This window comes from Leptopilina heterotoma, unplaced genomic scaffold (genome assembly GCF_015476425.1).
Source record: "Leptopilina heterotoma isolate Lh14 unplaced genomic scaffold, ASM1547642v1 Lhet_405, whole genome shotgun sequence".
Lineage (NCBI taxonomy): Eukaryota > Metazoa > Arthropoda > Insecta > Hymenoptera > Figitidae > Leptopilina > Leptopilina heterotoma.
Window position 1 is genome coordinate 292335 of NW_025111068.1, and position 72089 is coordinate 364423.

The 72089-nt window shown below is 29.5% G+C and overlaps 2 protein-coding genes and 1 long non-coding RNA gene across 9 annotated transcripts in view; 2 read left to right on the forward strand and 1 right to left on the reverse strand.

Annotated features, from left to right (window-relative positions):
* Positions 1 to 942: 942 nt before the first annotated feature.
* Positions 943 to 40279, forward strand: LOC122506299 (aftiphilin). 2 transcript variants are annotated; one of them, XM_043618397.1, is made up of 8 exons: positions 943 to 1258; positions 8391 to 8506; positions 9762 to 11188; positions 11688 to 11900; positions 11991 to 12137; positions 20485 to 20545; positions 33598 to 33729; positions 38505 to 40279. In XM_043618397.1, the coding sequence occupies exons 2-8, from the start codon at positions 8401 to 8403 to the stop codon at positions 39032 to 39034; spliced, it is 2616 nt and encodes an 871-aa protein (XP_043474332.1). In that variant the 5' UTR covers positions 943 to 1258; positions 8391 to 8400; the 3' UTR covers positions 39035 to 40279. The 2 variants fall into 2 exon arrangements, with proteins under 2 accessions (XP_043474332.1, XP_043474333.1); XM_043618398.1 differs by lacking the exon at positions 33598 to 33729 and having other exon boundaries at positions 952 to 1258.
* A 15794-nt stretch (positions 40280 to 56073) lies between these two features.
* Positions 56074 to 62436, reverse strand: LOC122506301 (dipeptidyl peptidase 3). 5 transcript variants are annotated; one of them, XM_043618404.1, is made up of 5 exons: positions 62311 to 62436; positions 60853 to 61150; positions 60343 to 60775; positions 56476 to 57783; positions 56074 to 56399 (listed from the first exon to the last, which is right to left on the reverse strand). In XM_043618404.1, the coding sequence occupies exons 2-5, from the start codon at positions 61126 to 61128 to the stop codon at positions 56236 to 56238; spliced, it is 2181 nt and encodes a 726-aa protein (XP_043474339.1). In that variant the 5' UTR covers positions 61129 to 61150; positions 62311 to 62436; the 3' UTR covers positions 56074 to 56235. The 5 variants fall into 5 exon arrangements, with proteins under 5 accessions (XP_043474339.1, XP_043474340.1, XP_043474338.1 ...); XM_043618405.1 differs by lacking the exon at positions 62311 to 62436 and adding an exon at positions 62127 to 62277; XM_043618403.1 differs by lacking the exon at positions 62311 to 62436 and adding an exon at positions 61964 to 62117.
* Positions 62437 to 71078: 8642 nt separating this feature from the next.
* The window catches only part of LOC122506303, a 2913-nt gene continuing 1902 nt past the window's right edge, over positions 71079 to 72089 (forward strand). For both annotated transcript variants that reach the window (XR_006301990.1, XR_006301991.1), the window contains exon 1: positions 71079 to 72089. This exon is cut by the window's right edge. This is a non-coding gene — a long non-coding RNA (uncharacterized LOC122506303).

Here is a 72089-nt window from a genome sequence, read left to right on the forward strand (position 1 = left end):
GGAAAATGTACTTTCATGGCGGGTATTTTTGAATAAGTAAATGTTGAAAAGGTTTTTATTTGAAAATTTATTTAAAAAAATGATTTTATCATAGAAATTCTTTTGAAATTTATGTTAAAAAACATGTTTTATTTTAAAAGTTATCAAATTTTAATTTAAAATGTTTTAATTTTCCAAAGAAGTGTAAAAAGCCTAATGTTTTTGAAATGCTAGTACAGACGGTACAGACTGTTTGTTATGAATGTACTAGCGTTGTGTTGTCTGTTCATTATTATTTAATTTAATATAATAATAATAAAATCATTAAATTTAGAATATAATATCACAAGCACGACAACACAACGCTAGGTTATGTACATTCATAACAAACAGTCTGTACCGTCTGTACTAGCATTTCAAAAACATTAGGCTTTTTACACTTCTTTGGAAAATTAAAACATTTTGAATTAAAATTTGATAACTTTTAAAATAAAACATGTTTTTTAACATAAATTTCAAAAGAATTTCTATGATAAAATCATTTTTTTAAATAAATTTTCAAATAAAAACCTTTTCAACATTTACTTATTCAAAAATACCCGCCATGAAAGTACATTTTCCGACCGTGAAAATTCATCGAGCCGATTGCTTGACCAATCCACCGGAGGTATAGAAGCACCTTAATAGTCAATTGGCCAATTGTCAGAACAACAAAAAACTAAAATAAATTTAAATGAATTTAAATGTCGTCACAGTTGGCAACAGTTGCCTGCAAGTCAAAATCTACCATTCAGGGCAACGCAGAATAAATACGGATTGGAAAGAAAGGGACGCAGACAGCTTCTGTCATTTTCTTTTGCATGTCTGTCATCAATGTGAAAATTGGTATTGGAGAATCGCCTCCTGCCTATGATCAAGACTGCACAGGAGATGCAGAAAAAAGTGTGTGAGCGTACCTTTAGTTGGATCATAGGCAAGGCAATTTTTAATCCATGACTTGACAAATGATTTACCTGTCAAAGACATTCTGGACGCAGTCAACATTTTGTTATTTATTGTGATAGTCATTGAATTCAAATTACGTAAACTTCCAGTGCTGTGAATATTGTTCCAATTTACGAAATGTGAAAGTTAAAAAAATTAGGCAATTAATTTTTTAAAGCATAGTTAAAATTACATGTGGAAGATTGAAAACGTCAATTTTTTAATGTAAAAAATGTGTAAGAAACCGTATTTGTGAATATTTTTGGAAAGTGAGGCTGAATTGTTAACTGCATCAGTAAGCATTAATTTTTACAATATCAGTAGATTGTATTTCTGACATTATCGTATTTAAAGCATGTTTGACACATGTTATCAGCTGAAACATTTGGGCATTCTTTTATAATCTAACCTAAACAAATAAATAATTTCATTTTTCTTCCCAAATGTTCTCAATAATCTAGATGTGTAATATGTTTTTCTTCTTTACTTTGACATACTTTGCTGAAGTCATTAAGTCTATGTGTACACATATATAAATTATTATCAGATGTAAGTTTTATCTATACATGTAGTTTTAATAAGCAGCTGTTTCACTTGCAAAACCTTTTTTTATTAATTGAAAAAGGTAACCTGTATTATTTTCAATTCTCTTTCAGTCATTATTGTTTTGTTTATTTGTCGAATTGTTAGACTTTCTTTTATTCAATTATTAACTATAATTTTAATGTTCTTTTATTCTTTCATTCATTCACTTTTTCTGTCCCTCACACTCTGAAGTTGTCTTTTGTTTATACTTTTGTTTTTTGTTAACTTTAGATAGATTGTATATTATATTATTTTTATTTTATAATTAATTCAAAATTGTAATGACAAATAGAAATCATCAGATTTTTTTCACTTCTTTTCATTAAAAGACTAAAATTTTGTTAAATATTATGTTTCGTCAAATTAAAATTATGCAAGTTTTTGTTCTTTACTTCTAAGCAAAGTTAGAAAATTGTTAAACAACTGTGATTAAGAAATAGAAAATTTATTTATTTTGCATTATTTTTGTTTATGAATCACAATTTTTTTAACAAAATTATTATTTTGTTTTAGGAAAAGAAGAAAAATATTTGCACAGTTCCTATTTTTAATCTTATTTTTGGAACAGGATTTTCCACAGAAATCAAGACATTCAAAAATTTCAAATTCAAACCTTTTTTAAATTAAACAACTTATAAAAGTATTTGTTATAAAATATGAAGATATCGATTGCTCCGAGTCTTCGACTCTGAGTGATCGATTTCTTCATGTTTTCTAATAATTAAAGATGACCGAGAGATAAAATCATTATTTTATATTATAAGAATATTGTTACTGTAATATCATCAAAATTATTTTCATCATTTTAATTCAAGTATTATTTTCTAGAATTTAAAATTATTTTTTATGAAAATAATTAAATTCCTTAAACAAATTTATTATGTATGAAAATAATTATATGAAATTTTTATTATTTATGAAAATAATTAAATGTTTGCATACAATTTTATTAAAATAGATATTGAAAATCATTGAAATTAGAACAAGAATTTTTTTGACATTTATGAAAATAATTGAGCTTTAGAGAAGGATTTTGTTATTTATAAAGATAATTGGGATTTTTACGAGAATTTTTTTCAAATTTTGAACATAGTTGAATTTTATAAGAAGAATTTTTTTTTTTTTTAAATAATTAAATTTTTGCATTTATTTGTAATTTCTCCAAAATTGAATTTTTCTAATGTTTTCAACAAAAATTTAAATTAGAAAATTTTTAAATTCTATTATTTTTAAAATTGCTAATTTTATTTAAAAAAGGTAGTAAGAAGTTAGGGGCCATTCAAGTATTACGTAAGCATATTTTTCAGGTTTTTAGACCCCCCTCCCCCATCGTAAGATTTTTTATATGCATTAGCGCTATTTTTTCTAATGGAAATAAGCAATAGCTAGACCCCCTCTCCCCCATAAATGTTTACGTAATACTTGAATGGTCCCTTAGCTGCGCGAATTGTTGCTAGTTATTTGTTAAAATATGAAATGGGTGTTTTTAAAATAAAAAACTGCAGAAGAATAAAGTGAATTTCAAAAAATAAATGTTAGTACTGTTATATATAAAAATATTCAATATTTATTTTAAAAAATCAAATTATTTGAAACACCTTGTATATACATAAATTTGTTTTGAATAAAAAAAATAAATAATCCACTTTTTTTAATAACGATTTTTATCAGCCATGAAAAACATTGTAGTTTGTTGATTAATCACATGATTGATTGTTGAAGAATTAAAACAAAAGTACCTATTGAAATTATATTTATGACAAATTATTGATAAGAGAAGTCTTAAATCTGCATTCTGTTTTCAAATGTTTCACTTGAAATAATACTTTTAAATAAAAATAATACTGTGAATAAAAATTTCATTAATTTCTCACTGATTGTAAAGACTAAAGGTTTCGGTTTCAATATTTTTAAAATATTTTGTTTTTTACTTTAAGGGGAGGTTACCGTTCTCAATAGAGAAAAAGGCATGAAGTTGGGGAATTTTTTTTTCATATACGGAAATATTTTTTGAATTGCGGTTTTTTTTACTTAAATAGCACATAATTATATAAACTTTTTACATATTTATATTAAAAGAAAATTAAATATGGCGGCTGTAGCTTAACTTATAGAAGACCCTGCGCGCCATATTTTTTTATGCGCCGTACGTTCCACAGCCTCGCCAGGTTATCCGAATCAAAAATTATTGATATATTATTAAACTAGGATAAATTTAGAGGGCCTTATCGTCTTTCTTTTTTTGAAAAACGTTTTTTTAGAAAAATGGCGGCTATTTAAAGAAAAAACTCATTTTTTTACGCTGTTATTTTTTACTTTATGGGTCAGAAAAAATATTAAAAAATTTTTTTTTAAAAAAAGCAAAACGATAAGGCCCCCTAAATTTATCCTACTTTAATAATATATTAATAATTTTTGATTTGGATAACCTGGTGAGGCTGTGGAACGTACGGCGCATATAAGAATACGGTGCCGTATGTAGTTAAGCTACAGTCGCCATTTTTAATTTTTTTTAATATAAATATGTAAAAAGTTTATATAATTATGTATTATTTAAATAAAAAAAAGCGCAATTCCAAAAATTTTTCCGTATAGGGGATAGTGGGATTGAAAGTGCCGATTTCGCCAAAATGAAAGAAAATAATAGTACAATAACATATAAATAGGTTATAAGATGAATGGTGATAAGAGTATGTGTGTAAAATGATATAGAAATGTATACCAAGTCCACTTCCGGGCCAAAAGGCTTTTTGAATTTATTTATACTTTTTAAAAAATTTTCATAGTTTTCAATAAAAATGTGATTTTTTGCAGCGCGGCGATGCGTCCCAACGACCCTCGCTGCGGGGTCGGTTGTGTCGACGCTGGGACAAATTGTGCCGCATAGAATCTTAACTTGTTTAAATTACAGCAAATTATATTATTTATTATAAATTCAAATGCAGAGTAAATCAACACTAGAATAGATTAAAATAATCTTTAACGTTTTAATCCAAATTTTTAAGTTACGAATTTTCAAAATTTTTTGTTTTTTGAATGTATACTTTTAATATCAGATAATTAGGAGAATATTGTTTCTTTTCAATTTTTGACAAGAGAAGAATAGTTTTGATTTCTTCTCTACAATTGAATAATATGTTCACAAAAAAATTTTCCCATTTTATACTAAAAAAATAATAATTTTTTATAAACAAATTAAGTTTTTTTAACTTAAGACGTTCGATAAAAAAATTTTTTGTTTAAAATGTACCTGAAAATACTAAGAAGATTTTGAAAAAAATTTTAGAGTGTTTCTGATAAGTTTTATGGATTTTAAAAAATAATTTATCTCCACGTGCAGGTGGACTGCGGCACAATTAGCCCCATTGCGCAGTTTTTCACTTTTTATCGAATATGAAAAAACCAGTTGATTAAACGGTTAAGTATAATATAGTATTTGATTCCTATTTAAATATGAATCATTTTAGTGAAAAAAAGCATGATAGCTTCAACCATTTAAAAAATAGACCATAAGTTGCACACCTGAAAATTTATACATAAATAGCGTCAAAGCACCAAGATCCAAGATACTAACAGTTGTTTATTTCGCGCAGCAAACGAAATTAAAATGTCTCCCAAAGGTGCGCAGACGCAAAATTACATCTCTCATTTCAATTTTTAAAAAATCTTTTTTCGTTTTCGAGATATAAGCAACGGCACAACCTACCCCCGGCACTTTCATCCCCGCTCTCCCCTATGAAAAAAATTTTTTTTTCAACTTTATGTATTTTTCACAATTGAGATCGGTAACCTCCTCTTAAAAAAGTTATGTATATTGTCCAGATTAAATTAATTAATTAATTAATTCTTTTTATTCTTAAATTTAATAATTTAAATTCTTTTATATTTGCATATTCATTACATTATATTATACTATATTTAGAAGAAAGGTCTCCAGAATTGATATTTCTCTTAAAATTTCATGAAGCTGAAACTAGCAACCACTTAATTTTATAAATTAAATTTTAAAGTTAAATATTTTTATGAAGCTGCAACTTGCGCCTACTTATCAGGACATACTTAATCTTTCAAATTTTATGTTGGTTTTTTAAAAAAGGTCCGTAAAGTCCGTAATTTTATTGAAAAAGCAATAAAAGTTCGTAAATTTAACGATATAATTTGGAGAATTTTTAAAAAGTTACAAATAATTGCAAAAATTCAATTATTTTCAAAAGTAATAAAATTCTTTGCAAAAATTCAATAATGGTCGCAAATTTTTTTAAATTCTTATCAAAATTTCAATTATCTTTATTCTTTATAAATACATAATAAAATATTCTTCTCCAAAATTCAATTATTTTCATAAATTTTAATAAAATTCTTCCCAAAAATTCAATTATTTATAATACAATTTTAATAACATTTCATGAAAAAATTTAATTTTTAAAAAAAATTTTAATAACATCCTTCGAAATAATTCAATTATTTTCTTAAATTTTAATAAATCCTTGGAAACAATTAAATTATTTTTATAAACGTAGTAAAATTCATCGTAAGAATTAAATTATTTTTCATAAATAATAAAATTCTTTTTAGAAATTCAATTATTTTCAATACAATTATTAAAAAATTCGATTGTATTCAATAAATTAATGAAATTTTCCGAAAGAATTAAATTATTTTCTAAAAATTTTAATAAAATTCCACAATTAAATGTTTAATTTCAATTATTAAGAAACACGATTATTGTAAAAACTTGAAAGAAATTGCTTATATAAAATTCAAAATTTTCAATTAAAATTATTAAAGAAACTCCATTATTTTAAAGAAATTCAAAAAAATTTTTCAAAAGAATTTAATTAGGATTATGAAAATTTTTAATAAAATTCAATTATTTCCATAAATAATAAAATTCTTCGAAGAAATTCAATTATCAAATTTTTTTATAAAAACCTTTAAATAAATTTAATGATTTGCAAATTTTTTTACAAATTTTTTCGCAATAATTATATTATTTTTCATAAGTAATAATTGCAGAATTTTAATTATTTTCAATGCAATTTTAATCGAATTCCTCGAAAATTTAATTATTCTTAAAAATTTTTTGATAAAATTTTTTATGAGAATTCAATTTAAAGAAATATTCAATTATTCAATAAGTTATTAATTTTTTTATTTAAATAATTGAATTATCCTTGAATTTTTTAATAAAAATTGATTTAAAAATGAATTTCAGTTAAAATTTTAGATAATTATTGAACATTTAAAGCAATAGCGTGAATTTTTAGAAATAATTAAATTTTGAAAAGGTTTCAAATTAAAATCTTTGAAAATTAAAATTTTAACTAACAATTCTGTAAAATAATGATTTTAACATTCGGTGATCTTTAATTATTATAAAACATGAAGAAAGCGATTACTTCGAGTCGAAGACTCGGAGTGATCGATATCTTCATGTTTTATAGTTATGAAAAATCTATTTTCTAGTTTCAAGTAAAATGTTCTCTTATTTGACTCGGACAGGTTATACTTTTGTCAGTAATAATTGAGGCTCCGGATCTTAAAAGGGCACACGCGCGAGCACACGGCAAATAAGTTGGCCCCTGGAGATAAAATTTTGAAGTTGTTCAAAATGAATTTTAAATTATTGTTTCTTGTACAGAATTTCAAGGCGAAACTTTTTTTCTAATAAAAATTTTTTATATAATTTCTCGTTTTCACGTAAATTGAAAAAACGTGATTTTTTGAGTTAAGAAATTTTAATGAATTTTTGACTTCAACTCGTGACTACTTCGTTAAATATTAATATTTTTCCACGAAATTTACACACAATATTGTTCAAACTATTCCAAGAGTGAAACAATATTTGGAAATTTAAAAAAGAATTGTATGTCAAGGTAAATAATTATTTAAATAATTTTGTCGGAAAAATGATTCTCCTATTTTCAATTGAAAAAATTGAGTGACGAATTTTTGTTTTCGGAAAACTTTCAGCGACAAAAATGTTCATTAATATGTTAGGAAGTTTTTTGGAAAATATCTCGCCATTTGATAATAAATTAAAGACAATAGAGCAATTTTAACATTGTCGCGCTCTGCTGTAAACGTAAACAATGTCTAACTATATATACATTGGTCTTGTAATGGCGGCCATGCTACACGTGTGCCGCCACGCCGCAATTTTACAGCAGAGGGCGACGATGTTAAAATTGCTCTATTATCTTTAATTTATTATCAAATGGCAAGATATTTTCCAAAAAACTTCCTAACATATTAATGAACATTTTTGTCGCTGAAAGTTTTCCGGAAACGAAAATTCGTCACTCAACTTTTTCAATTGAAAATAGGAGAATCATTTTTCCGACAAAATTATTTAAATAATTATTTACTTTGACATACAATTTTTTTTTAAATTTCCAAATATTTTTTCACTCTTGGAATAGTTTGAAGAATATTGTGTGTAAATTTCGTGGAAAAATATTAATATTTAACGAAGTAGTCACGAGTTGAAGTCAAAAATTCATTAAAATTTCTTAACTTAAAAAATCACGTTTTTTTCAATTTACGTGAAAACGAGAAATTATATAAAAAATTTTTATTAAAAAAAAGTTTCGCCTTGAAATTCTGTATAAGAAACAATAATTTAAAATTCATTTTGAGCAACTTTAAAATTTTATCTCCAGGGGCCAAATTATTTGCCGTGTGTTCGCGCGTGTGCCCTTTTAAGATCCGGAGCCTCAATTGGTCCGTAAATGGTCCGGAATTTTTTATTTTTGTTCCGTAAAGTCCGTATTATTAAATACTTTAACTGGTTTGAGCCCTGAGTTAATCGTTATATATGTTGAATCATTTATGTCACCTAGGAAGCATGTTATGATGGCCTTTCATCCTTTGGTCAGTTCAACTCCACCACCTTTGGATAACTTTAGAGAATCGGATGACGATGAATTTGGAGATTTCGCAACTGGTGGATTTGATGGTTTGTTTATTTCTTCAGGCTATGATATGATGATTCAATAATTTATTTTAAAATTGGAATTTTAATACATTTTCTTTATTTTACAGTACCTGACAGAATTGTCAGTCGACTTAAAAAATTCGTATTAAAAACAGGCTTCTACTTTTTCGACGATATTTTGGTTAAAAATAAGTCTAATGTATTTTTTTATAAACAATTAAAAATATTTTAAAATTTCGCATAAAACGAGATATACAATACAATTAGTAAGCAGAAAGCGTAAAACCGAAAGCAGAATTTCATGAGAGTGAAAAGATTAGAAATATCGGACTATCTCTCTTACACTCATGAAATTCTGCTTTTGGTTTAACACTTTCTGTTTGATGTTTTATTTTTAGCTAAATGTTTCTGCTACTTGACTTGACTTAAAAACCGCAGCAGAAACTTCTAATGTTTACGCTGAAAAGTGAAAAAATATTAAAGTATTATTTAAAAATTTTTCTATTACACAAATTTTTTGGCGGAATCTTAAAGAAACCACAGCGCAGATTTGTTTAGTGTTTGTCTCATTAAATTTCGATTATTCTCTCAAAAGTTATTCAATTACCTATTATTCAATATGTTTTTATTCATAAAACTTTTGTATAAAGGTAAGTGTTCAAAAATTTTAGTTTTCCCAAGAATAGAAATTTTAAATTGATTAAAATTTTAGTAGTCTTATATTTTAGATTAAACTACTGTTATAATTTTATAACTAAAATTCACAATTTAATTCCGCCATAAAATATAGCTCTGTAATACTACAATATTTTTTGAAATTACAACTTATTCAAGAGTTATTTTTTGTATTTTTCAAAACACTATTTTAACGGTAATTTTCGAGTAAAATTATTATAAGATCGGGACAACGTCAAAAAAATTATTTCCTCTAAAAGAGCTGAATCTTGATTAGTTTAAATTGATTTGATATTTCAATATGTTAAATTTGAATCATTGTAAAATCTATTCGGTACAATTCGAATCTAAGTTAAACTAAAAGTTAAAATATTAATTTTTAATCAAAATATCGTCAAAAAAGTGAAAGCCTGTTTTTAATACGAATTTTTTAAGTGGTCTGACATTTCTGGCTAGTACTGTTTATTTGTAAGTGGATTTGAAGTAAATAAAATAAAATGTTGTTATGCTGCATAACATGTGGTATGAAAACAATGTAAATGTTTTTTTTTGTAAATTTCTTTTCAATTCAGTTGACTAATTACAGTTATCTGTGCTGTAGATTTATCGATTGCCTCTGATTCGCCACAGAAGATCGTAACTCCGATTGAGACCCCAATACCATCAGTCTGTGCTTCACCCAAGGTAAATGGTACAATTGGGAACATCACTTGCCAAAATGCAATTCCAAAGAAACAAGTTACTTCCAAGTCGTTGAAAAATGAGGACATTCTTATAGTAGAGGAAACGGAAAGCGCAGTGAGCAATGTTACTTTAGATAATAGGACAGATAGTGGTTTAAAAGAAGACAATGCCTTGAGAAACAGCCGTGTTTTGTGTAGCGATTTAGATTTAACAGAAAGCGAACAGTCGCAAACTCTCCAAAGAAATAGCGATAGGTTTCTCTGTTGCGTTTCTCTTAGCAGTGGGTTAGAGGAAAGAGATTTTGTTACCACCGATGTAGTGATTAGTAGTAATAATAGTAGTTTAGATGATAGTGTCAAAACTGTCAGTCAACGGGAGGAAGAAGAGACTCTCAGCAGTCATGAAGATCAAGAGCCACTTAGTTTAATTCTTGATGATCCTGCTAGTATCCCGGACTTGCAACAAAATTTGGAGGATGACTTTTACGACTACACATCCTATAAAAACTCTCTGGAAAATGACAATGACAATGAAAAGACAGGGAATCATCAAGATGATAATACTTTTGCAAGTACCGAATTCGTTGCTGAATGTCATAAAACTATTCAAGATGAAGATAAGCTTAAGAAAACTCTTTCCGCCTTAATAATTTCCTCAGAAAACTCAACTTTCGAGGAAATTCGACAGGATTTCTCCTACTTAGATAGCACTGTCATTCAAGAATCAAACTGTCACTCTACCTCTGTAGAAAGCAAAGATCAGAATTTAGTTTTGCAGAGCGAACCGGAGTTGAGCGGTTCCCTGGAAACGGAACAATCAAAAAGTATTAATGAAAATGCTGTCAATCAAACTCTAGAGAGTTGTTGTGATGGTCCATTGAATGAAGTAGACGAATACCGAAAAAGAGATTGTGTGAGAGTAGAAGATAGTCTGCAGGACTCAGTTTTCATAGAGGCAAATAGCTTAGTAAATGAGTGCAATTCAAGTCACATTCCGGTTAATTCTACTAATATGAACCTGAATTCTGAAGACTTTTCCGATTTTGCAGACTATTTATCGAAGGAGCAATGCTTCAGTGACGAGAAATTTACTGAATCTCAATCGGAAGTGCCGATCGAAGAAGATTCTGCCTTTGGAAATTATCAAACAGTAACTGATGATGTTCAAGAATTTGGTGATTTTGCTGATTTCTCCAGCACACAGGTGGAATATACTTCTCAAGAAAATAACGAATCCTTACCTGATAGGCTAGAAGATGATTTTGGAGATTTTGAATCCAACACCGTTTCATCAACTAGTTCATTAAATTTGAAAGAATCCATTTCTCGGATAGAAAATAAGAGCGTAAGTACATAGAATGTTTGGCTTTTTCTTTTATATTACAATTACGTTTATGGCATTCAGTTAATAAATTTAGTTTCAATTCCTGGTATTAGTTTTGTCTACATATTTTAAAATATAGCAATTTTGACGTTCCACGGTTGAAAAAATTCTTTTAGGTTATGGATTGACTAATGTTATTGAAATCCTTATTATATCGAAAATATTCAACACAAGGTATTTATTTTATAAAATTAAAAAAGCTTCACTAATTAAGGCAAAATGATTACAAACATGAAATAGAATTTTGATATATACCTTCCACCGTGAAGCGCCATAATTATTAAACATCTAAATTTAATTTTTATCTGTAGAAATGGCTGTAATTTTTTCATGATAGTAAATAGTTATTTTTTAAAAATTTCTCTTCATAACAAATTGAATTGTAAAGTAAATTTTACGAATATTCCTCATTTAAAAATTTTTTTTAATTATTCGATACCATTTAAATACTTATTGACAGGCATCAAACAAGATAGAAGATATAATTACCATTATGTTTCCTTTGAGTGGCGAAGCTCAAAACATTGACTTAATACCACTGATTGTCGAAGATGATGATATCTGGAATTATTTGAAGAGCGTTGAAGAAACTAATGCTCTCACTTATCAATGGTCAAACAGCTCCAGTAATAATGCTCTTCTTAGTTCTTTAGGAATTGATTCTCGGAACATTGTAATAATAATTTTTTTTACTTATACATTACAACTTTTTCTTAATTGATGAAAATGTAACATATATTTATCAATGTTATTAAATTTTTAGTTGTTTGGACCAAGATGGAATCCAAATATTCCAAGATTTGCAGCTAATCTAGGTTTTTCTCCTTTAGAGCCTGTGAAAGCTCACAATGATTCACAACAGATTTGCTCGTCCAATTCAGGGAAAACTAAAAATGCGACTTTTACAGAGGTAAGTGATAATAATGGAGTCAAAACGCGTCAACCGTGATTAAATTTTTTTTAGATTATTGGAAAAGTCAAAACATTTATGAAAATCTGTAGTTCACAACGATCCAAAAAAACACTTTTAACCGTTTTTTGAAATTTTAAATTTTTCCTTTTTTTATAATAACAAAGGCCGTAGCAGTATAAGCATGTAAAAAGTGCCCCCTCTTGGATTGGGTCCATATTTAGGGAATAATTTTGACCTATTATGAGACTTATTTTCACCAAGTTTCAACTCGAAAAAAAATTGTATAACTCAAAAACAAAATTTTTTTTCGAGTTGAAACTTGGTGAAAATAAGTCTCATAATAGGTCAAAATTATTCCCTAAATATGGACCCAATCCAAGAGGGGGCACTTTTTACATGCTTATACTGCTACGGCCTTTTTGCATTATTTAAGAAAAAAATTAATAACTCAAAACTGTTTTATAAGATGGTAAGGTGTCAATTTAGCGGATATATATTTATTTCGCTTATCATCGATAAGACAGAAATCAATATTTCAAAATTAATACTTCATTAATATTTGAAAATATATTTTTAATTTTGTGCATGGTTTCTGAAAAAAATGAATCGTCTCTCACCGCTGGGGTATGATCCCAGAACCTTCCTATTGCCGGTAGGATGCTCTACCAATTGAGCTACAGAGAAAAACTGTTTTGCTAGAAATTTATAAGTATTTTTTTGGTAGTCTGAATATCCTGACTGATGTGAAATTTTTTAATATTTGACAAAAATTTAAATATTTGTTAAAAACAAATTAAGAAAACGGAATTATAAAAATTTATTTTTAACAAATATTTAAATTTTTGTCAAATATTAAAAACTTTCACAGTCTATTTAAAATAAATACAAATATTTATATTCTTATACTCTTTAAATAAACTTAAATTATAGAAGTAAACGAGAAAAAAAATTCTTTGGTGGAGAGGAATAATTGTCAACTATTTGTTGATTAATATTGTTTATAATAATTTAAATAAATTATTTTTTAAACAAAAAGAACATACATTCTTCAAATGAACTTAATTTAAAAAGAAAATAAAAAAAAATTTTAATGGAGAAGAACCAAAGTTAAGAATAATTATGTTAACTAATATTATTTATAACAATTAAAATAAATTATATTATGCTTTATTAATTGTCTAGTGGTCATATTGGATTAATTTGAACTGATTTAAATCATGTGTAGCAATGAAATAAGAAAATAAACGTCCTTTTTTAAAAAATTGTATTAATTTGTTAACTTTTGATTATTCCCCTTTACATTAAATCAAAGAACACTCAAATCGGATAAAAATTGTAGGCTGTAAACATTTTTAAACAGTAAATTGTAACGGTTGGTCGATGCACGGCGCACGAGCAATCAGTGCACGGCGCAACGAAAAATTCAAAATCTCCGGTTGTACATTGGAAACATACAAAAATTTTTTTCGGGAATATAAAGATAAGAGTCCAAGGTATTTTATTCTATAAATTTTATTAAAATCCTTGCTCTAGAAAGCATAAAAAATACTAATTGTTTATAAAATTGTTATTAAAAATTTAAAAAATTTTTTTTCACAATTAAATTTATTTAAAAGTGTGGATATTCACTGACTATCAAAAAAATACTCATTAATTTCTAGCAAAACAGTTTTGAGTTATTAATTTTTTTCTTCAATAATGCAAAAATTTGTTATTATAAAAAAGGGTATAAAAATTTTAAATTTCGAAAAACTGTTAAAAGTGTTTTTTTGGATCGTTGTGAACTACAGATTTTCATAAATGTTTTGACTTGTCTAAAATTCTAAAAAAAAATTAATTACGGTCGACGCGTTTTGACTCAATGTAGTATAAATACGTTTTTCAGAAAAATTTAAGGTTTTACACCGAAAGACTTTTTATATTAAAAGATCATAAAAGTGAAGGTGTTTTTGTTTAAAATTCTGTCAACCAAACGATGTATGGCATAATTTTATTAATTTTTAACAAAATATCGTAAACTCGCAATTGATACTTTTCACGAGAACCACCCATTTATTAATGTCTTTCAAAAATTATGCAGAAATGTTGGATCACACTATTTTCTAATGACTGTCTAACTGTCTAACTGTCTAACTCTTTCATGCTGTTGTTTATTGTAAAAGAAAATTTGAGGAGGCTTCATGTGCTCTGTTGCAAATTTATATTATGAATTAGAATATGATTATGTGATCCAACATTTCTGCATAATGTTTTGGAAGATATTAATAAAGTGTCCTGACGCGGTGAAAGGGACTTTCCGGTCCAAAAAGTGAATTATACAGAAACTGTATTAGAAGTTGACTCTTTCTGATTGGTGGAGAAGCTCTGTTAAAATTCTGCTCACTAATATTCACACATTTAAATTTGTCCATATTACACGAAGCAAAATAATCGTATGTGTATAGTTTATAAGGGGCTGATTTTCTGAATTGCCTTTTTCTTGCATGTAAAACACTTCAAATTGATCGTCTTTGATTGTCAATTTTAAAAAAATATATAAGTAAAACTAATTGAGGGCGTGATCCATCAATTTTTGGCTTTTGTATGTGAAAAAGCAGCTCAAAGTCTATCCAATGGTATTAAAAATTCAAAATTAAATTTTTTTGGCTGTAAGGTCCCTTTCATCGCGCCAGGACACATATATTTGCTTATTTCCAAATCCGAATTTTGACATAGAAATAATAATTGTTTTAAATTTAATGCAATTAATGTTCAAATATATCCTGGTATTCATTGAATTTTAAAATAAATTTTCTTTCTGTGTATTATATATATTACGGTCAATGTCCAAAAGTATTCACATTTGAATTTTCTGGGCAATGTCAAAAAGTTTAATAATTTTCATTTAAGAATTGAGGATTTCTAACTTTGTACGACATTCTTTAATCGGTAAATTTTATATAATACAGTGGAACCTCGATTATCCGAACTAACCTAGGTAAGGCCAGGTTCGGATAATCGAAAGTTCGGATAATAGAGGTTTTAATGATTTTCATAATTAAAGTAAAAAAATTGGACAGTTGAACTATATATATTTAATTTAATACATTTTTTAAAGATATATAAGTATATTGTATGTGTAAATATATATTAATTTATAATAATACATTAATAAAACAGAGAATTCATGATTATTTAAGATTTTTTTTGACATAAATTTCGTTATTTTGCTTTGAAAGATGCTAAAAATGTCCCGCGACAATAGGAATGATAAAAAAATAGAGAAAATAAATGTTAAGATTCGGAAGGTCAAGAAAAAGTCCGGATAACAGAAGTTCGGATAAAATGATTTTTGGTTCGGATAATAGAGGGTTCGGATAACAGAGGTTCGGATAATCGAGGTTCCACTGTATCTTCTCCCAAGATAAAAGTTTTACCACCAAAAACTTAATTTTAATTTTTCAAATGCATCAGTCTTTCTTTAGGCTGAACTTTTAGATATGAAGATAAATTATTGAGGAGAGAAATAGGTAAGCCCAAAACTTTATCAATTGCTTTACCGCTAGGATGTACAGTTGCAGCAATGCCTGTAAATATCATATAGTAAATATTTTTTCCTTTCCTGCTTATACATTTCTTAGGATGGAGTACACATAATTTTATCATCAATTTAACATCAATTTTATATTCTATACTGAAAACTCGTTGTAACGAATCTTGATAGAACGATCACTTCTTATAACAAACACTGATACTCTTGATATAACAAGAAAATTTTCATTAGAAAAAAAAAGAATTTAACATTTACACGTATTTTTTTCAAGTCTATACCTAAGTAATTTAATTTTTACTTTCATTATTACTATAAATAATCAATTTTTACATCTAAACGCACAATTGAGCCTTTAGATTCTAAAATTGCCTGAAAAGGGTAAGAATTCCTGAAGTGGGCCCCTACTTTTCATTGGGTCGGTGGATTTTTCTCATTCTTATATGTTTCGATAGCCTATGATGGCATAATAAAAACTTGTAAATAGTTTTCCGAAATTCGAATATTTACCATAGTTATTCAAGGTCAAAGTAATTTGTAGCGTTTTAGTAAATAGCTAATTACTCGCGATCGGATGAACCGATTTTAATAAAAATTGGAGGAGAGTTTACCTGAAGAATTGTACTTTAGATAAATGATCAAAATTTTAATTAAAAAATAAAATTTGTTTAAATAAATTAACTTTTTAATTTTAATTTTTAAACATAACTCGTTGTATCTTCGGTAAATATTATTGAAATTACTTGTAATTTGGCATACAAACGCATTTGGGTCCACACAAGGCGACAACATAATTAAAAATTTCAAAAAAAATGAATTGTTTATTAATTTTTAATTGTTTATAGAGATCCGTCAATAATCACGTTTTCTTATCTTTGCCGTCAAAAAGTCTGTGGGGAAGTTAAGACTTGAGCAAACTTCCAGTGAGACATTTGTTTATTGCTATTTGAGGAAGTTTTCTGTAAAGTTACAGAAAGATTCCTTAATTATTTATTGAAATATTTTAATTTTAAGAGAAAGGGCGGCGCGCAGTGAATCTTCGTCTACGTGCAGTCTCAAGTGATATTTGTTCACTGGCTCAATAAAACATGGTTTTTTTCTCAGAAAATCTTACTAATAAATAATATAATTTTATAAATAAATTATGTTAAAATTATATGTCTAATTAATATTTAATTAATAATAAAAAATTTGTTAGTTGAAAATGTTTATATATTGAGAAATAATACAAACTGTATTTAACTACAGAATATAAATATATTGTTTTGCAATAAATTTATAATAACTTTTGTTAGTATATCGTTTATTTACAAACTATTTCATATTTTGATCATTGAAATTATTTACAAACTTTTGCACACTCTTGAATATGATTTAGCGATAAACAGTTGAAAAATAAAAGGAAATAATTATTTATTTAAATTACATTTAATTTTAAATAAATTAACGTTATATAATATTTGTATTCATTATTATTTATTTTATTAACCTAACTAAAATTAAGTATTATAAAATATGCTTACAAGCGTATTCAGCAATGTATATTACAAATATTAATGTACGTTTTTCGTTTCTGCTAAAGTGGATAAGAATTACAAATAGTGAAATGTCAATAAAACTATTTTTACAAACTATTAAATAAATATTTTTTACGAAATTAAAATCTTTAAAAAACTAATTTCCTGAGAAATAAACCATGTTTTATTGAGCCAGTAAACAAATATCACTTGAGTCTGTACGTAACGAAGGTTCACTGCGCGCTGCCCTTTCTCTTAAAATTAAAATATTTCAATAAATATTTAAGGAATCTTTCTGTAACTTTACAGCAAACTTCCTCAAATAGTAATAAACAAATGTCTCACTGGAAGTTTGCTCAACTCTTAACTTCCCCACAGACTTTTTGACGGCAATGATAAGAAAACGTGATTATTGACGGATCTCTATAAACAATTAAAAATTAATAAACAATTCATTTTTTTTTAATTTTTAATTATGTTGTCGCCTTGTGTGGGCCCAAATGCGTTTGTATGCCAAATTACAAGTAATTTCAATAATATTTACCGAAGATACTGTTTTTAAAAAATCAAAATTTCCAATTTCAAATTTTTCCAGAATTTTTACCGTTCGACTGGCGTTATAGCGTGTAGCGGCGCGTACGTCCCCTTATTGTGCCCAACCATTCAATTTTAGTTGAAAATTCTAGAAATGAATACTCGTAATAATGAAAATAATTTTTGAAGAAGTTACAATAAACAAAGTAGCAAGTTTTAATGATTATAAAACATGAAGAAAGAAAAGTCAGGGAATTTGAAAAGAGCAAAAGCGTGGCAACCCTGATATTTTTCCAAATTTTCATGGCAAAATTGAGCAAGTGAATGAAAGTCTTTTCAGGCGCTGAAATTCTAACGAAGATTTCTGTGTTTTTAGAAAAATTTTATCTAAATTTTTCTAGATTTTTGAAAAAGTTGAAGTCAAGAGACAAAAATGAGAAAATTTGATAATGTTTTTATTTCTTTCTCACTCTACAACTTAAAAAATAATTAACGAAATGACTTCAAATACGGCTTATTTTAAGCAGAATTTAATCAGCTTTCTAACCGTATTTAAGTTTTTTGTACCTCCTTTTATTTTCGAGATATGATTGAAAAAGTGATGGCATGTTTTTTCATAGAGTCGAATGTAATCGTCCTGATACTTTTGGACGGTAGTGTATATTCATTATTTTCTTTTAATATAATGAAAACATTTAACTTAATATGGTTATCACGCATAAAGCGTTCAGGTTTAATAATAAAAGTCAGATACAAAATGTAGAGATCATTATTATATAATAGATTCAATAAATAAAAATTTTTATTACTTTTTCGCCTATTTTGGGAACGAGAGACTTATATATAATTAGGACACTCATGAAAAATCTCCTATGCTATGTGATGTCATGTCTGCTACTGCACTATGGTGAAAAATATAATTTTTCTATTTTCTTTGTAAATTCTTTGTTTATAAGCGGATTGATTCCAAACTTTTGGAAAAACTCTACTTTACGATGGGGCACGTGACCACTGAATAACATGACCTAATATTAAATTTACAAAAAAATGTCAAGAAGATGTTTTTTTTAAATTACTTCCTCATAGAGGAAGTATTGTAATACCGAAATTTTTCGAATTCGATTTTTTGACATATCTTTATGTTATTTGACCTCAGGAGTTCAAAAATGACATTTTTAAAAAATGTCATTCCGTATGTGTGTGTGTGTAAACATCACATTTTCATAAATATCTCGAAATTACGAAGAGCTTTTGGGTCGCATTTTTTTTAAATTGTAGATCTCACCTGCGGACATAAAATGAGAGTACTTTGAGATAGATTAATAAAGTTTAACTACATTTTTTTTGGATTTTTAATTTTGCAAAAAAACGTTTTTTGCCCATAACTTTAAAAAAATGTTAGGACACCTATAAATGTTTTTCCATTATTTTGTAGAGTTTTTTTAAGACGCATCTTTTGAGCCCTAATTGAACATTTTTCGTCCATATTGACCGGAGATATTAAACTTTTAAAAATTCAAAATTTTGGAAAATAAGACTTTTTTGAAAATTTTGTTGAAAAATGTAGAAGTAATCTTAAAATTATCGTTACCGACTTGTAGAGCTTCAGAAAATGCTTCGATTGACCTATTTTTGAACCTAATTCGATAATAAATTTCGAAATTATTGGTATTTTAAAAACCAAAAATTGTGGGAAATGACATTTTCTCAACTTTTTTGTTTGAAGACTTTTGTTTAACTATTAAACTATGATAACTATATTGTAGAGTATTTAAAAATACATTGATTGACCCAAGATTCAATCACTTTTACCATATTTATAAAAAGTTATTCATATATTTTCCTATTACTATTATTATCTCTATGTGGAAGTAAAGTGTTCATGAATTGAGCACCAAAATTATAAAAAAAATATACAACTTGGCAGCGGTTTTTTAATTATGAATTGCTTCCTCATGGAGGAAGAACTTTATTAGTGACCATTTTCGATTGTGATTTTTTGACATATTTCGATGTAATTTGGCCTCAGGAGTCCAAAAAAGATGGTTTTGAAAAATGGGTGTTTGTAGGGGAGACCGGGGAAAAGTCGGTCACAGGGTATTTAGAGAATAATTTTCTAGATTTTTACCTATCTGACCAAAAGTGACCGGATTTACCCTGGTCTCTCCTACTAATATTACATTAACTTCAATATCGTAAAAACTGAAAGAACTATAGGCTTCAATTTTTTTTAAATTTTAGGCCTCCCCGGGGGATATGAAATGATAGTATTTTCAGTCCATTTCATAAAGCTCAACTATATTTTTTTTGCATTTTTAATTTTGCCAAAAAACGATTTTACCATAACTTTTAAAAAATTGTTAGGACACCTCTAAATGTTTTTCTTTTATTTTGTAGTGTTTTTTTGACGCATTTTTCATCTCTTATTGAATATTTTTCGTTCATGTTAGTCGGAGATACATGTTATACTTTTAAAAGTCTAAAAATTTTAAAAATAGGACTTTTGAAAATTTAATAATATAATAATATAACCAGAACAAATTGAAATGTTCTAAAAATAATAAGAAACGCAACTCGAAATTTTACAGCAGTTTGTCGAGTAAAAATAAATAAATAACTTTTTCTTTTATTAATTTTTAGTAGTGAATAACATGGTTTACAACATTGCCCAAACATGGACATTGACCATAAGAAAACTATTATTTTAATCAACGTAGTTTAATGCTTATTTCATAAATATCATATAAGCCTTTTTCTTTAACAGGAAGTACCAGCAGCTCAATTCGATTGGAACAGTGCAGGTCTTATAAATCCTTTGGATTCAAGTACGTTTTCTAAATATACATTACAAAATTATGTTTTAATCAACATGTCATTTATAAATAAGATTGCTTTAAACCATATTATTTATTTAAACTAAAGTTATGTCACTTCATAATTTCATGAAAAATAAGTTTGTTTTCTCTCTAAGAGAACAAATTTTTTATTCCTGACATAGACCATTCTCTATACCTATATTACATGTTAACATTTACTCTTTTTCCGTAAATTATTTTATTATTGTTTCTGCGTTAAAATTTTGCGTTTTAAAAATTAACTATACATACATTAATTCATTTTAAATTATTTTGAAAATTCTCTTTCTAATCATTATCTTAAAAGTATATAGTACCAACAAATGGGCCAATTAGTCATTAATAAAAATTCAGAAACATAATTTAAAGTCCTGTTACTTATTGCGTCTCATTTGACAGTAATTAACTTTTCATTGAAAAATTAAATTAAGACATTTAATGTGTTTAATATTTGTTCAAAAATGAGTATACCATTCAACTTAAGTGTTATTCCAAACATACACGGAGAGCCCGAGCGTTGTAATTTTTGTATAAAATCACGCTAGAATTTACTATTTTCATTTTGCAATGTCCGAAAATAAGGGGCTTTTTGTATTATTTACTATTTTCTGCACTAATCCAACAAATGTTCACTAAATTAGTAAAGTATCTTACTATCGTACAATATTTCCAAACAACTGTAGTATACTCAGAAAGATTGTGTACGCAAAATTACACAACTGCACGCACCATGGACGTAAGGGGCTGTCCATAAATTACGTAAGACATTTTTTGGGTAAATTTGACCCCCCTTCCCCCCTCGTAAGATATTTTACACACATTAGCGCCATTTTTCCTATTGTTTGTAAGATCTTGATGACCCCCCCCCCTCCCCCTAAATGTCTTACGTAATTTATGGACGGCTCCTAAGAATATATGGACGGAGTACTCTCTTACAAATGTTGGTGAGGGGGATAAACTATCTGAAGAGAAAAGAGGTGTCAGTCGGACAATATTTGTCGGGGAACGTTTTCTGGTCTATGATTAATTGATTTGCTGATTGGTTATTGAGTAAAGCGGTTAGTTTAAACGAAATAGCAACAACATTATTCTTACCTTTTATGTCATTTTTGCATTATAACATAATTAATACATAAAAAAATTGATGGGTGTTACGAAAAAAAACAATCAAGATTTGGGACGAAAAAAATACTCCCGAAGAAAATATAACCAAAAATACAGTTTTCATTTTAACTTTTCTGCACAAATAAAAGAGTTTTTTCGAATTTATTTCTCTTTTGTGTTGTAATATTTATTTAAAATATAATCAAATTTGTTTTTAAAATTAAAAGTTCATTTTTTAATTTTAAAATCGGTTTATAAATAACGTGAAATACGTAAACCAAAATTTTTCAACCACTTTTTCTCTAAACACAGAAACAACGGTTAAGTATCTCCTAAAATACAATAATCCAAAAAATTGTTTAAATTCATGCAGAAACGCGGTTGTGAAATATAAAATTGGAAAGTGATGTAATGCTATAAGAATATGACAGCTGGTCTATTGTGCTCGCTGAATGCTTCTGCCCTCTTCTGGCGACTGGCAGTAAACTGCTTGTTGCTGTTTGTTATTACACGGAGAGAAAATATATATATTAAATTTTGTAAAAGTATTTTACAAATTGGGGAAAATAAGTGCGGCAAAGCGAAATTTTATTATAAAAAATACTAAACTTTAAAAAAAACTTATGTGAAATATAGTAAAGTTTTATTAGAATTTAATTAATATTCTTGATATTTGATATAATTATACTAAATTTCACATAAGTTTTTCTAAATTTCAGTATTTTTTGTACCAAAATTTCGCATTGTCGCACTTTTTCCCCAAATTGTAAAATACTTTTACAAAATTTAATATATATTCTCTCTCCATGTACATTACTTTCCAATTTGACATTTTACAACCGCGTTTCTGCATGAATTTAAACAATATTTTCGATTATTGTAATTTAGAATATAATTACCCGTTGTACGTTGGCATATTTTGTAAAAAGTGTCTGTGTTTAGATAAAAAGTGGTTGAAAAATGTTTGTTTACCTATTTCACGACATTTAAACCAGCGAGTGCTGGTTTTGTTGGGCGATAATCAGAGATCTCACGAAACCTACACGGAAAAAATTCTGGGACATTAGATGCGCCGAGGACAGTGTCAACAGCAGTACATTTTATTTTGCACGTCTAAGGTGCCATTTCGAGATATCAGACGTACATAATGCACGTCAGATACGCCAAACTGGCACAGATGGCGTGCAAAATAAATGTAGAAGAAAATTTGACACAACCTGTACATCTAACGTGCCGATACTTTTTCCGTGTAGAAATTTCGCAGGCCTTTCAACATCGTTAAACATAAATTGACAAATATTTTCTGCCAATATACAATGCAACTGCCTATTGCTTTCTTCTATAAGTTCATTCTTTGGAAAACTATATACACTAGAAAAAAGTTGGTGTGATTTTTGTTGCGTTTTAAATTAACCAATGTTAAACGACATAGAATGTGGCGCCATCTATGACGGTTAAATTTGTTGCGTGTTATTTTAACACCAAATTCGGTGTTAAAATAACACTTTTTATTTTCTGTGTAAAATAAATGTGTCAGTGAGAATGTAACAAACTTTTAAATACATTTGCGCCATTTTTATGCTGAGTGTAACGAATATCTTGACCCCCCCCCCCTACCACCTGAAGCGTTACTTAATTTAAGTATGGCCCCTACGATTTAAATGTTAACCAATCACAGCCCTGAATTATTTTCATCGACCAATATGTCCGCAATACATTAGTTTCCCTCTTACGTCTGTGCGCGCACGGCCCGCAGGCAGTGATGGGTACGTAATATACGTCACGTAAATTACATGAGTATTTTACGTATTTTACGCATAAAAATTACAGTAGAATTAATGATTAAACGAACTTACAAGTGAAGTTCGATCATAATTATATGAATTACTTGTTCGAAGATACTTAGTTACTTGTAGTACCGCAACTTGTTGCCACACGGAAAAAAAAGTTCACGAATCTCTCGTGAACTAGTATATCACTTTTGGATGGGACACAAAATTTCAAAATTTTCATTCACTTTTGATTAGAAATGGCGAACGTCAACGAAAAACTGAAACAAAGTTAATGAATTTTTGATGAACTGTTAATGAAGAGTAGTTCGTCAAAAGTAGAGGTACAAGTTCACGAAAAAATCGTGAACTCGCGAGTGTCAGTAGTATGCGCAGTTCGTAATGCGCATCAAATATGGCTGATCAAGCATTCATCATTCAGTCGGTGTCATCGGTGTTTACATTCGGGAAAATTCTTTGATGAAAGTTATTATTTAGAATCAGTGTTTTTTATTACTTAGTGAATATTTTTGTTTGCTAATTTCCTTTGTGAAACAAATAATTCATAAAATGAATTAAAAGTTACGATAAGGGACTTTTTCTACTTTGCACGGTCCTGAGTTTTACAGCAGACAAAGCTAATCGTTTCGTTTGTCGAAGGACAGTGTATCTAGATTTAGCCGTGGCGGTTAGTTGTTAGAAATATTATGTTATAGGGTATAGGTACTAGGTTCGAATCCCGTGAAGCGAATTACGAATTTTAATGGCGATAAAATTGTGTATTCTGTGTAGTTGGGTGCGTAATAGGCGTCAAGTTATCAAATAAAGTGAAATACTATAAAAAAGTAGTGTCTCGAAATTATTTTTTCTTGTTTTTAGCATTTTTTAAAAGTTCACGAATTTTTCGTTAACTTTGACGAAAAGTTCGGAAACCGTACTATGTTTCTAGTGAAGGAGTTGATGAAATTTTGACGAACTGTGTTTGTTGATTTTCAAGAATTTTGTGTCCCATCCAAAAGTGCTATACTAGTTCACGAGAGATTCGTGAACTTTTTTTTCCGTGCAGGTGACGCCAATTTTTAGTGATAGAAAGAGAAAAATCGGACGCTCTCTTTTCTCCTTCTATTCTTTCCCCTTGCTGTTACTCTCTACTTCATTTAGTTTAGAGTGTTATAATTTAAAAAGGGGTTCGGGTTTATAAATCATTATTTATTATCTTTTATTAATTTTAATTTAATTTTTTTTTTTTTTTTGGTGGGAAATAGTATCTTCGAACAAGTAATTCATATAATTATGATCGAACTTCACTTGTAAGTTCGTTTAATCATTAATTATATTTCATTTTACTTGTTCGAAGATACTTAGTTACTTGTAGATGTTTAGAGTAAAAAATCAGTTTTTTTTGTAATTTTATTAATGAAACGGTACAATCTTACAATCTTAGCTTATATTTATTAAATTGTTATTAAACTTGAACTTGTACAGTCTTTTTTCATCTTAAACAATAAAAACACAATGACTTAAGAGATAACTGTATTAGAAAAATTATTTTCTGCGCAGGTTACTGCCCAACGGGAAGTTGCCAATGTTAACGATTGGTTCAATAATGGGCCATGCTTGGTGCCCAATGGTTTTTTCTTGGCAAAACAATTGGCAACCATCATTGGACCACCAATGGTTTAAACTTGGGATGATCACGCTACTGCCAATGATCGGTAGCCAAGCATCGGGCCAATATTAGTTGCCAAGGAATTGCCAAGGAAACAAAATCGATTTTCAAAAGCTTGATTTTTTATTGGCAGCCAACAAAAAACCAAGGTTTTAAAAATTGGTTTTTTTTAATTATTAATTAAAATTTATTTTTAAAAAATATATTTTTCAAAAATTTATTTTTTAAAAATATATATTTTTTTAAATTAATAGAACATATTAATTTAATTTGTCACCTCTGGTAAAACAAAGATGAAAGACTGATAAATTCCCTCACTTTATATCTTACAGTGGAGGGATAACTGTGAATGTCTTTGCGAGAGAGGAGCAGGTACTTATATAGAGCCAGTGAAACAGGTCACAAGCGAGAAGAAATCACTAGCATGCACTCTGGCGGCGCTTGTCGGAACTGTTTTCTGGCGCGCATGCATATCCTGACGTTATCGACACAGCGCTTGGCAACCAACGTTGCGCCACTTCCGACAAGCGCCGCCAGAGTGCATGCTAGTGATTTCTTCTCGCTTGTGACCTGTTTCACTGGCTCTATATAAGTACCTGCTCCTCTCTCGCAAAGACATTCACAGTTATCCCTCCACTGTAAGATATAAAGTAAGGGAATTTATCAGTCTTTCATCTTTGTTTTACCAGAGGTGACAAATTAAATTAATATGTTCTATTAATTTAAAAAAATATATATTTTTGAAAAATATATTTTTTTAAAATTAATTTTTGAAAAATATATTTTTTGAAAATAAATTTTAATTAATAATTAAAAAAAATCAATTTTTAAAACCTTGGTTTTTTGTTGGCTGCCAATAAAAAATCAAGCTTTTGAAAATCGATTTTGTTTCCTTGGCAATTCCTTGGCAACTAATATTGGCCCGATGCTTGGCTACCGATCATTGGCAGTAGCGTGATCATCCCAAGTTTAAACCATTGGTGGTCCAATGATGGTTGCCATTAATGTTCCAATAATGGAACGGAGTTCGCCAAGCATGGCCCATTATTGAACCAATCGTTTACTTCCCATTGGGTGGTCTATTATAAAATTTACTGAATACTCTCGAAGATTCAGACCATCCTGCCGCTTTTTTAATACTATTAATATCAAGACCTTTTGCTAATGCTCTGGAGGTAGAAGCATGCCTAGTGCTATGAGCCTTAAATTCTTCCTCCAGGCCTGCCTTACTCATTACAAACTTCAACCAACGACTTATAGTTTGAGTACCAACCCCCTTATGAGGTTTTTGAAAGGAAATTAAAAGTTGTTTTACTTGACCTCTTAGGCTTTTTGTTACTTCAATATAGAGTAATAAAACTCTAGCTATACATAAATCGACATTATTAAAATAAGGAAAACAGGCATATGGCTGCTAAGCTCCTGGTCTGGAAGTTTTTACTAATTTAGAAACTCTGATTTCTACTCCGCTTGTGAGAGTCTTAATATTATCTAAACTGATTAAGGAAAGGGTTTGAACCCTGAAAGCTGATCCTAAAGCTAATAACATAACTAGTTTTAAGGTTAATTTCTGCAAATCTAATCTATCCGTAGGACTCCATTCTTTTAATTTAATTAAAACTCTGTCTACGTCCCAAGTTGAGTCGTATCTAGGAGCTGTTGGACGAAGCTTGAATACTCCTTTGAAGAACCGATTGTTCCAATCTACGGTTGAAAATAATTTAATTTTCCTTTTTTAAAATAGCGCCAATTTCTGGGTGTGAGACACAGCATATCACCAGTTGTGAGACGGTGTTAACACCCATCTGGGCAGCATAAAAAATACGACTTTGCAGGCATACTATTTAAATGTTGTTTTTATTTTTTTTCTAGTATTTTTGGGCATGTCAAGTGGAAAAAAGTCAATTGATTCAGAAGAAAAAATATTATTAAATATTATTAAATATTATTATTTAGTATATTATAATAATATATATTATTAATATATTTAATTATTTCTACTAAACATAACGTTTTATGTCAAACTTATTAAATTTTAGCAATTTTTAATGAGTGTCTCACAACTGGAGACATTTTTTTTTTGAAAAAAGCGATGTGCTCGGAAAATGTATCGTAAAATTTTTTGAGTTCATCGAAACACGACACTTTCTTTTAAAAAAAGTTGCGTATTTCTGTTATCTTTCGAACGGTGTATTTTATTTACAATTTCGTTTACCCGTTTACAATTTACGGGTCAAAAATAAAACCCGTCTCACAACTGGAGACTAGGGTGGTCCAAAAAACAAAAAGTCAGAATTTTTTTGTTCTCACCCCCCAGGATTGAAGTTTGTAGGAAAAAAAATACCCCTGTTTTTTTACTTCACAATAAAATAATATTAACGAGTGCCTCAAAGCCCCTCAAATTTCTTATGTATTTTAAATGAGAAAAAAACCATTTTTCGTAAATTTAATATAAAATCTAAAGAAAATATTTTTTTTCACTCGGTTCAGGATGTTTTTTCTAGAGTGTTTAAGGAATAAAATCCTTTTACATATTTAACAAATTTTTTATTTTCTATATTTTTTTTTTATTTTTGAAAAATTCTCAAAAAAGCAGAAAACGGTAATTTATTATTTTTTATTCGTTATTATATTTTTTTCTCATTGATTGTAATATAATTGGTTTTATGAATTTAATATTTAATAGATTCATAAAAGTTAATTGAATTACAATAGATGAGAAAAAATGATAATAAGTAATAAAAAATAATATATTACCGTTTTTTTGTTTTTGAAGAATTTTTCAAAGCTAAAAAAAAATAAAAAATTTGTTAAATATGTAAAAGGATTTTATTCCTTAAACACTCTAGAAAAAAAACATCCTGAACCGAGTGAAAAAAAAAATTTCTTTAGATTTTATATTAAATTTACGAAAAATGGTTTTTTTCTCATTTAAAATACATAAGAAATTTGAGGGGCTTTGAGACACGGGTTAATATTATTTTATTGTGAAGAAAAAAAACAGGGGTATTTTTTTCCTACAAACTTCAATTCCGGGGGGTGAGAGCAAAAAAATTCCGACTTTTTTTAAATGTATTTTTGGACCACCCTACTGGAGACTCTCCCCTACCTTTTTGTCTCATCAAATTTAAAATTGGTTTTGTTAATTTTGTAAAAACCAAAGGAGCAGAAGTTAACCCAAAAGGCAGAGCATTAAATTTATATAAGATGCCGCGATATCTAAACTTAAGATATTTTTTGTGATCTTCATGTATAGGCACGAGTAAATATGCATCCTTGAGATCTATCCTACACAAAAAATCACCTACATCAAGTAAATTGACAGCTGTTCGGATGTCCTCAATTTTAAAATGTTCTTTTTTAATGAATTTATTAAGTCCCTTTAAATTTAAAATAAATCTGTGAGATCCGTCTGGCTTATCTACCAAAAAATAAGGAGATAAAAATTGATCGAGTTCATTTTTGCATTGCTCTATGGCACCGGAATTTTCTAATTTTTTTATCGAAATATCTAAATTTGTATTCGGACTTAAGGAAAAGGGTTCATTGGTTTGAAAAACCTTAAACTCAAATTCTAATCTATACCCTTTAATTATACCCAAAATAAAAGAATCTTGAGTGATCTGAGCCCAATTTTTAAAAAAATATTTTAGTCTGGCGGCAGTTCTTACTTCATCGATTATCTCCTGGTTCTCTGCGGCTGGACTGGGAATAAAACCTCTTTGACGGATTCCTTTGACTGCTGAAATTGCTTTGCTGGTTCTTGGAGGTGTTGAATTTTTGATTGTAGTTGGAGCTCCCCCGATTCACCTCCTTCTTGATGGTGGAGCTGCGCCAGTTTAAAGACCTGGTCGGATTTCTAAAATTTTGTTTTTCTTTAGGTTTTAGTTCCTTGGAAAGTTTTTCCATAGCTTTGGAAGTATCAATTAAAGTTCTTAAATTGTCACCGAAAAGAAGAGAAGTGGGTTCGACTTTTCTTAGAACCTTTTGAATTCTTTCTTCGTATCTACCGAGAAGAAAAGTTTTTCGCGCCATTGTCAAGGCAGAAAATAATTCTGATAACAATTTTAAAGAAATCGAAAGATTTCTTAAAACCTCCTCTCGATCAAGAGGAATATTTTCGTCCTCTAGAATAGCATTGAAAATTGATGCACAACTTGATAAGGCTGCTCCCGTCAGGTTTTGATAACCTTTAAAATGTTCATCTCTAGCTAACACCTTCGGATGAACGTCGACCTTAACCTACTCATTAAGTGCAGGCGCTTCTAAATTTAGCGCCCCCTTTCGAGGGACTAATGCAATTAAATTTTCTTTTTCTTCTTTTTTTCCGATTCCGTCTTCAATCCAAACTTTTAATCTATTCACGAGATCTTCGCGCAGCTTTAATTCATTCGAAGGTTTAACAGGATCGCCTCCCAAGAAAAAACCAATCTCATTTTCTGTATCGCTTTCCTCCATTGGCGCGTCACCCTTGTCCGCCATGTTCTGGTCGTTCTGGTTTTCGTGTTTAATATGTCTGAATGAGAAAATGGAAACTCATTTAATTTTTGAAATGAGTTATTAGACACAGAAAAAGATTTGCATTCCGTCCTTAATTCCTGATTAAGGATCAGAGTTTCATTTTGACTCAAGGCTACAGTTCCAGACTGAAGCTCGGTCTTTTTGCCAGGAGAGTTCGTCTGAGACGTGAATCCAAATTCTAAATAATTACCTTCGTAAGACAATTCTTCCTCGGTTTCTTCCATTTCTGCTAACTCTCCATGCACAATATTCATTTGCCTTTCCAAATCCTGCAATTGTTGCTGCTTTAATTCCCTCGCCGTCCTTGCGTCCATTTTAAAAGTATTTTTAACAACTGGTCGTTACTAACGCCAAGAAACGAATGAAGTAGAGAGTAACAGCAAGGGGAAAGAATAGAAGGAGAGAGGAGAGCGTCCGATTTTCCTCTTTCTATCTCTAAAAAGTGGCGTCATCTGGCAACAAGTTGCGGTACTACAAGTAACTAAGTATCTTCGAACAAGTAAAATGAAATATAATCTCCCACAAGTTAACTTCCCATAAGTTAATTTTCCCCTATCGTGTACCACTTCCACCTAAAAAAATAAACATGCGCATAGTGTTATCAAGATGGCGACACATCATAACCTCAAAAGACTTGAAACATTATATATTTAATAATATTTTGAAATGGACCGCCATGCGCAATAGGTTACTGCGCAACAATTTCCCCTTAGACCCACCAAAATTAACTTGTGGGAGACTCTACTGTACAGTAGAGTGCAAAGATGCCTTCCTAGTTTGAACGTGTCACACTCATATGTTTCCATAGAAACATATGAGTGCGACACGTTCAAACTAAGAAGGCATTTGGTACCCTACCGTACCTCAAAAATTTCAAACACATTGCATTTTTTATGGTGGGGAGTAAAATGCCCATGTAATTTACGTCAAAAACCTCGAGTGACGCGTCACTTCCCAACACTGCCCACAGGTTAAAAAGGCCAACGCACAACTGCTTCGCGAACCACTTTCGCGAAGTAGTTGTGCTTACTGCTTAGGCCTATACTCCGTCCATATTAGGTAGTTCAAGTTGGGTGGGGGAAATCCAATATGGCTGATATCAGCTGATTTACCGGAGGACAATCAATGCATTGAAGTCAATGGGACGAATCAGTTTTTTAACCATAACTTTTTAAAAATTCATTTTTGAACCATAGTGTAATGGAAAATTATTCTTTATTTATCAAAAGCTATTTTTAAAAATAATAAAATTTAATTTTTTGGTTTATAACTGGAGGCCCAGATCTCCAATTATAACTAAGGGGAAAAGGGGAGGAAGGAGAGTAAAATGGAAGACAACAATACTTTAAAATAACAAATGTTTATTTACTTACTTATCATTTGTCTTATTTCCACCTGGGAATATGGTCACACAATGATAACGGCGAAAACTGTCACAACGAGGTATAGACAGGTTTATCCTCAAACAGGGCAAAACAACAACCCTAGTAGAAATTTGTTATGGAGCCAGTGGCGGATCCAGAATTTACTCCAGGGGGGGGTCATTTATAGATTCGGCGAGCAACGACCATAATTAGATGACCTTTTTTTTATGTAAATTTTTCGCCCCAGGGGGGGGGGTCATGACCCCCCCCTGGATCCGCCACTGCATGGAGCCACTCCATTGTTCAAGTTACTGGACAGTTTTTGTCACGGACGCTGATTCTAAGCGGACTGGTAAATAACTAAAGTTACTAACCAACGCTCTTCGTCAAAAGATTCAAGTTGAATTTGATATTGGCTAGACATAACTTCTGTCTAGTTTTTTTTAATGTTACTTTAAAGTACTCCTAGAAATTATAGTTCTAAGTTTGTCGTGTCGATGACACTGCAATATGTCTAATAACTATAGACAGCTCGACTGATTATTTGCTAGAGATAAATTTGTTCTTATTTTTTCCAATATTTTAAAACTTTTCATTTTAATTTGTTATTAATTAAAAATTTAATTAATTTATTACTATAAATTTATAATATTAATTAATAATAAAATTAATTAATAATATTAACTAATTAATATTTACAATCATTTATAATAAATATAAAAATAATAAAATTAGTTGAAAATTAATTTTTTTAAATTCCATTTTAGTTTAATTATAATTTTCTATTAATTGAAAATTTAATAAATTTATTATTATTAATTAATAATCAATTAATCATATTAAATAATAAAATTAATTAATAAATATTTATAATAATTTATAATAAATTAATAAAAATAATTAAAAATTTTATTACAGTAATCAATTTATTTATTAATTGTTAACGTTGCAAATTAAATTACTAAAAAGTTATAATAATTAAAAAATCATCTAAAATGTTTTAGTACATAGAAAATATTAAAAGTATACATATACCAATGCTTTAAATCTCTAGTTACGGCACTGAACTGAAACATATGTGCAGTGGTTATTAATTCTCAGTATCCATTATCCATTGCGTTGAACGGCCGAGTGCGTTAAGCGGTGCTACTTTAGTCTAGCGGGACCCGGGTTCGCTCCCCGTTTACTCCCCAAGATTTTTTCGGTGAAATTGCGTTATCGTTTTAAGGTTTATATATAGATTATAATTGTATATACTATTAAAAATTATTTGTTTCAGCGTTATTGTTAATAAAAGTGCTTTAAAAAAATGAAAGTTGTTTGAAAACAGTAAATATTTAGGATATTCGAATTTAGAATTTTTTTTTAATTGAATTAAAAATCAAAAAGTAATGTAGAAAATTACAAGTAATAATGTACTATTTACATTATTTTTATATAATAATTCAACTAATTAATTAAAAATTATAAAATATTATATAATTTTTTATTCTATTCCATTTATTATGTATATATTATAATGGATACAGAAATTTTCCAAAAATATTTTTTATTGAATTTCTTTGGTGCTAAATAGAAATTTTATTTTAATTGCATGAAGATAGTAACTTGATGAAAAAAGCGTGACACTCCATTCCAGTTATTAGGCAGTAAAGTAACTAGACAATTTCAAGCGCGACTGGACAGTTCCTTTATAATAACTAGGACAAATTTCTACTAGGGAAGTGTCGCGTCTACTTGCTAATCCGGCGATTGACACCCTCGAGGCCCTTCGGTCGTTTCCGGGTTCAATCGCCTGATTCGCAGCAGACGCGGGAAGATTTGTAACGCCACGTTACAGGTTTTATTGTTTTAAAAAATAGCTTTCGATAAATAAAGAATAATTTTCCATTACACTATGGTTCAAAAATGAATTTTTAAAAAGTTATGGTTAAAAAACTGATTCGTCCCATTGACTTCAATGCATTGTATGTCCTCCGGTAAATCAGCTGAAATCAGCCATATTGGATTTCCCCCACCCAACTTGAACTAGCTAATATTCTTACGTCCATGGCACGCACAACGAATTTCACTGAAAGTATACATCTTTGTTTCCTTATATATTAACTGATGAAAATTTAAAGCACTTACGAGAAAGCAGTTTTCTTGTAACAACTTATTATAGATATAGTTCTTGGGACAGGAATAATGCAAAATTTATAAATGTGACGCGTCGCGAAGAAAAGCACCTAAGAAGTTGCCATCGGCTCAAATACGGAGATTGACGAAGTTAGCAACCAATAGAAATGCAGGCGCCACATGACTGCACTCGCTAGCCTACACTTGTTCACCAGAAATTACCACAATTGCACACAATTAATATTAGTTTTTTATAGAAAATGTTTTTATTTTTCAGATTTTGTCTAATATAATTAGATGAAATTATTTATCAATTTTGGCAAATTTATCTATTTCTTTTGTACAATATGATGTAAGTCCCCTTATTTCCGCACTTTGCTATGAGCTTTTTGTAATTTTTGCTAATAGCGGTCTCTCCGTGTATATTTCACAGCAAAAACTTTTATTGATGTTTATTGTGTAAAATCTATCATACAGGTGGTGGTTTGTGTGCTCTTTTGCCACTGGATTTACTTTGTCCATTTGATCCTCTACTAACACCGCATTGTTCCGCACATTCCGAATCCTATCATCACGACGCTACTTGTTCTGGAATCTCAATATATAACTGTAAGTGTCGAAGCTAGAATAGCTTTGTGCACGTGCATGCAATTGTAGATTGTAGAAACCTGCATAACAAAGTTAATACTTTAGAAAGGTGATTTTTCCCTCGTATTTTCTCCATCACAGTACACTGGAATACCTATTGCAACCTTGGTAAGAAGGGATCGATTAAAATATATTCAAATGTTTACCCATTTGCATTTTAATGTACTTAATTTCCTTTTATTAAAATAGATTAGAATGTTAGTAATATTTATGTCATAAATGGATTGAAAGGAAAATATTTGTAGAACCCAGTAAAAAAAGAATTGCCCGAAAGCGAACGTTTACACGTGAAAACCGTATTGGGGGGTTACGTCCAATTCTGTTTTTTTACCGTCAATCATATCCTCCTAAATTTCTCGGCCTCATGTTTATTGACTTAATTTGGCATTCTAATCGAAAGCAGACTATGTATACAGTGGAACTTCGATTTTCCGTCTCTCGGTCTATCGTCACCGCGGTTATCCGTCACTGTCAAAGATAATTTTTTTTAGGGGCCATTCAAGTATTACGTAAGCATATTTTTCAGGTTTTTAGACCCCCCCTCCCCCATGTATGATTTTTTATATGCATTAGCGCCATTTTTTCTAATGAAAATAAGCAATAGCTGGACCCTCCCTTCCCCTCCCCCTTAAATGCTTACGTAATACTTGAATGGTCCCTTATTTAAAAAATTGACTTTGCTTTGACTTTTCGGCTTTTTTAAATCAAAAAATAAGATGTTACGTTTTTTTTTAATACAAATTGAGGCCTTGGATCCAATAACTCGCGCGACGCTCGAAGGCACGCGCTAATACCAGTCGGGTAGCAGTGAGTGGCCCAAAGGCGCTCACTGCTCACTGACTGATAATTGCGCGTTCCTCTGAGCGTCGGGCGAGTTATTGGATCCAAGGCCTCAATTGTTTTGTAAAATTGTTTGTTTACATATTGAAGTCCATAATATAGAAAAGTATAGGTTATATAAATCTCAAATCACTTGTAACTTCGACTATCCGTCATTTTGGTTTTCCGTCAAGGTGTTGGTCCCGTGCCTAACGGAAAATCGAAGTTCCACTGTACTGTTGATCTATTACCATATGATTTAGGAAGTTTTCGAGGTTCCCCTGAGAAAAGGTACACTTATACTTCCAGCGCCTTAAGCACGAGCCTCAAAATCATACGGTAACAGATCAACACTACAATCTACCTATCAAATTTCAGTTTCTTCACATTTTAACAAAATTTCGTACTTTCTGTTCGTCATCGGCATTTTTACACTTTAAAACACTCACTCTTCTCAATTGGAATGAATTATACTCCGCAACTAATGATTTCCTTAAACGGAATTAAAGGGAATTCAGATTCTGGTGACATGGTTACAGAGAATTGAATAGAAATGAATAACTTAACTTATTAACTTAACAATTGATTTGGAATTCAAGGACATAAAAGTGCCAATCCACTTTAATTCACCCCTTATTACTGAGTTCGTCAACGAAGATCACAGAAATGAAGAATAAAAATAACACAGTTTTTCATGCGGCTAATTTATATAACCCTGAAGAATTGACTGCATTGATAAAACAAAGTAAATGTCGAGCGAGAAATGTAACAAAATAGTTCGGATCATGGTTGAAATAAAAACAGTTCAGTAGCGTTCTGGTATTTTCTTTCTACCACAACGCGTTTTGGAGCAATATTATATGAGATTAGTTTAATACAACGTGTTGTGGCGCATGTACTCTTATACCATAACACGAATTTCGTGTTATTACCAAATTCAAATAGCCAGAACGCGCTTGGTCGATTATTTATTCAATAAGCGTTTTCGGGTTTTGACCCTAAAACAGTTCATTTTTTTACATTCGAAAATGAATTCTGGCCGGCGACCTAAAAAATTCCAACTTTCGCAAAGTAAAAACCACCCTAGTCTATGATCTTCTATATTCTAGACGTCGAAGTTGTTGTCTATTAGACGTCTATCGCTCAGAACTCGAGTGGTCTATTCGACACAACACTGCTAGATTTCGAACCATGCCATGCCAACTCCCTACCTAAAATTGGACCCTGTAATTCTTTATATTTTGACCTTAGGCTTGCAATCAGCTACCTAAATTCGTGTTTAGTATAATATAAAAATGTGCATGAAGCAAAATTGACAATTTACCTACCTGACAAGCAACGAAATTATTATTTAACAAAAATTACATATAGGATAAATGTTACAATAGTAGACCACCGGCATACCAGATTATTATTAGAAGACTTATTAGCAATGATAATACAAATGTTTAGTGATAAACAAAGTTTATAACCAGTTGAATTCCATTTATGACGTAAATATTGCTGACACTTTAATTCAGTTTAATAAAATTAAATGACATTCTGTTGAACGACAATTTTGTTACATGTCGAGCAAAGGTGGGCAGAAAAGCGTTAATCCGTTAATCGTTAATTAACGGAGTTAACTTTTTCGTTACTTTTAAAAACCTTTAGCGGACTGGTTAACTTCCGTTACATTTCTCTTTCGTTAACTTGCGTCCGTTAAATTTATTCTTTTTTTTGAAATTTCGTATTAGCATAATAAAAAATATTTTGTCTAAACTTTAGAACGAATTCAGATTAGCAGCAAAGGAATGCCACGCGATATAATGTCGAAATCATCGATCAGTTATACACACTTGCTATTTACTGAGATCAGGTTGAGACTATAATAAACAAATATATCTTGGGCAACGCATATACACGGAGAAAATTTATTCCTGAAATTTACCGAATTTAGTTCTGTAAAACTGAGATGAACTGTCAAAACAGTAATTTTTCAACAACTAGACTGTAAAACTTGAGTAAAACGTAAGATAGGTGTTCGCTACATTCATTTTTACTGAATAGTTTGGTAAAACGTAAGATAAATGTTCTTCTTCTTCTTCTTCTTCTTCTTCTTCTTCACTTATTTTCTACAGTATGAGAGTTACTTATAGGCATTAACGTATAATTTTTTTCTTAGAAAATGCAGGTCGTCAAACTTTGACAAAAAAATTTAAGAAATTTGAAATATAATTTTTTGTACTACAAATTATTCTAGAAAATGTATAAAACATGATATGATGTAGATTTTTAAAGAGAATTTAATAAAAAAATATGTTTGAATTTTAAAAATTATTTTTCTGTTAATAAGATTGTTTAAAATTTTTTGAATATTTTTGGTCCAAGTTTGACAATCTGCATTTTCTATGAAAAAAATTACACGTTCATTATTTTAGAAGTTATTCAAATTTTTGTAAAAATTGAAAATGACGATTCTTTAAAAATAACTAAATAAAATATTGGATAAATGACTTCTAAAAAATCTTGTTCTTTTCAAAATTTTATCATCTTTTAAGAAAAAAAAGAAAAAAAATTTAGTTTCCATTAATTTTGTATTAAAATGTTTTTCATTCATCTGAAAATGCGTGGTCTCTTAATTTTGACCGGTAGTATAATGCGGATATAGTTAAATATGCAATAAAAATGCAGTTTGAAAAAACTAAGTTACTCATGTGAGAAGGGGGGGGGGGGCTTCAGCAAAAGTCTACGTTAGTCTACGCAGGGGGAAGAAGGAACCAAAAAGTGACAAAAATAGGTCTACGTAGCTTATGAACGCTCCCTTTACAGTCGTGTTATTTAATGCTATCGGTCTATAATTTTCTGTTTATTCCATTATCTCCCTTCTTCAACATTATATTAGTTACAAACTTTCCCCAATTCTGCGGGATCGTCTCAGTTTCAAAAATTTTATTGAAAAATTGTTCTAATTGTAAGAACAGAAACCAATTCCATTCTTACAATTGGAAATACTACGGATTACTTCCTGAAATATAATAAAATTGTCCAAAATATAGGATGAGATACATTTAAGAACGAATTATTTAACGCTGACCTTGAGGTGATTATAGGATTGGATGACCGGAGTTAATCAATTCGTGACTGTTGAATAGGACGCGTTCTAACTGAATTAATAACAGTCCAAAATTGATTTTGTCTAGAGGTGTGCATTTAATCGAGTCGAACCGAACATTAATCGACTCGATAACAGAAAATTCGAATCGGAGATAATTCGATTCGAACTAGTCAATTCGAAAATCGGCATTTCAAATTGCACAACTCGACTCGATTTTCGAATCAAGTCGGCCAATTCGAAAATCGAAGTTAGACTTTCGAATTGCTATGTAATGTGCTATGATGTGTATGCTGTATGTTGTGCAATTCGAAACTTCCAATTTCGAATTGTCCGATTCGAATCGAAAGTTAATCGAGTCGAGTTGTGCAATTCGAAACTTCGAATTGGCAAGTTCTAATCGAATTTTGCACACCTCTAGTTTTGTCGCTTTCAACAAGCAATTTTGTCAATAATTAATTTGCAATCATTTTCGTTTCTAATTTTTATCAAGTTTCTTGAGGACGAATTTACACTTAATAAATCATTGATTCTTGTATTTAATAACAAAAAATGTATAGGTTAACTCCTCACTAATCTTTCATACTGTTCGCTTTCACACAACAAATATATTTTTAATCTTTTCTAATTTAAGTCTGCGAAGGAACACTTATAAATATTGTTCTCTCTTGATTGAAAACAGTAACAATTTCATCTATTAACATTCTTAAACTAAGTTATTTTAATTTAATAAATGTGTCAATGAAAGTCGAAAGTTTATGTCAAGTTTGTTTTTTAATCCTTCTTTTTAAATGTATTTTAATAAAATTTACATTTTCTGTAGATTCAGCTGAAGTAGGTCCTGAACAAGATTTCAAACCTTCGCAAGGTGCAAAATGTCGACAGCCAAGTACGAATGCTAACCAGTTTGAAACCCAGTCAGAATCTTTTAAAATTGTTGGAGCTTTGCCAGGACCAAGTTCTACTGCGAGAAAGAAAATTGATGTAGACCCAGTGAAGAGCAAAGTCTCTCAGAAGACATCAAAAACTCCATCGAGTTTTAACGATGGTCGACCCTTCCTGATAAGCAACACGAATATTCCGTCTGGCAATCTGAGTTACGGTAAAGCAGAATTTCATAAGCAGGAACACCAGAGGAAGTCCTCGATAAGCAAACGGAAACACTCGAATGGAGAAAATGTGGTCATGGATAGATTCGGCAGGCCGATGACTGTTCGACCGGAAACAGTGAATGTTCTGAAACAGTTACCTGACATTTCATTCCTTAGTGCGCGAACGTTGCTTTTCAGTCCCGACGAGAGACACATGGTGCAAGACTTGGGCGCTATGATAAATCGAAAAATGCCTGGCTGAGTAACGTCGGTCTGAATATGAGTTTGAAAGGGCTATCAACGAAATTCTACAACATATTCAGAAAGACATTAAAACAGGACACGTACATCAACGTTCCCACTGACCGACAAAATCAAAATCCTTTGACTCCTACTACCTTTCAAACTTGTGTTCAGGCCAAATTTTCATCTTGACTCTATTAAAGTTCAATAACTTGAATTATCCTTCAAACTTGTGTTCAGGCCACCTTTCAAATTGCCTTTCTCATTGACAAAAGTCAGGAGGAAAATTCATGTTTCACTTCTAAAAATTTACATTCCGGCAAATGGAATTTTATATTTCAAACGATGAAGTAGCATTTTTATGAATGAAGCACTTTAATATTTCCTAAAAATTTCATTTCAAGAAAATTTCAATAAATTAAATATTGCTAAATAAGAATATTTTTAAAAAATTGAGAAAGCCAAAAGAATGCAAAGAAAATAATGTGAAGCATCTAAAAATCCATTTCAGTTCTTTTCTAAATAATTTTTCTTCATTGCTGGACAGAATATTTTTTGTTTTGTTGTTCTTTATTAATCAATTATTAAATTAAACAACCTGTCTTGTTCTGATATTTAATTATTATTTAAACTTTCTGTTTCATGATAAATTGTTTTTCAAGAAATAATTGAAATTTATAAAAGATTTTCTATTTATTGCAGATACTTAAATTACAAGTGTAGAATAATGATAAATCTTTTGCTTTACGTTATTTTGGCTTCAAAATTCCAAGTTCTCTTCTGTATGGAAATTTAAAGAAATTCAAAATTCTAAGTCTTTGAAAACTGATCTGTTAATTTTTCAGAAATTTATAAAATGAAATGTAGTTGGCTTTTTACAAATGTTCAATCACAGATCATACAATCAATAATGAAGGGAACTTATCATCACTAATTTATACTCAATCGTAAGTCAATTAAATAATAAAATTATCTAAAATCATTTTCATGGCACATTAAATTTAATTTCTACTAATAATTTTTCATTTTGTGGTAGCAATGTTTAGCAAACTTGGCGATATTTCGAAGAAAGGATAATTTAAAAATTTGTTTAACATCATCATTATTGGTAGTTTTTTAGACGAACTATAATTTACAAATCTTTGTAAATGGCAAATAAATTACTTTTTGTTATACCTAATTATAAACAACTTTAAATATTGTTACTTCAGTTTGATAAAAATTCATTTGTTTCCCTCATTACACAAAATTGTAAGAACTTTAATTTTTAAAAGTTTAATTTTCACCTCAAAAGAGAAAATAACTTGATAGTTGGAGTTCCAATTGCCTTAAAATAGAATGCGATTCATTTGTTTCGAATCAATCGACTTCTTATTGTACTTAATTCAGATATGTTACAAACTGAAAACTTTTTCTTTGTTATTTATTAATTCTAATGATATTGTAATATATATTTTATGTAAAATATTGTGATTATAAAAGAAATAAACAAAACGTTGAAAATTGAAAATTTCCTCTCTTACTCTTGTTGTTTGCAACTATTTTTAACAAGACATAAAATTGTACATTACATAGAATTGAAATTAATTTTAAAATTCTTTGTTCTTATAACATAAAAGTTCCGAAAATACAATTAAGAAAAGAATGTCTTTATGTGTGTCTGTCCGCAAAACTTTATGACCACAATTCACGCAAAAGCAGCTTGATCGATTGAAATAAAACTTGACTGTTTTCTAGGCATTAGCCCAACTTAAAATCCTATCAATATTAGATTAAAAAATATTAATATGGACTGAAGTTGTGACACTTTTTCAAAAATTCAGAATTTTTAATTTCTTGATATATATTTTAATCTATTTCACTCAAAGTTAATATAGGGTTAATATTAGTGTTTTTTTATCAAGATTTCGTCGTCAGAATAGTAAAATTGCGAATTACAAGTTTAAAATGTCCAATTCAAATATTTAATGCTCAAAAAATCAAAAATAAGTTTACTTTGTTAAAAGTGTTTATTCCCAAGTGCGAAATGCCAAGACTGCAAATACGGCCCATCATTGGTGCAGTAATGTCTGCCGAGAATTGGCAGTAGTTACTGGGCCATTATTGGTGTTCAAAACGTCCCATTACTGGGCCAATGATGGCGCCGATGGTCAGAATTTCAAATTTTTTAAGACTTGGGCCAGCTCTCGGCCCAATAATGGCACATTCACGGCAAAGTTGATCAATCTTTAATGGTAAAAGACAATTGCCAGTGATGTGACGAAGATCGGTCCATTAAAGGTACATTAATAGCATTTTAATTTGGTAAAATTTTTTATAAGAATTTAATTTTAAGAAACATTCAGTTATGGGTCAGAATTCGTGAAATTTTCACAGAAAATAAAAAGTATTTTTTTTAAATCGAAATGTTGAAAAAACATTTCTATTTGGCCTTAAGAATGTGTCCACCAAAAAACAGGAAAAAAAATTATTTTTTATAAAAGTTATTGCAAAATTAATTTTTTAGCAACTTTTTAAACAAAATTTTATTTCTCCTAAATGAATGAACCGATTTAAATGAACCAAGCTGGAATATTAAGGGGATAAAATATACTTTCGTTTAGAATTAGAAAATTTCTAAAAAGTTTATTTTTTAATAATAATTTATTAATAAATTTTTTATAAACAATTAATTTTTTTTAATGTTCTGCGCCTTTTAAAAATTTAAAAAAAATATTAACATACACTTAAAACTATAAGAAATCAAAATCCGTTGAGAAAATTTTGGAGCGACAATTATTTTAAAAGTTATAAACAAATCATATTGAACGGAGATGCGATTTTGATGATTTTCAGAATTAAAACATTATTTTTAAATACGAAATGAACAAAACACTGTCAAATTAACATTTTTATTTAATTATATAACCATAAAAATTGATAAAAATGATCAAAAACGAAGTTCAGCGTTGATGCACAACACCGCGCCAATATAATTTGTTTATAACTTTTAAAATAATTGTCGCTCCAAAATTTTCTCAACGGATTTTGATTTCTTATAGTTTTAAGTGTATGTTAATATTTTTTTTAAATTTTTTAAAGGCGCAGAACATTAAAAAAAATTAATTGTTTATAAAAAATTTATTAAATAATTATTAAAAAATAAACTTTTTAAAAATTTTCTAATTCTAAACGAAAGTAGATTTTATCCCCTTGATATTCCCGCTTGGTTCATTTAAATCGGTTCATTCATTTAGGAGAAATAAAATTTTGTTTAAAAAGTTGCTAAAAAATTAATTTTGCAATAACTTTTATAAAAAATAATTTTTTTACCTGTTTTTTGGTGGACACATTCTTAAGGTCAAATAGAAATGTTTTTTTAACATTTCGATTTAAAAAAAATACTTTTTATTTTCTGTGAAAATTTCACGAATTCTGACCCTTATTCAATAAATTATTTATTTTGTATTTAAATAATTGAATAAGCTTGAAAAGGATTGAAATTAAAATATTCGAAACTTTAAATTTTCTATATTTTTTACTGTCAATTTTAAAGAATTAATTTTTTTGAAAAAGTTTAATTAAGTATTAATTTAAAAAAGAAGTTATTAATGTTTTCAAATAATTTTACGATTAAAGAAATTCGTAAATAAATGTAACAGAAACCTTTTTTTGAGTAAAATTTTTCCTTTAATTATTATCTAAAAATTAAAAAATTTTCAATTTATTCAATAAATTATTTATTTTTGCATTTAAATAATTAAATTCTCGTAGAATTTTCTAGTAAAAATTGATTTCAAAATGGATTCTAGTCAAATTTTTAGATAATAATTAAATATTAAAAACATAGCATGAATTTTGATATTAAAATTTTTTTAAATTCAATTGCCAATGATGTGACGAAGATTGGCCCATTAAAGGCACATTAATGGTAAAAATGTTGTATCTTTAATGGCAAAATATAATTGCCAGAATTGGGGCGTTGCTTAGCCGAATAATGGCACATTCACGGCAAAGTTGATCAATCTTTAATGGCAAAATTCAATTGCCAGTGATGTGACGAAGATCGGTCCATTAATGGCTCATTAGTGGCATTTTAATGGCAAAAATTTTGTATCTTTGATGGCAAAATATAATTGCCAGAATGGCAAGAATGGCACATTAATGTCTATCATTTTGTATCTATGATGGCAAATTATAATTGCCAATATTGGGACGTAGCTCGGCTCAATAATGGCACAGTATCGGCCAGTGTAGTGTAGCTTATAAGAACCCTTTTGCTTCCTCGACTTCAAGTCAGAGTAGCAGAGTGGTCAGAGTGTTAGGCTGTGGTGCGTCAGGTTCAGGTATCGATCCCCGCGAGAGGTAAGAATTTTTCAAATATTTGTAAGTTTGCGTTTAATTTAGGGAAATAAGCCGTATAAATGTTATAAATTAATTAGTTAATTGAATAAAAAAAATTTATTTTTATTTTTTTCCAATTTTGTCAACACTGGGGGAGTAATGGCAGCCAATATTGGGCCATTAATGTCTGCCCAGATCTGGCTGCCAATATTGGGCCATTAATGTCTGCCGAGATCTGGCTGCCGACGTCCAACCGCTGTTAACACCACAAGAGTCGGGCCAATATTGTCTGCCAAGTCTCGATGCCAGCTTTGCCAATACTGGGCCAGTGTTGGGCCGCGTTGGTTTTCGCACTTGGGTTACAACATTTTTAATTTTTTTAAATTATTGAAAATTTGATTTTGGTACAATGTTACTGAGTAAAAATTCACCAAGTTTTAGTATTTTCAAGTACTAGTACCTGATAATCGGTTCACGGACTATTTTGAAAATTTTAAAATTATTCATAATATTTTTTGTTACTTAAAGATAATTGAACCTTTTCATTAAAATTGTTATAACAAATTGAGTTTTTGCACAAATTAAATAAAACTTTATGGTTACATGAGTGAGTAAATGTACTTTCATGTAATGAAATGAAAATTTAAAATCATTGGTTTTTACTGGTATGTACACTAATAATTGTAACTGTAAATCAGTCAAATATTTTGACTGATACAAAAAGCCACTGAAGTCGACTGAATAGTCTGTCAATTATTTTAACTGCCTTATATCAGTCATTTTAACAAATACACCTGTTATTTTTTTAAGATATAAAAATAAATTATATTTATCTGTAACATAGACAAAATAACAGTACTTCTTGATATAAATATTGGTTAAAATTTTTTACTTTAAATGCAATATGCATTATGCATTATGCAATAATATTGAAATTCAAGGTCAAATTCTTAATTTCAATATATACATATCTCAAAATCGGTGTTTTTTTATTTTTTTCTAACCTAACCTTATCATTATTTTATAAAGAAAATGATGATTTATAATTAATTTCTTTAAAACTTTTCATGGTCCCACTCTGGTTTTTACATGGCTTATAGGAAAAAAGGTAAGCTTTCGATTGGGATAGGTTAGAAAAAATAAAAAACACCGATTTTGAGATATATTGAAATTAAGAATTTGACCTTGAATTTCAAGGTCAAATTGAAAGAAAACAACTTTTTTCATCACCAGCTTATAGCCCGTAAAAACTCCTTTAAAAATCACTATTCATACTTTAAATTTGATTAATTTTACTTATCAACATATTAAATCGGAAAAAAGATATTTTCAAAAAAATCAAAATTTTGAAACTCCGTAACTCAAAAAATATTTTATCAAATTCAAAAAAAATTTATATTTACACTTCTACTAATAATAGTAACATTTTAGTAAAGTTTAGAGGAAATTCATTTTTTGACCTGAGCAGTTGAGGAACTTTGCCCCATATATTATATAAAAACTTTTTTTCACCAAACAAATTTCAGTTCAATACTTACCTATCTAATTTTTGTTCAATAAGCAATATTTTAAAAATTTGTTGAAGAGTTTTTCATCCTTACACACCTTATATTAAAATTATTAAATTTTTTAATAAATTAGTTACTAAAAGAATTTAATATTATTAAATATTAATCAAAATAATCAAATTAAACAATGAAATTTACTATTTTATCAATAAAAATCATTATAATTACTTCAATCGCAATAATATTGAAAGGTGCGCTGAAACTAAGCATTAAGGGGTTACATGAGTCAAAACGTCCAGACAGTGTATGTTTGTTTAATTTTTTTATTTGAGCACTTTTAAATCTTAAAGTACACTATTAAATGAGTAACTTGTAAAATTTTCGTTATAAAATAATTAAAATCAGGCTTTTACCAACAGGTTCTTTGAGAACCCTCCCAAAAAAGCGGTGGTCACGATATCTTCTGACTGGTATAGCTCGTGATTGAAAAAAGGAATATTTTTTTTGTTGATTAGAACCGATTTTACATAGCCTTGATGGTTCTAAAAATTGTAACTTTTGACAAAAGACACTGTCAAAAATCCAAATTTCAATTTCTTTAAAAACGCTTCGTTCAATCAAGAGATATATTCACTTACTAACAAAAAAGTTTTTGTATTTTGATTTTAAATGAAGCAATCAAAAGACATCTTGACCACCGCAAAAGCAATTTTTTTGGAAAGGGGCACGAAAAACTGTTGCTACGGAAACCGACAGATTAGCTCAGTCGGAGGATGCCTCGCTTGGCGGTCGTTTAAGGACCAAGGGTATAAGTACCCTTGGTTCGCGCCCATTTGGCTTGGTATTTTTCCGGCACTATTGTCCGGTACACACCATTAGAACTCGACTGTCGATAAACCGGTTGTACTCAGAGAGGTTTTCTACAGTTTCCCTCTTCTCTGGCGAGAAAACCCATTGACGGGTGGTCCAGGAGTAATGCGAGTACTATCCTAATAAAAGTCGGCTGTAGACGCAAAATTAGGTTAATATATAGAATTTTCATATGTAGAATGGTTATGCTTCATCCAAAAAAGTATTTATCGGGGACTCTTGTCGAAGTGCGTAAGGCCAATAGGGCAGGAATACAAAAAAAAAAAACTGTTGCTACGGGCCTGATTTTTAGTATTTTTTGTCAAAAATTTTATATCTTACTTATTTAGTAGTGTACTTTCAGATACTAAAGTGTTTAAATAAAAAAATGTATTTATTTGATGAAAAAAAATTATTAAAAATACGTTTTCTGGTCGTTTTGACCCACGTATAACTCCTTAAAAGCCAATTTTTCATAGGTTAGATTCGCTTCAAATTTGACTTTATAAATCCTTTTCTGTACAATATATGGTTAAATCAGTAAGAAATTCTTACTTAGTTAAACTTTATGATAATTACAAACAATAAATTTTATTATTAATAAGATACCTATTACCCAGTGGGCAAAAAGCCATCATTGTTTTAAAAACGTTCCAAAAACGTTTTTACCCTACTAAAAATAAAATCAGGAATCGTCATGAATGGTCAGAATTTCTGAACATTCCTGAACAGTCTCACCACTTCTGACGTTTTCGAACGTTTCTCACCATTCCTAACCAAATACTTTCCAAGCTCCTCCCACTTTACTCCCACCATTTTCGAAGCTGTGACCATTTCTGAAATTCTTGACTATTTCTGAAATGTGTGAACACATAACCTATAAAAATTTTGGTACATATTTCTAATTTTGGTAAAGTCTCATGAAAATTTATATATACATATAAAATCTTTCAAATTTATTTTTTACATTTCAGAATACATTATTCTATTATAAAAATTGTTCTTTTAACTTAACAAAAGTTCTCATTTTTCAAATTGGTATAATTATTGAATTAATTATACAGCAAAAGTAGGTAAATAAATCAAAACATTCGGACCATTCTTTTAACATTATTTAATATATTTATTTAATGTATATTTATAATATATTTATTTAATATATGTATATTTACTTGTAATTATTTAATATAGTTAATTAATAATAAATTTTGTTTCATAATATTAGTAATTTACTATACCAGTCAGTACTTATTATGAGAAGTATTTGTATTATAATTGAAATACAGTTATATTTAAATTATTATTAATCATTAATAGAATAATTTCTTACTATAATGATTATTAATAATTTAAATTTAAAATTTATAAAAATTTCAATATTGCATTAATAATTCATTATTATTATAAATTATAATGTTAAATTAAATTAATATTAAATACTAAATTCATTTTAAATGCAGATGTAATAATAATTATTATTAATCTGTATTCGTATTATAGTTTATGAAACATTCCAAATTGTAAAGTTAAGACTTAATTTATTATTGATTCAATTAATAATGTTAATTTTTATTAATTCACATAACCTATTATGACTAAATTGAAATATAATTAATTAATAAAAATTATTTAACAGTTTATTCTGATTTATTGATAATATTGGTAATTGAATTTTACTATTTTACAGTTGCTCTTTATATAGACAGTTGAATCCAGAAATATGTAAGTCGGTTCGGTAGTCGCAGTCGTTAGGGCAGTTAGTTTAGGCACTAGGTTAGGTCATGCGTCGGGGTTCGATCCCCGTAGGGTCCAAATTTTAATTTAATTCCGGGAATTAGTTTCAAGTTGTTCCGTATGTAAACAAACTGATATTAATTAATAAAATATATTTTTTAAAATTAATTTGTTGCAACTTTTTGCATATTGTTTAAATAAATAAAACAGAAGTGGCTTAAAAATATGGTCAAGAATGAGATACAAATGGTCTCAAATAGTCACCAATTATGGGCGGGGTCAACAAAGAGGAGGGGATAGTAGCCCTGTTTAAAAAAATTATTAAAATGGATAGGATTTGATAGAATTTTCTTCCTTCAATCCTTGAAATTCGAATCCAATTTAATCAAATATTAAAAATCCAATCCACTTCTATCCAAAGTAGAAAATTAAATCCATTCCTATCATAAGTTTTGATGTATTATCTATCAAAGTTAATAATATACTAAAATTCAATATTTTACTATCAAGAGTTTGGATACAAATTCTATCAAATTCTATGAATCGAAAAATCTTATAATTTTCTATCCATGAGTTTTGATTGAATACCTATCAAATTCTTTGGGGCCGTACACATAATACGTCACGCGGCTAGGGGGAGGGAGGGGGTCTGAGAATTGTGACTAAGTGTGACATGGGGGAGGGGGGGGGTGAACTCATGTGTTACGTTACAATCTTTTAAATTCAAAGATTATAAGAAATTATATGTGACAATGTCACTTTTTCTAAATAAAACTAGTTAAAAATGCTTTAAACTATTTAATATCTATTATGTTCCTGTTTAACATCTATTGGCATATTATTTATAATATGATGATAAATAATATATTCTTTTAATTTGAATCAGTTAAAAATCATGGTTTTAACTGACAATCAGTAGTGACTGACTTTTTGCTTCTGAATCAGTTAAAAACAACTGAAAAATTATCCACAAAACACCGAAACTTTTCTAAATATGTATATATAAGATTTGCTTGCATACTTCGAAAAATTTACTTGCAAAGTTTAGTTAAAATTGTGTAAAGATTTAAATTTCTCACTATACAATAAATCGATACTTCAGTGTAATACAGTCCTATCTTCTGGTAATATTTTGTACAGTCCTATCTTCAAGTGATACTTTGTATCGTGCTGTCAAAAAGTAGGGTTAATGTATTAGCTGTTTTCTAAATGCATTTAAGTGGTTAAATTTCATTAATTCACACTCAATTTTTATATATTATGATAAAAAGTATCTATTAAAATATAAAAAAATTATTGTTTTGAATGTAATCAATATTTTAAGTACCGTAATTTATTTTTTCTATTCATACCACAATCTGTCAAATTAGAGATAGCACGGTACAAAACATCACCTCGAGATGGGACAGTTTAAAGTATTACCAGAAGATAGGATTGTATCACACTGAGGTATCGAAATGTTTATCGTCAAATTTTCTTAAAAATATAGCTTGAAACATTCCTGAACATTTTAATTACATTTTCGACTATAATTTCGTGAATATTTTCAGGAAAGTTTCGCGTTAAACATTTATTGAAGTGGGATATTTAAATCTTTACACAATTTTCACTAAACTTTGCATTTAAATATTTCTAAGCTTGCGAGTAAATCTTTAATAAATTTTTAGGAAAGTTTCGGTGATATAGGTAGTTAAACGTGACTAAATGAATTAATCAAAAAAAATTGTATTGAAACATCAGTTATTTTTAACTAATTGTCAGAAAAAAATATTTTTAACTGATTCAATAATTTTGAGTGTAGGATATAATATATAATGTCAAATGTATAAAATTCACATTAAAATTTACGTGTGTGACGTGACGTTATAGGGGGAGGGGGGGTTCAAGGTTTGTGACGAAGTGTGACATAGGGGGAGGGAGGGGTTAAAAATGGTCAAAAATCGCGTGACGTATTATGTGTACGGCCCCTTTCCAAATGAAAATTTAATATTTCTCTATCCAAGATTTGGATACAAATTCTATCAAATTTTATGAGTCGAAAATTCTTATAGTTTTCTATCCATGAGTTTTGATTGAATACCTATCAAATTCTTTCCAAATGAAAATTTAATATTTCTCTATCCAAGATTTGGATACAAATTCTATCAAATTTTATGAGTCGAAAATTCTTATAGTTTTCTATCCATGAGTTTTGATTGAATACCTATCAAATTCTTTCCAAATGAAAATTTAATATTTCTCTATCCAAGATTTGGATACAAATTCTATCAAATTTTATGAGTCGAAAATTCTTATAGTTTTCTATCCATGAGTTTTGATTGAATACCTATCAAATTCTTTCCAAATGAAAATTTAATATTTCTCCATCCAAGATTTGGATACAAATTCTATCAAATTCTATGAGTCGAAAAATCTTATAATTTTCTATCTATGAGTTTTGATTGAATACCTATCAAATTCTTTCAACATGAAAATACTATATTTCTCTATCAAAGATTTGGATACATTTTCTACCAAATCCTATTATCTGAAACGTCTTATAACTTTCTATCTATGAGTTTTGATGGAACACCTATTAAATTCCTTCCACATGAAATTTCACTTGTCATGTCAAATTAAAAATCAACAAGCTTGAGTTTGGATCTTGAATAATGTCATCTTGGTTTAATTTTATTCGGGGATGCATTCTATTTGGAATTTAAAGAGTTTGATTAATCGCGAATTGGAATTCATAAAATTGTCATTTTCGCCAATAGTTATTTTTGCAAAAAATTATTATTGCAAATTTACATTTTTACAAATATTTATTTTACTAAACTGTTATTTTGCAAATTTGTTATTTTTGCAAACTTGCATTCTTCGCAATTGACAGTTTTACAAATTGTTAGATACTTTTGCTAATTCTTATTTTTTCTTTTTTGCAAAACTGCTCTGTTATGAATCATTATTTCTGCTAATTGTTGTTTTGCAAATTTTATTTTTGCAAATTTGCATTTCTGGAATTGATATTTTTATGAATTTGTTACAGTTGCTATTTGTAATTTTGCCAATAGTAGGGTCAGACCGGCTAAACTGTGTTAAAAAATTTTCTCAATTTCATGCAATTTCATATGTAAAAATTCATTGTGTCACGTTTAGTGGAGACCCCCCCTCCCCCCAAAAACGTGACATCATTTGTGAACGCTCCCAATGTACATAACGAATTTTTTTATTAAAAACGCGCGCCAACTCCATAGTGGGAAAAAGTTGATTGTTGTGGAAAATTCAGTCTATAGAGGTCACAAATATTATTTGTTTTTAATAATTTTTTTTTAAATGAAAGTTTGTAAAATTGCGCACCGATCTGTGGCGGTAGAATTTTGAAAACTGTTAACAAATATTTTTTATTTAACAACATATATGAACAAAAGAGGAAAAAATTTCCAAAATATTAGTTAAAAAATGCGTAGCAATAATATTTTTTAAAGTTAAGATATCAGATTTAATCTGATTGGTGCACAATTTTATAAACTTTCATTTAAAAAAATTTATTAAAAACAAATAATATTTGTAACTTCTAGACTGAATTTTCCACGACAATCAAATTTTTCCCATTGTGGAGTGGACGCGCGTTTTTAATAAAAAATTCGTTAGGTACATTCCAAATTGAAAATACCAAAATTGTTTATTAGGAGCTTCAAGAAAAGACTACTGAGTATACTTCCTATGAGTTTTATTGCATTTGGAGGGGTAGAGAACACAAAAATAATTCAAATTGTTTATAAAATTGTTATTAAAAATAGGGAATTTTTAAATTTACAATCATGCAAATATTTTCTTTTAAAAGAGTGAACAATTTTGTGTAATCAGTGTAAATTTTATTAATTTATGGTAAACGACTTTTGAGTTATTAATTTTTTTTAAAGTTTGTAATATTTTGTTAATGCAAAAAAATAACAAAAATTTCAAAAAACGATTAAAAGTGTTTTATTGTTTTGTTGTGAACTACAGAGTTTCATAAAAGTTTTAATATTTTAGAAAATCATTGAAATTTTTTTAACACAGTTGAGCTGGCCTGACCCAGTCATTTTGCGAATTTTAATTTTTACGAATTTTCTGTTTTTTATTTCGCTTAATGTTATTTTTTGCAAATATTTGCAAAAAATTACAAAGCGGTCAAATGACATTTGAGCAAAAATGTATTAAATATTTAATTAATACTTTTAACATAATAGCATATATTGCAAATCTCTATAAATATTTTAATTTCTGCTTGTATTTTTTTAGGTACTTACAAAAATTATAATATTTTACATAAACTTACGTTTTTCAAAGTTGCAGTTTATATAGACAGGTCGAAAAATATTTCTCACGTCGATTCGATAGCCGCGGTCGTTAAGCGTTTAGATAGATAGGTCATAGGTGCGGGGTTCGATTCCCATAGGGTACAAGTTTTAATTTAATTCCTCCAGTTTAATTTAGAATGTTTGTATGTTTGGAGTGTGCTAAGAATATAATGTTACTAAAGGTCATAAGAATCTTTTATTATTTTTTCCACAAATTTTTTTTTAAAACTATGTTTTCAATCGGATACAATGGGAAAGAACTTTTTGTTATTTTTCGATACAGGATTTGATAGAATTTAAATCAAAAAATCTTATTGGATTGGAAACAATTTTTAATAATCAATTTTGATAGAATTTGATAGGACTTTCTTCGAAATCAGTGGGACAACGCATGGGACAATTTTCGGATAGACAAAGTATTGATTTGGATAGACTTTCTATTAAAATTATGTGATAGAAACTGATTGTAATTGTTGAAAATTTTTGATTCAGAAACAGGATTGAAATGGAAAGAAATTTTTTTCTTTCCATTTCTATCAAATTTTTTAAACAGGGAGCAAACTTGTGACCACTTTAAACTTCCTCCTGATCAGTTGTGATAGATTTCTGACGAGATCCATCCAGAATCGTAAGAAAACTGGATTAAAGTGGTCAGGCGGCCTGACCATTTGTCTGACCATTCCTGATTTTATTTTTAGTAGGGTAGAACGTTTCATGTCTGCAAAATAATGTTCCAAAAACGTTCCATTGCTTTTAAAACGTTTTAGAACCATATAACGTTTTTGGGACATTATTTAGCAGACATTAAACGTTCTAAAAACGTTTTTGGAACGTTTTTAAAACAATGATGTTTTTTTGCCCACTGGGTAATTATTGATATTTGGCTCTATAAAAGTTGAAGTGTCGTTTTGGCGGATACATCTTTGTTACAGCCCACACTTCAATTAATTTAAACAATACAAATGAAACATATAGGGTCAGTCAGGGTATATGTGGACAAGAGGTGTTGGAGCTTAATTTACATCAAATTAAAAATTAAGTTTGACGTCAATATTTCAACCTCAGATCACCTACAAGAGATAAAAATATGATTTTGTCCGGATTAACCACAACTGACCCTAGTTTTAAAAATTCATGATTTTAATAATGAAAGTAACTGATTAATTAATTAACTGTATAGTTATTATCATTAAAAGTAACTGCCATTAAAAGTCAAAAGAAATAATTTAAATAATATAATTTATTTATTTTGTCAATAAAAATTATTATTATTACTACAGTCAGTATCACTAATTTAATCTACAGAAACTATTGCTTTTTCAGTAAAACTAAATGGTTTTAATAATAAAAACAGTTAATTAAAATAATCAAATAAACAGCTTGAATCATTAAAAACGACTGATTTTTTCAGTTTTCGTGACTGATTCAATCTGTAACCGCAGTTGACTGATTTGAATAAGTCAAACATAATGGTCCGCCAGTGAACGGGTCTGGACTGATTCAATCTAAGAGCCCTGTAAAAAAAAAAGTATTGGGAGGTACGGGATTCCGTATTGCAAGTGCCAACCTGCCAATGCGGTATTCGCGAAATACCGCATTGGGTGTCGTGGTGAATACGGAAATCAAGGGGTCCCACCCTGCTTAAAATTCTTGTACAAGATCTTATACATGATCATGTACAAGATCTTGTTCAAGAATTTGTACTAGATCTTATACTGGTTCAGATACAAGAAAATGTACACAGAATTGAAACAAGTTCTTGTATCTGAACTTGTACAATAGAATAATCTGGTACAAGAAATTGTACTTGATCTTGTACAATTTTGATTTAAAAATTTTTTTTGAATTATTAAAAAAGTTATTTATTAAAAATTTAAATTTTAATAACTTACTATAGTATGTAAGACTTGTCACTTGTAATGCCTAAAAACTACTGCGCAGCTGTAAAGGCTTAAGAAAACTACTGCGCAGCTCATAAAGTTTTCATTTTTTGATACACATAGACATGTACGAGAACACATACAAGAACTTGTACAAGTACTTGTACACGAACTTGTCACCGTTTTCGACTCAAAACAATTTCTAAATATTTGAAAAATGTGTACAAGATCATGTACATTTTCTTGTACCAGATTATTTTCTTGTACTAGATCTTGTACAAGTTCAGATACAAGAACTTGTTTCAATTCTGTGTACATTTTCTTGCATCTGAACTTGTATAAGATCTAGTACAATTTTTTGAACAAGATCTTGTACAGGATCATGTATAAGATCTTGTACAAGAATTTTAAGCAGGGCAATGCGGTGCAAGTTTTAAGCTTTAAAAAAATCGAAAATACGTGACAGGAGGAAATAATTAGTGTCAGTGCAGAAATATGCAAGTTAAAGGAATGAGAAAATAATAATAGTGAGTGTAAAAATGAAACTTTAAGAAAAAAAGGTAAGTTGAACTGTCAAATATGAGTCCAATGCGGCGTAGGCTGCTTTCAATGCGGTACACAATCGGTACATAGTGCAAGTCGCCAGTAGAGGGCAGAAGCAAGCAGAGCAAATCGAGCGAACACAGTGGCCCAGCTGACATATGATTTGCATTACATTACTTTCCAATTTTTTATTTTATAACCACGTTTCTGCATGAATCTAAACAATATTTTCGATTATTGTAATTTAGAAGATGCTTACCAATTGTACGTTGGCAGATTTAGTGAAAAGTGTCTGTGTACGGAGACAAATGTGTTAGAAAATGTTTGTTTACCTATTTCACGCCATTCAAACCAGTCAAAGTTGCTTTTGCTGTGGCGCATTGAAATCAGCCTATGCCGCATTGGGCCCATATTTGACAGTTCAACTTACCTTTTTTTCTTAAAATTTCATTTTTACACTCACTATTATTGTTTTCTCATTCCTTTAACTCGCATATTTCTCCACTGACACTAATTATTTCCTCCTGTCACGCATTTTCGTTTTTTTAAAGCTTAAAACTGGCACCGCATTGGGACCCCTTGATTTCCGTATTCACCACGACACCCAATGCGGTAATTCGCGAATACCGCATTGGCAGGTTGGCACTTGCAATACGGAATCCCGTACCTCCCAATACTTTTTTTTTTACGTGTAGGGCAAATAAATCGGTTTAGAAATAGTGTACAGTAAAAATATTATTTTCATGTTGCATTCTTTGTAAATAGGACCCTCTGCTCGCAAAAAGTGTTTTGACTTTAAGGGGACAGTACAACCTAAAAAAGAAAATTGTCAAATGCAATTTTTTTAAGAATAAAAAGAGATATCTAAATGAAACTTTGCACACACATTTTCACAACATAATATTTTACAAAAAATTTTTTTTTTAATTTTGTGGCATGTTTTCTGGTTTTTGCTGATTTTTGAAAAAAAACACCAAAAAATCGCGATGACGTGATTTTGGCTCACTGGAAAGTCTAAAAAAAGTGGGTTTTAATCAGTATCGAAACTACTACAGAGTGAATTAAAAGAAACATTTTCTGTCAAAAAATAACAAAATGGCTGCGTTTTTTAAAATGTAGTCGATTTTTGGGGCCAAAAAAACCCTTGTAAATCGTAAAATTTATTATCGATCCGTAGTTCATTCTATAGTGGTTTCGATGATAATTAAAACCCGCTTTTTTCTATTTTTTAGACGTTCCAGTAAGCCAAATCACGCCCGCCACTCATTAAATTTTTTTTTATTTTGGTTATACTGTCTCCTTAAACTGACGGCCATAGACTTAAAATTTAGATAAAAAAAATATATATATATATATTTAAATGTCAAGTGGCGGTTTTTGAAATTTCAAAATGTCGGAGTCAATATGATATGTTTAAAATTAATATAATTTTTATGAAATTCGTTAGTCGGAGATTTTTTGGGTCAGTAATTTATATGATTCGTAATCATATAAATTTAAAATGTTCGATTCAAATATAACTCTCATATTTATGACTCTGGGGTTTTTAGGATCACCAATTACTAATTTTTCAAAACAAAAAATTCCTTTTTTCATTTTCCCACAATGAATCATGTCTTTTTCTGCCTGAAGAGTAGATAATTGAAAATGAGTTTTTTAGATGTTTAATTGATTATCTCTACGTGGCACATCTCGAAAACAATACTAAATACTAGTATTTAATCATTTATAAATTTCAAAAATTTTAAACAAGTCCAAAAGTTGAAGTGCAATGGCAGGTACTAAAATTCGAAGACGGGTTCGACAGCTAGTATTATTAAAAATTAGTGTCTTTGCAGCACTTTTGACAGAAAAGTAAGTACATAGTCGGTTGAGGTAAGAAATGGAAAATTCATATTCACAGACTTCCAATTGTTTTATTACAAAGATTACAGATTATTAAAAATTTTATTGCAAAATCCTTTTGAATTTTAGAAAATGGAATTGCAGAAAGCAATGCAATATATTGTAGGTATATAAAATATAAAAAATGATAGGTGAAACTCTGTTGATTTCTCTTCAATTTTTAAGTGTCTCCAACTGAAAATGGTGAGCATCTTTATTCCAAAGGTCAACTAAAATACTAGAAACTTGAGGATCGGGGAATCTATCTGTCCATGATTTTATAAAACCATCAAATGTAGCGTCGTAAACTTTTAGATCAATTTTGGAATCATCTTTTTCTGAAAAAATAATTTTTTATAAATTATCCTTGTTGATATAGAAAGGAATAGATGATTCATTTATTAGTATACTTACTGTCAAAACATGTGTTTGACTGGACAAAAATTTTCCTCGGTTGCTTATTAGCGAGAACAATGTCTCTCCATTTCGCCCAAGGATGAGCACCAGTCTCAGGTACTTCACTGTACTTGTCGTACATTTTCTTCGCCTCGTCAAAATCTCCAGTACTTTTATAAATCTGAAGTTTCTTGAGAAATTCACTAATGGCTCTCCTTCCTACCGTATTGAGTTTACTTTTGTCAACTGTTAAACTCAAATTCTTTCCTGATTCTGTTTCCTCAATGGTTAAGAAGTTCTCTCCAGCCTCGAGGCAAACCCGCATGAGGACGTATCGTGCCTGGGAGTGCGCTTGCAGCCAAGTTTTTGTCGAAGGCTCGTACATCTCGAGAGCTTTGGCGCAGCCAGCCCAAATCAATGACAGCCAATTCACGTAAATTATTTCATCAGCATTGTTCTCCGAGTAGCCAAAAATACTCACAACGTCTTTGTCCAAACTGAGGAAAAGTCCGACTGCTTCGGCTCTGCATTCTTCGTAGCTGGAACCAATAGAACCAAACTTGGAATCATAGGTTTCGCCACTCTGGTAAACCTTGTCAATCTTCTTTCCCGTAAGAGGATTCATGACCTTATTTGTGTCAAAATTATAAGTACCGTCATTATATTTCTTCAAAAGTTTTCCACTCCCATGTCCAAGCAATTCGTGGAGACCAACTTGAACTTCAAAACTCGCGACTCGATGTTTATGCATCAGCGCCTGGTCCTCGTCAGATAGGAACATCATGACGTCTTGCTTCATACTCGCGGGAATTACGTTTCCTAAGGAGACGTTTTTAAATCCTTCGGATTGCTTGATTTCATCATAGTTTGGAATATTTATCCCCGCTGGGATTCCCGAGCCGCCGAACGTTAAAACATCCAGGGAGGTAAAATCAGGCGTGAGAAATACATCCTTTTCGAAATCTCCACCCCACGGTAACCTCGGTAAAAACTGTTCTGCTCTAGCTACTAATTCGGAGAATTTTTTCGACATTTCTTTATTAACCATCGCCACGAAGCCCTCGAACTCTCCGCGTTGACCAGCTGGATCTCTGTAAGTCTCGATAAAGCCAATGTACGTTTCTATAACTGGAGACTTATCTATCACCCAAAATCGAGAACCATCTTTGTGCTCGTTGAGAGAGCCACCTCTGAAATGATTGATGTATCTTTGCAGCATGTTTTTCTGCCTATCATTTGCAGCATATTCCTTGGCTTTATCCAGATTCTTCACCACGATCTCTAACAACTGACTATAATCTCCTCTTGTAATTTCGAAAACTGAATCTGTTGACAACATTCACACTTTATTGTATTTATTGTACTTCAATACTCTGTTAGTGTACGTAAACACTGGGTAACATCGACGTAACTCACGAAAACAAATAGAAAATATGCTTATTTAAAATTTTAAAATGATAGTTTTTTGAAGGCTATGTTACAATTTTTAATATTTATTATTTTTAAAGTCCAAACAAATTGCAAAAATATAAGTTACTGAATAAAATTCTTTTATTAAATCTAAATTAACTTTAAATAATAAAAATTCTTTATTTGGCATTTTATATTGGCTTAAAATAAATGACAAAATTTTTAAAGATTAACCTAAAAAATATTTCAGATGAATAACGCTTTTTCTATTCTTCTTCGTGAGTTACGTGTTTTATAATTTCTCTCGTGAATAATGTGTTTTTATTTAGGAGCCATCGAAATAAGTTTAGTGGGCGAAACAGAAATGAGAATAAAAGTTGAATGACTGGTTTACAGCCATATTCATTAGAATATTACGCGAGCTTCGATTAAGTTCAACCCACACTTTATGACCCCTCTCAGGTTCTTTTTGATATTAGTTTAGTGATTAAAACTAATAATCATTATAAGATGAAACTCAAATTATATGCTTTTTAAAATTTTTTCTAGGTTAATGTACATATTTTCATTAAAATTAACTTCTCTATAAGTCATTTAACACTGTAATTATACAAAAGTAAATTAAAGAATAAACAATTTCCTGTAAAAATAAAAAAAGAAGCTCCTCACAATCAGTCTATTACCACTACAAAAATATGGTCATTAAACTTAGAAATTAATCAGGACAATTTGAAAATGAATTTTAACAGTTTTTTCAATTTGAAATTGTTCAAAATTAAACCACCTTAAACCTTATTATGGTATTCAGATAAGGCTCAGAAAAAAAAGATAATACGAAATAAGTTAAATCTAATGTCAAATTTTAGTCAATTTTTCATTAAATTTGAACTTTCAGTGACCATATTTCTGTAATTTTTAAAATTAGGAATTTTAAAAATAATAGAATTTAAAAATTTTCTAATTAAAATTTTTATTGAAAACATTAAAAAAAATTCAATTTTGGAAAAATTACAAATAATTGCAGAAATTCAATTATTTTCAACAAAATAAAATTCTTCTTATAAAATTCAACGATGTTCAAAATTTGAAAAAAATTCTCGTAAAAATCCCAATTACACGGAAAAGTTTTTGGGCGAGCAGACGTCTCTCACTCGCCTCCCACAGAAAAGGTTTTCTGCTTTCTCTCTAAAGAGAGCTCTGATGCCCCACAAGAGAGCTCTGACGCCCCACAGTAGGAAAGCAGCAGTCTCTGTGGGTGAAATGAGCTACCAAAATGGGGCTGTCACTTTACCATAGGTACTGGTCACTCAGCGCCACCACAACAGGTACAGCGACTCGCCCAAGAACTTTTCCGTGTATCTTTATAAATAACAAAATTCTTCTCTAAAATTCAATTATTTTCATAAATGTCAAAAAAATTCTTGTCCTAAATTCAATTATTTTCAAAAATTTTTCTAATTTCAATGATTTTCAATATCTAAGATTTTAATAAAATTTCCCAAAACGAATTTAATTATTTTTAAAAAAATTTAATAAAATTGTATGTAAACATTTGATTATTTTCATAAATAATAAATTTGTTTAAGGAATTTAATTATTTTCATAAAAAATAATTTTAAATTCTAGAAAAAAGTTATTGAATTAAAATGATGAAAATAATTTTGATGAAGTTACAGTAACAATATTCTTATAATATAAAATAATGATTTTATCTCTCGGTCATCTTTAATTATTAGAAAACATGAAGAAATCGATCACTCAGAGTCGAAGACTCGGAGCAATCGATATCTTCATGTTTTATAACAAATACTTTTATAAGTTGTTTAATTTAAAAAAGGTTTGAATTTGAAATTTTTGAATGTCTTAATTCCTGTGGAAAATCCTGTTCCAAAAATAAGATTAAAAATAGGAATTGTGCAAATATTTTTCTTCTTTTTCTAAAACAAAATATTAATTTTGTTAAAAAAATTGTGATTCATAAACAAAAATAATGCAAAATAAATAAATTTTCTATTTCTTAATCACAGTTGTTTAACAATTTTCTAACTTTTCTTAGAAGTAAAGAACAAAAATCTGCATAATTTCAATTTGACAAAACAATATTTAACAAAGTTTTAGTCTTTTAATGAAAAGAAGTGAAAAAAATTCTGATGATTTCTATTTGTCATTGCAATTTTAAATTAATTATAAAATAAAAATAATTATAACATAATAATATAATATACAATCTATCTAAAGTTAACAAAAAACAAAAGTATACACAAAAGACAACTTCAGAGTAATTTTAGAGTGTGAGAGACAAGAAAAATGAAAGAATGAATACGAAGATTATTATAGTTAATTTCATCTCAAAATGATCATGGAGCATCACCAAACTCATAAAAAAAGAACGTGAGAGGGATCATCCGTCATAAAGTTTGAGTTGAACTTAGGCGAAACTCACCGTGCATTATCATTAACGTGAAAGAAACTTACTTTTGAAAGTTTTTGGCTCTGAAGTTATTTTAGAATCACTGCTCGTTTCTATGGAAGCTAATCTTATTTCATAATTAGTAATTCCATTTTTTATCGTTTTAAAGCATCTGGTATTATAAGATTCTAATCCTTTGTGCTGCATAAACTCATTGATTAAATCTGCATCTTCCATTGTGCAATTGGAGGAAAAGTAAGTCGTGATCCCCTTGTCTCCCAGACCCAAGGTCTTTAATTTTCCTGCTACTGAAAATATCACACCTTTTATTGTATTTAAAATGGATTGTAAGTTTTTGGTTTCCTGCTTATAGGCAACTGAACATTTAATCAAATCTTCGAATTTCTCCTCTGACATGTTTGGAATTATTTTACTATCGCCAAAAGACTTGTAATTGCCTGCATTCGAGAAGAAGCCGTTCGCAAAAACCAAAAATGCCTGAAAGTATCAAACAAGATGAATAAAGAAATTTACAGCAAAACTGGGAAAAAAGTTTTGATTCGTAAAACCCTCACAGTAAATTCATCTTCAGTAACACCAGCAGCCAGAGCCGACGTCTTTAGACTATCAATTGGCTCCGCCAAGAAAACCTTATGGAGAAGAGCAAAAAGCAGTGGCGACTCTGGAGAAGTTTGAATAAACGTAATGAGACTCCCATTCCAGGCCGCTTGACTTAAGTAGTGCGCGTAGAGTTTCTCTCTAGCAGTTAAGGCATTAAATGCATTTTTACATTCCAAGTAAACCACTGGTTGATTGTTTGGTAAGGTGTATAAAGAAGTATTGCAACTCATTGTTTTATAGTTTCGAATATTACTGTAAACAAAACAAATATAATGTTACTTTTATTACCAAATTTCTAATTCTAAATATTTACTGTGAAATTAAAAATGGTTAAGAGTAACTATGACTTGAGTTTTTAAAACTCATTACCTTATTTTTATTCAGTTCTGTTTACCTACAAAATAATCACATAACTAAACTGCAAGTCAGTGGATGATAGATACATAACCTCTAATATGACTCCTGTAAAAAAAATTTTCTGTAGATTTACAGTTTTGTTAATAATTTTATAGAAAATTGTAAAATAACGTCTTTAAAAGTAGCGAATTTAAAATCCCTTCTGTAATATTAATACTTTTAATGTGTCAATTTTACAATTTTCTGTAAATTTACTACTCTGAAAGTAGGTAATATTATTTTTGTCTTTTTATTACCTACTTTCAGAGTGGTAAATTTACAGAAAATTGTAAAATTGACGCATTATTTTACAGAAGGAATTTTAAATTCACTACTTTTAAAGACGTTATTTTACAAGTTTCTATAAAATTCTAAACAAAACTGTAAATCTACAGAAAATTTTTTTCTACAGTGCAGAATTGTTTCTGCAAATGGTTATGGAATTTTACCATTTTAGTACTAATTGATACATTTATTTTAATTGCAATTGTAAATATTACATCAATTTTTTCTACATTTGTGTATCAAAAAATATGATTAACCTAACCTAAATTTTCTAAACGAAGAAAGTAAAGGTATATATAAAAACGATAAAAGAATTAAAATAAAGATTCAAAATTTGTAATGTAATTTCGCGTTTTTCATGCTTAAAATGAATATGCAACACACCTTAAATTATTTTCTAAATTTTTTAAATTTCTTTTGAGTATTTGCAAAGATAAAGAAGACTTTACAACTATTGTTTGAATTTTGACAGATCTAACAAGAAAATCTGCCTTACTACAGAATTTAAGCATTATTCAGACTAATTCCACTAATTGTTTTTCCTTACTTTATGTGTACGTATGCACTTGTCACCGGAGGCTGTGGCACATACGAAAAATATCATCTCATCGTTTTTAACATTAAAAATAATATAGCATAATATTTAACTTTTTCTCACTGAACCTATGAAACTATTACTATTTTTTAACATTATTTTAATTATAATAAAAGCGATAAAAATATTTTATTACCTGCAATTAATTCAAGAAATTTAAATTAACTGGACATTAATTAAAAATATTTAACAAAGCTGGATATAATGGTGTGGCCACACCTCGCAACAATTTACCTGAGTCGTGGTGGGCACAGTAAAGGCCTAAGCACAATAGGTTCGCGAAAGTCAGGGAACAGTCCCATGACAGCGTTTTGCGTTGCGTTTCGTAACTAGGCCATGAGTGTGAGAGAGATACAGATATATGTTTGCTCTATTTGCACTCATTGCCTAGTTACAAAACGCAACGCAAAACGCTACCATGGGACTCCAGCCTCAGGCTGGAGTCCCATGACAGCGTTTTTCGTTGCGTTTCGTAACTAGGCCATGAGTGTGAGAGAGTTACAGATATATGTTTGCTCTATTTGCACTGATTGCCTAGTTACAAAACGCAACGCAAAACGGTACCATGGGACTCCAGCCTCATTCGCGAACGCAAAGCATGAGTTAGAAAAGGACAGAGATATATTTGTGTCCTTGTCTATCTCATGCGTCTCTTTCGCGAACGACTTTCACGAACCTATTGTGCGTTGGACTTAAGGCTGCGGTTACACCTCTGCAGGCAGCCTGCCTGCCTGCAGGTTGTCATGGTAACGTACAAGAGTAAGAGAGTCAGTGACTTCAAACTTCTCCCTTACTCTCGTTGCTCCTGCCTGCGCAGGCAGGCAGCCTGCAGAGGTGTAACCGCAGCCTTAAATCGCGGCTACACCTCTGGCTCTGCCGCCTGTCAGGGTGGAGTCCCATGACAGCGTTTTGCGTTGCGTCGTAATAAGAGAGAAAAAGTCGCAAATATTGGGATCTGAAATCACGTGAAACTGACCCACCCCTTAGCCTTTTTGTGGTAACCATCTTGGATTTTATCTTTTTCTTGAACGTATATCAGAAAGAGACGAAACGAAAGATGGCTACCACAACAAGGCTCTCACTAGATGGCGTATCGTAGTATTTCAGATCCCAATACGTTTGCTGCATTCTCTCTTAGGCTGGAGTCCCATGGCAGCGTTTTGCGTTGCGTTTTGTAACTAGGCCATGAGTGTGAGAGAGATGAAGATATATGTTTGCTATATTTGCACTCATAACCTAGTTACAAAACGCAACGCAAAACGCTGCCATGGGACTCCAGCCTTATTACAACGCAAAACGCTGCCATGGGACTGCGGCCTTATTGTTACGAGCGGTACTATGGGTACTGTGCAAATTCACTCGTATTTGATTCGCGGATTCATTCTTAGTAATATCCCTGAAAAGGGACCGGGAAATTTCAAATAAATACAGAAGTAATTCCGTTAAAACGGAGGGAAAAACTCTTACGAATAGGAGGAACCAATTAATGATTAATATTTATATTAATCAATTATTAGTTCTACTTGCTTCGTGAGGAAACCCTTTTAGTTTATTATAAAAGTCAACTTTACAAAATGCAACCTTTCGGTTCGAGATTAGTCTTAATACTAAAGAGCAACGAGAGGAGATCTGCGACTCCGCTCTAAGTACATAATATTGTTCACTGCGCAAGTCCTGAGTGACGTACGTTCATCACCAATTCACTGTACATTTCTATACACTTCTCTTCTCATCAACTGTACATTTTACACTCATACAGTCATACTCATTGTTTCTAAAAGTCATACATTTATCAGACATTACAAATCAAATATATTACATACTGTCTTATTCTATTTCATTAATTAATAACAATTATTGTATTTTATACACTAATAAGTTTTATAGTTTATTTACACTTAATAGTTTAAACATTAATTAATATTTATGAATATGATTACACATATTATTAACAAATTATTAACATTAGTTATGAATAAAGGAATGAAACGCATTTTGCCGAATTAATGCGTATTTCAAAACTTCTTTGTCAAAGGAAAAGATATTCGATACTTATTTAGATTTTGTTTATATGAAGTATTCCTAAGTGGAAATACCAAGAAGACTTTAGGGAAATATAATAGCTTATTTTACGAGTTAATTCTCGGAGCAGATAAAGAGGTTTTTGTGTATATATTTTCCAATATTTATTCTATTTAATAAATTGAAAGACGATTCGTTTTATAATTCGAAATCTAAAAAGCTGTGCCATCTCTCACGATTTAGAATTAACATTTTACTTAAAATTATTAATTTATATTTAAATTAATTAAAAGAAATCTCATCGATATATCGAGATTCGATTTATCGATTATCAGTAGAGCGAGATAAACGTCGCTCGTTACATTATGTTGCAAACTGCTCCACGATTTTGTTTGAAAGTAGTGTTTGAAATATTCAAAATATTTAGGATAATGTTATATTATTGAACATGCTGAAACGAATTTTAATTAAAAAGCTTCCGTTTAGATACAGGAGAAAGACTTTTCGTTCTTTTTCAAATGAAGTAAAATATGATGGATCACGGGAAATTGAACGAATACGAAACTTTGGAATTTTAGCTCATATTGATGCCGGTAAATAATTAAATTACATTTAAACCCTTATTTATTATAAAGGAGTAGTAGACAATGTGGTGTAGAATAATTTATGTTCGTCTACCTGTCAGCTATTTGTAAATTGTTTATCGAATTTTAATTAATACTACTACCCATTTTTCTTTTGAAAGCTTTAAGGTTAGGTATACTTCTATTATACTTAATATCCTTAATATAAAATACAGGCATCACAGTTGGTCCCCTTTTGTCCCCTTATTTCAATTTTATCACCTTTTTCGCCTTTCTTGACGATTTGTCACTTTTTCTCACCTTTTTCTAAAAATCAATAAACAAGTTTTTCTTTTTTTGAAATTTTTTTCAAAGTGTAATCATAAAATATTTATTTATACTCAATATTATAAAATTCAGTGCGTTTTATTTCTGGTTTAGATTATTAACACCACAACATAATATAAACATGTTTTTTTATGTCAATGATTTAAATAATACCTATAGAAATCGTAAAGAATTTTATAAATTATAAGGTAGTTCATTCAACATAATGCAGACCTCTAGGAAAAAAATTAATTAACATTCAAATAATTAAAATATTAACAATAGATGGAATATATATCAATTAGTACAAGTCAGGTTGATAATAAAAAACACATGTCTTATTTTAACATTTCGACAGTCACAGGCGTCCTCTTCAGAAACTAAAAAATTTTTTTTTATTTATATTTCAATTAAAAATTATAAAAGAAAAAAAAACACAAATAAAATATAAAATAATTAAATAATAAAAATTACAAATTAATACAATATAATTATTACCGAAAAAAAGACGTCACTAACACTTATCAATTAATACTTATAGTCGGACATCACTTATTAAACTAACGCAAAGAGAAAATTGAGAAAATTACAATATGATTTTGTGTATTATTGCAAGTTCATGACCCGCGTATCGAATGCTAATGAGATTTCTTATAAAAGTAAACACACTGATAGAGAATGATCTATGAAATATATAATTAACTAGCTGTCGTACCCGTCTTTAACGTGATTTAGTTTCAACCAATACATTTAACAGTATGACTACAAAACTAAAAAACCAGGAAATAGGCGGAAATTTTATTTGACAAAAAAAATAATAATTAGTAAATAGTTATAATTAGTTAATATTACTATTTGAATCAGTGACTGACTTTTTATTATCAAATTAGTTATTTTTAACCAATTCAAATGCAGAGAACAATATTTGTCAATTTGTAGTACTTTATTTAATGTCTTAAAAAGTAATTCAAAATTTTCTCCAGTTTTTGGAGTTATAGTAGAGTTTAATTCGAACTAATTGTATCGCAAGTAGACCCTACGTTACGACTGCTAAAATCTAAAATAAGACGTAAGTTAGTAGTAGGGCTTAAATTTTAACTCGGGACTGTTTTCATAAATATTACATCAATAAAAATTAAAGTAAGAAGCAATTTTTTAAAAGAGAATTAATGCAATAAAACTTTTTTTAATTTGATAAGAAAATTCCCGGTTTGTAACATTACCAGTTTTTCTCGATCAGATTAAATTCCCGAATATATCCCACTTTTCATGGTTGGTAGACACCCCAGGGTGTCTAGCGAACCGGGAAATCGGGAAAAACCCGGGAATTTGGTTCGACCTCAAAAAACCGGGAAAACCCCGGGAATTTTCTATTTATAGGGTATTTTTTGAATTATGTATATAAAAAATAATAATTTTTTTCAAAGCGTAATATAATAACACGGTCACAGCTCAAATCGTCAAGGGTAATTTGATAGTATGAAGCAGTAGTAAAAATAATAACTTAAATTTTATTTAAAACTAACTTTAGTACACGTTATATTATAAAAGTTAAAGGATTTGTACTATTATTATTCTTATATAACAATTTATAGGTATACAATACGTAACAAATTTTATAAGAAGAAATTAAGAATCTTCTTTGATATAGGAAAGGCAAAGATTTTACTTTTTAAAACTAAATATGGGGCATTCCATTTCAAAACGATCCTCCTTATAAACAATTGACATTGTAAGGCAATTTTTAAACCATTATTTCTTATATTTATTGAAGCCAAACTTTATTTACTATTAGTGGTTTTAAAACAAAAATTTCTCAACTTCATAATGGTAGAAAATTTTTTTTTTAAATAATAGAATTTATGAAAAAAATTAAGTTTGAAAGATAACCTTTTTGAATATCTCAAAACACGTCGCATCCGATTTTCTTGAAACTTATGTCAAAATAAAGCTTAAATATTCTAGTTTAATTCTATGTAAACATTATAATGAGCAATTCTTGGTTTGAGAAATTAATTAAATTTTACAAGTATTTCAAAGGGTATAATGTATGTGCCGAGCGGAATTTTTTTTTCAAATTTTTCCACACTTCAACCTCTGACATCTTTGTAAAATTTAATAAATTTCTTAAATTTCCCTGAATTGACAATTATATTATAAAGTTGAGAAATTTTGATATTATATGTCAAGTTTTTAGAAATTATTGTATAACTTTAATCATTGTAATTTAATAAAAACAATATTTAATTACGTAAATAATGTTATTGATAAACATTTAAATATGTTTTTAAATCCTTTGTGAATATCCGGGAAAATTATTCAAGAACCCGGGAAAAAACCGGGAATTTTAAATTGACGAATCGCTAGACACCCTGCACCCTGTTAAATATATTAATAGAAATATAAACCCGTACGCCATTTGTAGATTTATTTATGGTTAAAATCAAGTAAATTGAAATTTAATGAGAATAGATACACCTAGAAAAATTTTGACAAAACTGGGAAAAACGGTAGGCAGAAATGATAAGAAATTTTCTGTTTTCGTTTATTCTTTTCTCTAATAAATTCTTACAACTTTAAAAAGTGAAAATATTTTAAATTACAATAATGAATGTTTCAACATGACTTAAAAAATATTTGTAATGAGTTCTGCCATAAATTATATACTTTTGAAGACCAAAAAAACATATGAACATTGAGGGATACCACTGACATTTTTGAAAGATTTCACTGATAATTTTTTTTGAATAGTGAGAATAAAATCAGCTTATAAATTACAATCCAGTATCAAATCTTCATTAACTGCATATAAGGAGTAAATTTAACACAATTTTATTAAAAATAAAATAATAAGATGCAAGAAACAGAATTTTGAGGGGACACCACTGACATTTTGCTTCATTTCTCAATTTCGAAAAAAAGACTTTATTTTTAAGTTAAAGTCGTTGCGGTTTTTAAAGTACGTGTAATAACTGAAAATGAGATACAATAATATTTAAAAAATATTAATATTATGAACAATTTTTTGATGGGGACACCACAGACATGGTGTGCTCGACAAAGTGATACTTGCTTTCTGCCACCAACCGTACAAGTTATAGATGTGATAGAATGTTGTAATGTTTTTTCTTTAAGAAGCTATACTATTAACGCTTAATAAGGCAATTGCCTGCACTAGGTTATTTAAATATCAGGTATGATATTCAAAATTTGCGATAATTACTTAAAAATATGAAACTTACGGACAGGCGATTTTGATTTTTTTCTAGCACTGGATCAAAATTATTCTGTTAGCTCAATTACTATATAAAAATATAGACTCTTATCTGTACAACACAATTTTTCTGGTACTAAAAATGTTAGAATCAACAATTTTTATTATTAAGTAAAGTTCTGATTTCTTAAGTGCGGACAAGGGACACCACTGACATTTTGCTTCTAATTCTTCTGCCAAATTTTTTCCGAGAATTTCTAGCGACTAAGAATTATTAATTTAAGTAGAAGAAGTGAGTAAGAAAATTAATTGACTTACAAAACTTTTATATATAAACTATAGTATTCCAAATTTTTAGGCAGGACATGAAAATTACATTTTAATTTTAATCACCCATACATACGTACATACATACTTTAACCATACAATTTACTTTCACAGAAATATCGAACATAAAAAAAAGATCACGAACAAATAGTCACATAAATAATTACAAGATTTCAATTAGAATGACTCGAGCAAATGAAGCAAAAAGACCAAATTAATTCAACAGCATCGACATAAACTTAATACAAAATTATTTAACAAAGAGAGATATCGTTTTATTGACCTTATAATCAATTATCAACAATCAACGTTCGATTAAACGAAGTATCACGATAAACATAAAATAATTTTGTACACACACATACAATAAGACATCATACACACATTCATTCTATACACACATATTCAATTGTACATATATCAAAGAGAGAGGAATAAACGTCATAAAAAATACAATAAAATACGGACCAATGTCAATTGATGTTCGCCGCCCTCGAAAGGTTAATTAGATCGATCGCCTGGATTTGTGGTTTGATCTCAGGTTGGAGATTGACGGTTTATTTCCGTGGTTATGTTAGATGACAATGTTCCCAAGATTTATCCGGAGTAATGACAACTGCATACGCTAAATCGTACAGGTGATTCTTCCAGCAATGTGGTTTTGCAAACAGAAATCCCAATTGTGCATCAAAAATCTCCTAAATCACAACCATCAAAAGCGGAACGATTTTCCCAAATAATTCGCCACTCTATAAGACAAAATAATATTTTACAACCGATCACTCAATATAGATTCAACTTTACACTTTTACCTTATGAGTTCTCGGCGAGATACATAAGCTGTGGCGAAGATCGCTCACTCGACCGAAGGGCGATGAGACATTAGCTATCAAGACGACGAAATATAAAATTCAATCGTCTCTCCCTACTTATTTCTACGTCGGTTCCCGAAGGCATTTTCGAGGCTTTCCGGATCTTTACACTCACATATAGTTTTTCGATATTCTGCCTTTACGCATACTTTAATAACATCTTTCTCTTACTCTCTCATAATACTATATCGCTACAATACATTAAATTTTTTACGAATATTTTTGGAATATCTGATGTCCATAAAAATTTCTCAGAAGAATCAGAAGTAGGATTTGTGTTTAAATCAAAGTTCCCTGAAACACTCCTAGAAGGTACTGAGGGGGGCTCCCCAATATTTGCATTTTTACCTCCAATATGTCTAAGTTAAGATCTGCAAAGAGAAATTTGTTTAAGGTTGCGTATAATAGCAGCTGGATAGAATGGTTTGACAATACCTTGAGCTTCCAGATAAGCATCAGCTTCATCATACCCACATAAATGTTCAAACCTAATTCTCATAACTTCAAACTCGAAAGCATAGCCTGGCCATTTCTTTGAAGAAGCAACATGATTGCCGCCACAATTAGAACATAAGACGGTCCTTAATTTATTGTGGCAATCTTTTTTCTCTTGGAAGTCCGCACAAAATTCACAAATCGGTCTAGAGCTTCTACATTGTCTAGGGATATGTCTAAATCTATGACATGTATATCATCTTATATCGATAGGAATAATTGGTAATACAAAGCAAGCCTACATTCGCAATAAATCCTTTTGCTTCAAAAACTGTCGAATCAACATCAGTATTGGCAATAACGTTACTTATCAGAACGCCAATTGCAATCTTTTTCATTTTTTCCACTTTTTACTTGGAAGATGTTCTCTTCCAGAGAAAATATTCAACAGTATTTGTCTCAGAAAATTGAGAAGCAGGGTTATCGGCTTTTTCTACATCACAGACAATTGAAGCACGATTAACAGTTAATTAAGCTTGCAAAATACTGTGTAACGAGGTGAATCGTTACTTATTTCTCCAAATTTGTCGCGTGTAGGAAAAGTAAATTTCAATATAGTGAATGGATCGTCCGTCTCTCTCTTATCATAGTTTTTTCTTGTTTTCTTGTCAAGTCCCTTGTGTGTGTCCTTGGTTCAGCGACTCGAGAAATGTGTCTTTCGTGAAATCTGAATTTAAATGATTTCGCGCATGATTAATTGTCAGCGACCGTCACATGACCAATGACCCTTTCCAAGACCATTTTAGGTGCTGTACAGTGGGGATAAGGAAGAAGGGTTCTTCATAATTTTCCATAGGAAAAATGAAGAAACAAAATATGATGAGGAAGTCTACCGGTGATAAGGAGATCGGATTTTCACTTGCTTGTCTCTTACTTGCAGAGGTTCAAGTAGTCGCGACGTGATTTTTGACTAGCGTCAATTATCGAAGTTTATTACTTAATATTTTATTTTATATTTTGTTGTTTAATTTAAAGTTTATTTCTTTTTAATTAATAAATGAGTTTTATTTTGTTAATTGAGAGTTTTAAGTGTTTTATTTATATTTTTGTTGTTGTGTTGTAAACGGTTGAGAGTGCCACAGACGTTATAATTTGGTAGCGTGGTTATTTATTTTAAAAGGAAGGGTTTGTTGTCAGAAGTTGTTTTTACGTCGCAGCTAGAAGAAGAGGAACTCCCCGGTGAGCTTTTGTGGAGATTTGTTGTGGTGAAGATAGTTTTTCGAATAGCGGGTTGTGATGTAAATTTGTGATGTATTATTTTCTATGAAAAATTCGATATTGCAAATTATACCCTTATAAATGGCGCCCAACGTGGGGCAGTTTTTTCTTCTTTGACCGGACCATGAATGACCTTTTTGATATAAGTTGACCGTGCTAAGACCAAGCCCAAGCCCAGTTAGACCAAAAAATGACCCTTAGACAGCATGATCGACCGTTGTAGTGATTGTAGTGTGTTAAAGAGAAGATAGTTTGGCAGCTGACTGCCGTTTTCCACCGCGCGATAAGTTTTTAGTGCAATTAGTTTTTACAAAAGAAATAATATTTTTGAGAAATTGAATTCACGAGATTTGTACTGTTTTTAAAATGACCGTGTGTCAAGCTACCAGATAGACAGATGGCGTGTCAAGTGAGATTAGTTGGTATGTGAGAATTGTGGGGGTGAGTAATAATTAGTCTGATAATTATTATGAGACTCTTGATGATATAGTTGTTGAAGTGGATTAAAATTATTTTCCCTGATTTTTGTGTTCCGGGAGAATTAATTAATTTGATAATTTGTGTAGTTTTGTAAAAGATAAGTTCAAGTTTTATGAGAGGATTGTTCTAGGCCTGATTTTTGAAGAGAAGACAGTTTTTGAAAAGCGAATGTGTTTAGGGATTTTTAGTTAGTGAAGTCTGTTCTTTGATTGTGGTAGCAATTCTTTAAATGAGAATTTGTCCTTCCTGATTTGAGACCGATCTATTGTTCCCTTGGAGCAAAGACCTACCCGCTCTTTCGATCAGCGACTGTAGTACAGCATTTGACCACCCCTCCCCCCTATCACCCCCAGGCAAATACTTGTATTTTACGTTTTTTTTAGTTACGTTAAATTGA

Coding starts and splice junctions, on each gene's coding strand:
- LOC122506299 (XM_043618397.1), top strand. CDS start 8,401: ATGATGGCCTTTCATCCTTTGGTCAGTTCAACTCCACCACCTTTGGAT. Junction 11,189..11,687: donor CTCGGATAGAAAATAAGAGC/GTAAGTACATAG, acceptor ACTTATTGACAG/GCATCAAACAAGATAGAAGA. Junction 33,730..38,504: donor TGGAATCTCAATATATAACT/GTAAGTGTCGAA, acceptor CATTTTCTGTAG/ATTCAGCTGAAGTAGGTCCT.
- LOC122506301 (XM_043618403.1), bottom strand. CDS start 62,091: ATGCTTAAATTCTGTAGTAAGGCAGATTTTCTTGTTAGATCTGTCAAA. Junction 57,784..60,342: donor AGAGCCAAAAACTTTCAAAA/GTAAGTTTCTTT, acceptor TGTTGTCAACAG/ATTCAGTTTTCGAAATTACA. Junction 56,400..56,475: donor GTCAAACACATGTTTTGACA/GTAAGTATACTA, acceptor TTATTTTTTCAG/AAAAAGATGATTCCAAAATT.